The sequence below is a fragment of the Blennius ocellaris genome, assembly GCF_963422515.1.
Source record: "Blennius ocellaris genome assembly, chromosome: 2".
Lineage (NCBI taxonomy): Eukaryota > Metazoa > Chordata > Actinopteri > Blenniiformes > Blenniidae > Blennius > Blennius ocellaris.
In genome coordinates, this window is record NC_137651.1 from 5,019,131 (window position 1) to 5,077,315 (window position 58,185).

A 58,185-nucleotide genomic window follows, 5' to 3' on the forward strand; every position below is an offset into this window, starting at 1 on the left:
TGTATATTTTTCCAACAGAAACCTACAAAAATAGGCTCAATTTTAAATGGATAAATTACTCATATTGCAGTTTTCACTGAATTGTTCAGGTGAAGTCTTTTCCTTACTACACTTACTCTTGATTGCAACTGATTATAACATCTAATAATAGATTAATAAACCTTTGTACCTTAGTACCACTTGTACTAATGCAACAAGAGTATGCCATTTTATAATATTGTAGGAAAACTTTTTTTTTTTCGCAACAAAGGCTAAAGTGTCAGGTCAAATAGTGGATATTGACAACCAGGTCATTTGTTTCTACAACTACAACTACAACATAACTTTTATATAACTTTGCCCTTTACTCTGTAAGTCGGTTTCTGTCTATATGAGGTGATCTGCGTGGTGGTGCAGTGGTTAGAGGCAACAAGACTCTGGTTCAAAACCAGCCTCAGGGCCTTTTTATATGTTATTGCATGTTGTGAATCTGTGGGTTTTCTCTCGGTATTCCCGTCCTCCTACAGGAAACATGCTTTTCAGGTTAACTGGTGCCTCTAAGTTGCCAGTCGGACTCGGGTTAGTGATTGTGCATCTCTGTGTGTTGCCTTTGGCGATTGACTGGCGATCTGTGCACCGTGTCCTCCACCTTTCTTCCGTCGTGAGATGGGCTCAGCTGCAGCTTCTATAAAGCAGATAAGCTGAATGGATGGATTACTTGTCAGAATGTCTTGATTCAACACTAGAGGGTGCAACTTTACTACAACTTCCTATATCACAGTGCAAAACTCTTTAAATCAACCGTTCAGGTTTCTGAAGTTATATTAGAAATAGGCTCTATGGTAAAATACACTTTGTATATTTGAGATCACACATTTAAAATGCCGAGCATGCGCCTATATAATTTGGCTGAACTCATTTCATTTGTGTCTTTTTTAGTATTTCAGGTAATTTTCAGTTTTTATCTGTGAATTATTCTATGGAGCTCCCAACACTACAAAACAAAACAAAACAAAATACCAATACATCTTCAGACGTTTGTTTACTATGACAACATGATGGTGTTTTTAAATGGGTCATGACCAGGCTGAAAGGTTGCAGTAATTCAGACTCCATTACTCTGCGGGAGAGGTAGAACCACCATGAATGCATTTTGTTGGTTTTGACAGTTTTCTCAAGTGTGCGGCTTCTTCGGGTTGCATTTTTATTTGACAGGTGGATGAAAAGTGACATTAGGGCCTGGCTCATTACATTGAGGGGAAACTTGTTGCCGGAGGCTCCCTGTTGTGCAATTATTGTCTTTGACATATTTCAACTCTGTATGTCTAACGGAGTGTGCAGTTACTCACGTTGTACATTTTAATCGTGATCACAGTGCTGTAATCACACAAAACAGTCACTGAAAATTGCACTTTAGGGCAGGAAAAAGAAGAAGGAAAAAACTGGCTGTTTTTTGTTGCAAGTGTCATTTTCTTCCTTCAAACAGAAAGCGCCTTCACGTCACGTACATACACAGAACACAGAGTGTTTGTGTTGCCCATGTAGGTCAGACTAGGAAAAAGTGGTTCATGTACGTAGGTGTGTCCAGTAACTCCTCACTTCAGTGCTTGAAAAAGACAGAGTAGACCATGATGTTTCTCTGGATTCACATCTTTTTATTACCTGAGGGTGGTTTCACTCCTGACAGAGGCAGCAAAATTACTGACATTCTTTAACAAAATGCTGATTCTTGTAAAAGTATACAAGTGCATGTTGTGAAACTTACTCGAATAGAAAAGTATAAAGAAAGAAAACATAGTGGCCTGCAAGTACAAAGTAACTTTACTGTCATATGTATGGATATATATTGTAACTCTTATTGTAACTTGATGTGTGTTACATTTTGTAACTAAATCTTTCTTAATCATTAATTAATAACACAGACCATTCGTCCTCTGATCACAAACTGAATAATATTTTTAAATGAAAAAAACAAAACTGATTTTAACTTAGAAGGACTTTCCAACTTCATTAAATACCTTTAATTTTAGACTGACCTTCATTTTTGAAATGAAAGTTTGGTCATCCCACCATTGTTGATGTAACCTAATCACTTGTAAATCCATCATCTCCAACAGTGTCACTGTTTAAAACATCGGCTCCTTTGATCCTGTCACTGTAACTCATAGCGTTTGATGAATGGAAGGAGGGGAAAGTGCAGATATTTGTTTTCAAATCTGAGGAGAACAAGTAAAAAGTTGTACAAAAAAAGAAAAAAAAAAAAATATATATATTTATATATATAATAATGAAGTACAACTACTTTGTTACTTGCCACCTTAGACTTTCACACATTTTCCTCTGAGATTCAAGTCATTAAGTACTAATGCTCCGAGGAGAAACTGCAGGCGTCAACAAACGAAAGTGTTGTGAGCATTTTGGAGGATCTTTTCCCTCGAAGTGCGATGAGAAGTTGTCGCACAGCGTCGGAGATGTTCTCACTCTCTCATGCTCGTGATGATTCATGATCACTTAGAAAAGTACTTTGTCCCTCATTACCACCGCCTAGGGCAAGACACGTCTGTTTAGACTCCAAGACAAATACAGGATATTTATTTAGGACTGCCTCATGGGCATACAGTAGGCAGGGATGTTGAAGCAGTGAGAGCAGCCTCTCTTTCTCTCTCCCGCCCTCTTTAGTCTTGAGTTCGCCCCTCTCTTCTCTGCCTCCTGCCTTTTTTGCTGAAAAGAGGAGGGGCCCCCTAAAGTAATCCAATACCTGCCCGATTCACAAATGTTACTGTAAGTTGCTGAACTGCTCTGACAAGTGCAGAGGCTAAAAACACATTAGCAGACTGAGGGTGACAGCAGAGGCTGCATCTGTGCACAGCGGGACTCTTTGATTCCCAGCTGAGGAGCAAGGAGTTTGGAAAGAGAGGGGGAAAAAAGGAGGATAGAAATTAAAAAGTGACTCAGAGAAAGAGAGAACGAGAGAGGGAGAGAGAGGGAGAAAGGGGAGAAAACCTGGCACCGCTTCAAATGACTCCACGGGAAGAATGAAAGAAGTCGCCGTGGGCTCCCTGCCATCCAACATGTCTTCAGAAGAGAGCGCTGTGAGAGACATGGCTGAGAGTGAGACGGATTGTTCTGAGGGACTGGATGAGGCTGTCCTGGGGCACATTGCCAGCTTGCCTCTGGATCCGTTCCCACCCAGAGACTTCAGAGGGAAGTTTAAAAAGATGCGCCACAAGAAAAGGCCCACCATACTTGAATGTAGGTACAGCGTTGACTCGGTGAATCTCTGGTCGTCACCGCAAGTTTGTTCCTGATCTGTCAGAGGGTTGAAAAATGTGTTGCAGAGGCAGAGCCGGCATTTTAACCACTATTGCCGTCACTTTGTGAAATTCCTCACCTCCCGGTTGTATTTGTCACAGTTCTACAGGAATCTGATGGCGTGTTAATAACGCACTCAGACAGTTGGGGAGAACACACACTGTTTGGGATTTTATGTAGCTATTGTGCAGTTTGGTTGGGGTTTTTTTTGCTACTAATGATTTTTAATCACATTGACTCCATTTTTTTTTTTTTTTACCAAAACAGCAACAATTCAATATGTGACGTAATTAGTGACGACAATATGTCAGCATGTAGAACTGTGTTGTTTAGAGAGTGCAGAATAACCACAGATATGACTGAACTAGATGGACATACCTTGAATTCCAAACCTTCACCAGAGCTTGATAATGATTTTAATAAGTGTTTTAAATGTGTTTGAGTCTTTATCTAGTTGAAGTCAAACTCGAACGATGGGGAGCGTATTTTATAGTTGAAACCAGTGCTGCATTTTTAGTTTATTTATGCTTTCATTTGGTGTTTTGAGAGCAAACGCTGCTGCTGGAGAAATCTCAGATAAACAGAACTGGGAATTATGGATCTATTCATGAAGAAGCTCATCGTCTCATGAAGTGACACTGATCCACCTCAGTGTGCTGGAAAACTGTCGCTCCTTTATATTCACATGTTTTCAGTAGCTAATCTGACATGCTTACCATGATCCAGATCAGACTCTAAAACACTTCAGATCCGACACTTTCATGATAATTTCTCTTGGATGTCTTCATTGTTTGGATATGATGTGGAAACATGTGAAAGCTCACATTATACTTCAGCTTTAATCCATTTATGATCTGTTTGGATAAGTTAGAGGCAGTTTGTTCTGTGACGAGAAACGGTGACCAGTAAATTTGCACTCTCATGTTTTGGATCATTGGAGGGACGTTTCTCCCTCACATCAGGGATTGTTACATCGGCGCTATGCGTCACAGGCTCTTTAGTGATGACAGAGTTGGTTAAAAAAAAAACCTTGGCGGTGTCGTCGCATGGGAATCGTCTGGGTGCATTCAGATGGATATTTCCCAACAGCTTCAATCTATGACAGACTGAGCCAATATCTTTGAGGGTTTTTGGTCCTCCCCTTGAAGTAGCCTGCCCACTTTCTCCTTGTCCGGCCCGTTCCTCGTCTTCCTTCAACAGTTCCTTGTAGCACCATCTTCAGTCGGAAGTTGTGGTTATCGACGTGTTCCTACACAAGGTGCCTTGAGGTGATTTAATGATAAACAGAAAGTTGAAGTGAACTTGAACTATACTGCCTCTAATGATGGCTTGAGCACATGTGTGTGAAGACTTCATGGTGACCAACAATATAAAAGTGCTTTAGGAAATGTAAACATGCCATTTAAATGAAATCCAACGGCCTTGATAATTGATGTTCAGTGGCAGTATGGCAGTTACACACACTGATTGTGATCCTGATTCAGTTCACACTGGCGAACTGGCTCATTCCACTGACCAATGAAAATGCCATGGAAAATGATTCAATGACCAATGTGATTGCACTCTTTGCAGAATTGCATTGTAAGTTGGTCTCTTTTCCCACAACTCTGTGCAGGTTATCTGTCTCCTTCTTTTCAGTTGCACATATATGCCACAAGATCGATGGCTCAGTTATTGTAGCATCATTTGTTTGGACGACACCAGCAATGAAAAGTGTTTGACGTACTGTACATAATGACATAATTGTTCTTGCCTATTGAGCTGTGACACATACGACTTTAGATTCAGTGGAAGTTGACGTCAAACGATGAAACTGGTTTTCATGCCCAAAGTTATAAATTCAAAATTTCACAGTTTGTCAAGCGATGAACTTATAAGACTGCTAAAGTCCTACAGTCTGTAGAATCCACTCGGTACATTTAGTTTCCAGAAACCTTGGACGCAGCGTTCACAGCTCCAGAGAACTGTCGGTACCAGCCACTTCCACAACTTCACTCTCACTTTGAAGCTGATGTCATTTACTTCTCCAGATGGTCTTCAGTTTTGCCAAAATCGATGTTGTGTCACTGACTCTTGATTTGGTATATTTTGTTCCTGCCCAATTTGGTTCATGTGCCGCGCATACAGTCCGGTTTGATCTCAGTAAGGCAGGAGCAGTAAGAAAAAAGAAAAAAAGAAGAAAAAAAAAACAGCATCATAACTTTTAAATACTGTCACAAAATTCAATGTTTTTGTAATTTGTGTTAGTGGAAAGAAGTACATTCATTTTTAAAGCACTTTTGTCAAACCTTTGTCTTTTCTGTTAGTGTTTCTCTACAGTCTAATGTTGGTGAAAGCCTGTCCCTTCTCAGGCAGCATTTGCATGTTTTCTCACTCCCCCCCCCACTCCCCATCATAGTATGGATTTCATAGAAATGTAAGTAATTTTAGCTTTTATTTCTAGTATCTTGCAACAGTTCTGTGTATCATTGTTATGGTAGCTTGAAAAAGGGTAGGAGACCGTGGCGTGCTTAGAAATAGCAGTCATTTTTGTTGAAAAATGGAAATGTGGGCCAGTTTATCATAACTTAAACATCTCTGTTAGACTTTGTCCAGTTGTTGCTATTATAAAAAAAATAAAAAAAAAGATCTAAAATTATTCATCTGGGGAATTACATAACCATCCGCCCTTCAGAGAGCCCCTCGGTGGACGGGCCGGGCAGAGCAGATTAAAACTGACAGATAAGTCAGAAGTGAACCTGGCTTGTTGTTTAGAGAAGAATCCATTTGGGTTTCTTTCCTTCAGTAATAAAAGACTTTCCTTTCCATAATGAATCAATCAACTATTATTGAACCACTTACTTGTTATTTATAAGAAGAAGGCCCAAACGGCCTCACAACCATTGTTGTTCTAATTAAATATTGTTTTAAACACTTTAGATTACAAATAGAAAACATGTGATGTTGATTTTTTTTTTTTTTTTTTTTTTGATGGCACATTTCTAAAGAGCTGTTGTGTTATGTATGTTATTTGCTATATATTGACTCGTGATGGACTGAAGACCCATCCAGGCTGTATCATAGCTTCATCTCATATATGAATTGATACATTAAAAGCAGTATTGATTATGAATGGAGGTAGAAGTGTTACAGTGTCAATAAGCCAGACCACATGGTTCAAATTAACATGTAAACTGATTCCACATTTAATCTAGGTGGCGTGTTCAATGTATTCTAAATTCACAATAGTCTAATTTCATCTCAGTTGGCAAGGAGTATTTAATATATATGCTAATAGCACTTTGTATTACTTTGTTGTATAAAAAGTGCTATATAAATAAAGTTTATTGATTGATTGATTAATAGCCAATATGGACAACTTTCAGTTTAGTTTTAGACAAAGACAAGTAATCCACCCCTGGTAGACATTTTAGTAATTTTGGGGGTCACTTTCTTTGAAAACTTAGTTTCTTTGTCATTTTCACACCATGACTGATCGTCTGACCCACCTCTGATTCACAGTGTGAACATGCGTAGCAGAAGCAATGGTAAAATAAATTATATACTTTACAAAAGGCATTTTGTTTGAAATTCACAACTGCGCAGGCTCTGCATTGCCAGAGGAACACCAGACATGACCGACCTGGGTGTTATCACGACAACAGCGCTCCCTGAAATGTGTGTTTACCAAACACTGCCACCGCCAGTGCCGGCCTCTCCATCACACGCCGTGTTACGTAATCAAGGTCAAGTGGCCGCTGCTTGATAGACAGACAGAGTTGTGATAGGATTATGCTGAGAGTACAGAGAGGCTGCAGGGAAAGGAGGATTGCAGGATGTGTTGGTGCGCCATATGGTTAAAGATGTGCGTCTGCTTTTCACACAGAAAAAAATGCTGTGAAGATTTTTTGTTGTTGTTGCATGCTGCAGGAAATGCAGCGGAAGAGCTTATGCATGTTTCAATACAAGTTTTAAATGTATTCAACTCATTTATTGGCATTCAGAAAGAAGAGGATCCTTCCAGTCTATGTTCATTATATTTCTTCTCATCATCTGTTTTTGTTCACTCGTTAATTATGATTTTTCTAAAACTATGAGTAGTAACTCTGTTTTCCGAGAGAGTGGCATCTTTTGTGGGGGGAAAAAGGCTCCCTGTAATATGTGATGTTATTTTTTGTTCCATGCGATTTAAAATGAGTTTTTGTGCAAAATGTTGATTTTCCACTTGACTCAGCATGGTTGAAAATGCAGTGATGTACAATATTTAACAATAGATTTTATGTGACAGCTGTCTAAAGTTGGTGCTTGTAAATATGTAAAAGGGTTAAAAGCCATCGGTCAGCTGTTGCTCCCATACAGATTCTCTGTGTGCTGCTGATCCCACATGCCTGCTGATCACTTTAATGTCTTCTCCCTTTTTTTTTTTTTTTTTTTTTCCTCCCCACTGCTCACCCAGATGTTCCCTCTAATGTGTCATGCTTTCCTCGTTTGTCTAACTCCCCGGATTCACGCTGGTGACCCATCAGATTTTCCCACTCATGCTGATAGATGCACAAGAGCCACACTGTCATCATTATCAGGCCCTGCACGCAGACAAACAGTAGTTATTATTAACTGCGCTCCGCTAAGAGGATTGCTTCCTGCACTCTCAGCCTCCGCGCAGTTATTTAAAGGGAGCTTGCATTGCCGCCCACTGCCTGCCACAGCTTTAGAGAGAGCGAGAGAGAGAGAGAGAGAGAGCGAGAGAGAGATGAAGAGAGAGTGTGGAGGCAGGGGGCGAGAGAGGGCTGATAGCCAAGGACAGGACACAAGAGAGGAGGGGTAAAAACGGTGCTAGTGTGTTTTCTCAGGGCCTCATCAGCGCAGAGTTGTGTGCGTCACAGAGAGGTGACAGCAGGCTTTACCTGCTGGTCCAGGCTCAACTACTGCTGCTGCTGCTGCTGCTGCTGCTGCTGCTGCTGGAGGGACACCACAGTTAGAGGGGGACACTTAGCAGAAGGCTGCAGCCATGGCCAGCCAGCAGGACTCGGGCTTCTTTGAAATCAGCATCAAATCCCTGCTCAAATCATGGAGTGGAAGTGAGTAGCACTTTGCCTCTCGTTGTTGTTGTTGTTGTGTTTGTTGTTGTGCAGAGCTTCTTCGACTTTGCAGCCTCCCAGGACGTGCTGTTGCTTGTTGCAGATGGAGCTGCGCGCTGTGTTGTTGCTCGGGATGTCATTAGCTGCGAACTCAGAAGCATCTTTGCTGTACTTTTATTGACAGGCTTCCGTTCGTCTCTTAGCAACGCACAGATAGACGACTCCAGCATGAGTTGCTGGCGAGGATGAAGTTCATTGTAGAAAAGCACACAATGATTTGACGCAGTTAATCGATTCATCTTTGTGATAGTTTTAATTTTCTTTCTGCTGCTCCTCTTTAAATTCCAGCTTTGGTTTGCTTCAGTCTCTTCTTGCAGTCTAAATAGGTTTTATTAAGTGTGAGGACTCAGTAATAGGATTAGTGGAGGTTCAGCTTGGTTGCATGTTGTGTCCAGAGCTCGCGGCTTCACTGCTTCCCACCGGGCCCACAAGACCAGTGTGGAATGCCTTCCTGCCTCTGATGATGGTATTATTCTGCTTCAAGTGAGATTCGAGAGGTGGACTACACGGCCGACATTAAAACCAGCTGGACAAAAAATGAAACACAGGATGTAAACAATGACACAGCAATGTGACAGTCAAAGCACGTGTCATAAAGATTCCCCACAATAAACGCCAAACCAGCAAAATGTGATGTGACAATGCTTTTTATTGAAAGCGATAAATGCTGGTGATCCGGCTGCACCTCTCAGGCAGTTGTGGCACTGACTGTGTATCTATTGCATCTGAATGTCAAGAGATACCACAGAACACGCTGTCCCTGTCTACACACTCAACATCGAGCTACTGTATCTCCTGATGATGTTGCATAATCCTCACAGTGGGTCACTTTTCTAAAGTGATAAAGGCACAAGCAGCCATCGGACTGCACCAGCAGAGACTCGCGTCTATGCATTTAACATTTTCATTAATTGTGCGCTCTGGTAATCCTGTTCCTCTGCTTCAGTGTGCACAGGCTGTTATGTAACAAATCACAAGATGGCAACAGACACACTGTATAATAGGAAAGACTCTGTTTGTGGTAGATGTGAAACCGAAAGGCTCATTCATTTCTTTTTAGCCACAATATGAGTTGTTACCTGTAACTATCAGCATGTGTTTCCAGTTTATCAGATACCGTCTGCACTGCGACTACAAACCTAATAGTCTCAAAACCTTTTAGGGTCAGGCCTTTAATAAGCCTGTGTGTGTAGCTCTAATAAAACACTGACAGACAGCAACACAGAACTGGCATTGTGCAGCAGCGGCATCAGGTCTGGTGTTCAATTTGCCCGAGGGCCAGTCCTCCCTCGGCCAATGAGAGCCGGAGATGAGCTGCTGGCCGCCGTGCACAGCCGCGCTCAAACACGCTGTTCAGCTGTGCTTTAATTTGTGTTATGAAATCGAGTTAACCTCAATTTCTTACTTTATTTATTTATTAATTCTATCTTATTTTGATCAAATCTATGTTTAGCTCAATTGATGACACTGAAATACCCCAAAGTGTGACTGAGTGTGTGTGTGGTTGTCTGTCTGTGCGTTTGCCCCTGTGATGGACTGTTGAGCTGTCGATGGATGGATGGATGGATGGATGGATGGATGGATGGATGGATGGATGGATGGATGGATGGATGGATGGATGAAGGATGTTAAAATCTGACATTCACACTTCAGCTTTATTTTAGATAAACTCCTCGGAGGTTTGCTCATTGTAAAATTATTCTTTGATTTAAAGAGGCGGATCACATACATTCTTTCTGCTTTCTGCTCCCGTTCATTCAGAAGTTTGGAAACTTTGGTTTTTTTTTGTATTGAATTGTTTTGGGGGTTTCTTTTGTCAATAAATGAAATAAAACTAACTATAACTTAACATGAATTACACGGTTAAAAAAAACGGAATATCCTCTGTTAGGCTGGAACACACAGATGCATGTCTTTAATAAAAGATGGACTTACACAATTGGCCTGAAATGCCCCCTCGCAGCCGCCTGCTGTTTCCAGCAGGACGCTAACTTGCTAAAGCAGGGCATGTGGTTTGTAGTTGGAAACTGTCAATTTAATCAACTTCTCTCAGCGGTTTGTAATCACGCCCTTAATGTCCACATTTGTTTTTTGACATTAAACTGTGAACTTGTGATGATTGATGATCATGATGTTGCTTCACTCCTCTGTTTTGATAAATACTGCAACACAATAGTTCATCTTGAACTCCACATAACATTCCAAGCAAATTTGTGCATTTTGTCAAAGTGTTGTGTGTGTTAGGGCTCCATGTTGAAGCCGTAGCCTTTTTATTTGTGACAGACTTCACTTGGTAACTTTTTTTAAATTAGTTGTACAGCTTTAGTAGTCTTGTTTTATCAATCTCTCTCTCTCTCTCTCTCTCTCTCTCTCTCTCTCTCTCTCTCTCTCTCTCTCTCTCTCTCTCTCTCTCTCTCTCTCTCTCTGTCTCTCTCTCTCTCTCGCTCCCTCTCTCTCTCGCTATCTGTGTGTGTGTGTGTGTGTGTGCGTGTGTGTGTGTGTGTGTGTGTGTGTGTGTGTGTGTGTGTGTGTGTGTGTGTAAAACACCTAAATACACAAGTGAAATTTGAGACATTAAAATAACAATACAAATTGAATGAGACCTTAGTTTAAATGTATTATCATTCATTTTATTTTATTTCAAACATAACATGTTTGAAAAGGAGTAGGAAGAAGCATTACCTTATGGAATCATACCCCATCTCCAGTATGTCTGTTTGCACCTTGTGTGTTTTGTATTTTCTATCCACCTTCTTTTTCCGCCTTTCTTCTTCCCTGTACTTGCTGAACACCTTTTGTTTATACTGCTGTTTGAACTGCTTTATGGCTGGACACTACGTGAGCCGCTTTGACAGTCTGTTCCACAGTTTCACTCCACACATTGAAATACGAGATGTTTTAAAAGTTGTATATGCACATAGATGTTTAAAAAAAAAAAAATCTTAATTTATATCCCCCCCTCTGTTATAACAAACAATTGGATGATTTGAACATGGTTTGTACCATTAGCCAAAGAACCAGGTCAGTGAATTTTTATGTTTTTGACTGGAACAATAGTGGATTTATGAGTTAAGAGTTTATGAGTAAACAGTAAAGAATGTGGAGAAAACTGGTGTCCAGAAAGTGTTTTGCCAGTGTTGAAATGCTTTGTGACGGTTTGTTTCGTATGTGTTTAACTTTTTCATCCAGAAACATAGCCACCTATTCAGTAGCCTGGACTCCTTTAATTTAGTCTCCTAAAAAGTGGAATATATAACTGGCCACTAAAAGTAAATGTATGAATATAGCAGTGTGCGGACTTTGCTGTACAGCGGGGAATAGTAATGTTGGGACTCTGCAACACCCATTCACAGAAATACATCATGAGTTGTGTCATGCTGAAACTGAACAAAGTGTTCCCAAAGGTCTGTGTTGATATTGGGATTTCTGGTGAAGTTAAAGAGGTCACTGGTATCTAAATATCCTCCCACTCTGTTCACACACTGCTGCTAATGTTGCTGTTTACTCAGTGGGAATGTCTCTGTGCACTGCATTACATGTAAGTGTGTGTGTGTGTGTGTGTGTGTGTGTGTGTGTGTGTGTGTGTGTGTGTGTGTGTGTGTGTGTGTGTGTGTGTGTGTGTGTGTGTGTGTGTGTGTGTGTGCGTGTGTGTGTGTGCGTGTGTGTATGTGTGTGTCTGCAAGAGAGACACTTGTTGGCCTGTTTGTATTGTCCTCTGGGGAGCACCGCCATGCTCAGGGTGTTTCCAGCATGGCTATGATGTAATGCACGCTGTGCCTGGGCTCCTTGTTTGCAGAGTCACATGTCGCGTCTGAGACTTTGTACAATGCCCAGAGCAACAGGAACGGGCTTGATGGTCACACTGGTTCCTTCCTGAGTCTCTTACCTCAACTTTAAATCATTGAAGTTGATGAGATTTCACACATAATCATATGTTTGTCATTGTGGAAAGCTCTTCAATGTCTTTGTGGAAACGTTTAGGCAGACCTGATCAGGAACTGTGTTTACAACTCTGGTTGTGTGAGCCATGGATGACCGTGATCGAGGAAAGAGGGAGGGCTGCACTGTCAGTATAGTGTTTTCCTCCGGGGTAAATATAGTCACACAACTATGGCACCATAGCATGGTGGACCTCGTCACCGCACTGTGCCTGGGCTAAAAATTCCCACCTGACCTTCACTCTTGGAAGGTATCGGCTGGTCACAAGGCTAGAGAAAGCCATAGCGGGGGGAGAGAGAGAGAGAGTGAGAGAGAGAGAGCGGGAGAGAGAGAGAGAGAGATTGCGTGGTCTCCTGTACCAAACACTACTCCCACTTTCTAAAACACTCCCGCTGCTGGCTTTGCCTGCCATGGAAACTAAATGCAGGAGGACCCGGCCAGCTGACACTCGGAACATGGAAGTTTATGGATTTTTCTAGCGAGCGTTGGTCTTAACTCAAGGCAACCCTGGATAGCATGTCTTCCTTCCCCACTATGGACGGGACAGCTGTGTGCTGGAGTAAGGCCAGCGTCATCAGCTTCATCAAGGGTCTGGGTAGGTGCTGAGTTGCCACGAGTGAGGGAAGCATGTTCTGAAAGCCATAAAAGGCCGTTACACATGCTGGGCATTCCCGCACACATATCCCAATGGTTCATGTCCTGAAAAGACCTGGAGACCAACACCTCGGCGATGGTACCAAAACCTCTGTTGTACGGCTGAATCCGAGCTCTGGTTTCCAGTTTTAAAAATGCTGATTGGATGTTTTTGCAGCTCCGTGCTCCTTTGCATCTTCTCATATCTTCTCAGAAGAAAATAATTGTAACTTTTTATGCTGCTTTTATCAAACAAGACCATTTCAACTTATTTCAATCTGAGCTAATTGACATCTTTAATGCATTTCTTTGTGTTTGTGTCCAGTAATACATTTGCTAGATACATTAAAAACAACACCAGTAAAGTCAATTTTAAAGATCATGTGTTGCATATGATCTATAAACCTGAAGATCTTGTGCAGTAATAGTTTGTTAGATATACAGGTGCATGTCATATTTATAGAATATAATAGAACTTTTTTTTTCCAATAGATTAACAACTTCCATGAAAATATGATTTATTTTCACGTTGATTAAACATGAAATTAAGGATTTCAAGCATTTTCTTTTTTTTGCTTTATCCTGTATCATTTCAGATTATTCCATTAAACTTAATAATACAACATCTCAAAAATATTATTATTCATTTTGACTCATTAATTTCATTTTAAAATATAAACATCCATGAAACCTCAGGGTTTTTTTTTATTATCACTGTATAATAAACTGCAAAATAATTTGAAGATTTCTTTGTTCTTGTGCTGAACATTATTATCACTATTTGTGATTGTGGTTTATATTGATCAATTTTGTTATTTACAAATGTTGGTTTTTTTATTTAGATCATCTCAAAAGTATAGAAAAAGGAAAATCAAATTGTGTTCCACATTTTATTTTTTCAGGTATCTCAGTGTCCTGTAAAGGATTCAACCTCACACTCCCAGTCGCAGCGTCATTATGATTTACACTTTGCATGTGTGTGCAGAAACAGGGTGGATTTTGTTTTGTTTTGTAATTTACTATCAAACCTGCTGAAATAAGTAGATGATGTGTCACGTTTTTGTCATGCACCCCTTCAAAAAAGCTAAAAATGTTTCGAGTATGAAGTGCAAAGTTGCTCCTTGATTTTAGGTAGAACGCTGTTGCATTTATATTTATGTAATTCTAAAATATAGATATGGTTTTTGTCCTCCATAGATGTTTTCTTTTTTTTCTTTAAGACACACAAATCATCGAATGAGTCTCTTGTTCTTGTTTGTTGTCCTTTGAAATGCTCTGCAGGGGGTTAAGATCAAACCTCAGACCTCATTGAACTCCGCCTGTTTTCAAGGCCATTTCATAACATAGCGACAATTTCTATTTTATTTTCTTAAGCTGTTTCAGGATTGAGAACTTGCAGCCTCTCCTCTCTGAAAGTTACATTCACGTCAGTTTGTGACGAGAGGACCTGGAGTTGAACAACTGAAGCTCTAATGAGACGTTTGCATGTGTTTCTTGGCTGCGTTTAGCACCTTTATGTCTGGAGGCAGCGGAGCGTAACACCGAAGTAAATCTTTAACGTGCCTTGGTTCAGTTCACGGCTCCTCGTGGCCAAAGTCGAGCCATCTGTAGTGAAATGTGGCCCACATCATTACACTGACGGTCACATGCATAAGATTGTTGCTTCCCTCAAAGGGCAATGACATCTTTGGTACAAAATGAAAACACCAGCTGCTGGCGACGGTGTTGTAATTTCCACATGAGCTCTGGTCAGCGTCTGCAGTCGGAAAGAACGAGTAGACTTCAGGGCAAGCCGGTGCCCTTTGAACGGTCTTACTCAGGAATGCTCAACATGTTGGGAACTTTTTGTCCATGTTTGGAATCTTTTCCGCAGTTCCCTGTTTGGTGATCTCTTTTTGTTTGCACGTGTGTGTCTGATCCCGTCTTTTTAGGCTTGAATCAGCAGATTAAAATATATATATATAAAAAAAAAAAAAGATTAATTCCCTTCTTGTGCTTTTTGTGTGTTTTCCGCAGCCTCGCCGGTGGGGAACGGATACAGTAAACCCCCCATCCCTCCAGTCTGTTGCCCTCAGGGAGAGAAAGGCCCCCCGACCATGATGCCCATCAGTGTGGACCCGGAGAGCAAGCCGGGCGAGTACGTGCTTAAGAGCCTGTTCGCCAACTTCACCACGGTGTCCGAGCGCAAGATCCGCATCATCATGGCTGAGCCGCTGGTGAGTGGAGTGAACACTAATGCTGAGTGGTCGTCCTGTTTAATCTGAAGCCCACACACACGAGGAGACATTTCACTGAAGAGCCACAAATGAGGAAGTACACTCGGAAAAACGACAGAAATGTAAATACGTATTTATAGCTTTCAGGGGGATATTTTTTTTTCGTCTTGTGACCCCGTGTGGGTGTTCTAACCTCATGCTGTACAACCACTAGACAGGAAGTCTGGCCGGCTGGACCATAATATCTGGATTGACGGTGATAGATTACGAGCAGGGTTGAAGGTGCCTAAATTTAAGAGGGTAAAGTCAAAGATAAAAAATTTACATTTGTAGATGAATCCCCTTTCCAATGAAAGCAATCAAAGGTTTTAACAAATCATAACAAGAAAAACCACGGAAGTCCAAAAGTTATGAATTCAATCACGAAATATAACCTTTTGGGGGTAACTGTCAAAGCAGCCATTGTTGAACGTAAACAGTTTCTCCATTTATTGAAATAATACTACACACAATGCATCGCTTTTACAAAAAGTAAACATCCAGCTGATTTTATTCACATAATCATTACGGTACATAACATTGAATATTGCAGCATTGCGGTTTGTTGTTTCAGTGAATTGAGAAAACAATCAGAAAATTCATGAGAACAAAGATGAGTAGTTTCAATCTGATGTAATTAAAAAAAGGCACTAAATGGTATTAAATCATTAGTATTAAGTAATTGACTGAGAACCTCATCAATCCCAGCAGAGATTATGTAAATTCTTTAGGTTTGTAATGGTGTAAAACTGCACTATATCATATTGTGAGATGTTTTTAGTTTACACAGAAACACACTGATACAAGTAAACATGGGTGTTTCTTAGAAACCAGTAAAAACAAAACAACAAAAAAACCCTCAAGGAGAACGAGGAGACCATAGAAACTCAAACAAGAGAGGAAGTTATTCTCACTTTGAGATGAGAGTGCAAACCACACCATAGTTTAAAGTTCAGCTCTAATTTTGTTCAGATTCTACATGATGGTAAACACCAGCTCTTAAAGTGCTTGTGTAGAGTTTGCATGTTCTACCCATGTTGTTGTGAGTTTAGCCTTCTGATTTCTTCTCCCACAGTCCTTGTTGAGGTTAAATGGGTGTTTGTGTTGCGTAATATACACTGAAGTAGTAGAAAAAGCCTACATCTTAACTGCATTTACCAGTTACCTCTATATGTTTTTGTGTTATGTCCCGAGGTTCAGGGGGATTGTTGACCAAAAGTAGTTACACCTCGACGTGAGTTCTAACAGCTCAGATACACTCTGAGTTCACTGGTGGCCTGACGTCACCGAGGCTGCTGCGAACATGCCGCCTTCTTTAGTGGCTGTGATTTATAGGAAGCTGCTACTCTGCAGAGAAGTGTTAATTACCAGCGGTAGATTTTGTGGACCCCAGCTTCATTGTAATACCCTCTGTAGGACTGCAGTTGAGGATGTATCTAGTTCTTTCCCTCTTAATGGGAACGCAGGCCGAGTACATTTGTTTTAGTGTCTTGAGTGTTTTCATTTGATTCAACAGTAAAAGCTGGTGTGATTAAGTGAAACAGAACAGGAACAAATTCTGCCTTTACAAAGTGAATAAAGATCCATTTTATCTTATATGTGTGGGGCTTTTTGAGTTGATTTTAATCCGATTTGGTCATATTTTGAATGACGTCCTTCCATAATCTTGATTGTACTGGCAATGCATGAAAACGACAGGCAACAGAAATATTTGCGTTCATTTGTGTGAGCAGTCTTTTCTTTGATTGGTGTAAACTGTTTATTTGATTTTGTGCATGTTCGAAATATTGAAGAAAAAAAAGAAAAATTAAATGTGTTCCTAATGTTTTCACCACCCCAGTTACATGTGTTACATTTTGCACATACAAATACATAAAGAGGCACATTAAACCAAAGACTTGACGTGATATTGATTCAGTTTAAGACTGAGGCCTGTTAAAGTCAAGAGGCAGCACAAAAGGGCAGTAACATCTGTAAAAGCCTGACAGTGCAAGAGGCTTCGACTTTTCTGTCATTCAGCACAGATGCTCTCCTCCGATGCAAGCATTTGTCAGGGGAAAAAAAAAAAAAGCTAAAAGGGTTCATGAAAGCATTAGGATTAGAACGAGAGGGAGAGAGACATTAACATCCGCCCACACAGTGTCAAAGTGACACACATCAGACAGTTTGATATTTTGGATTAATCAGCAACTGATGTGATTCACTGTCTGGCCAGTGGGGCAGAAAACAACTGCTGGTGTAAAACCAAGTAACGCAAGCAGATACTAAAAGAAGTGGTCGTTACAGTAAAAAGTTTGTTACGAGTCTCTCAAATTCTTAAGGCTTGTGTGGATTCCAACTTCATAATATTTATGTAGCACAGGTTAAAAACAGAGCTCATGTCAGAGAATCACACACGTTTACACTCAGAGGAAATTTACGATCACCGATTAACCTCAAATGCAAGTTTTTAGGGCTTCAAGGGGAAAATGGAGCAAACCCACATATAACATTGATGTCAGTTAGCCAATGACGAGAAACCTTTTGATGTGTCCGGCTGTAATTCATCCAGGCTGTAAACTATGAATACTTTGTAGATACAAATGTATTTAGGGTTGCAGTAGATGATCTAGAGATGAGCGAAGGTAGAGAAAAACCAGACGATCACTGGTTTGAATCCCACTGCTGATTACTGAGGTTCCTTCATCCCTGACTGTGTCAGGTCGGACTTCCTGCCCCTAAATCTGTGCCAAATCATTTATATATATATATATATATATGTGTATGTATTACTGTACATATAAAGCATATCTCATCACATGTATTCCAGCAGTTGTTTTGTATATACGACATACAAGTAATGACAGTAACATTTCATCTGAATCCAAGGAATTAATGCCATCATGTCTTCAACCCAAGAGTGATATAACAGTGCTAACCACTACTCCACCCTTTGGGCTCAACCTTTTTTTTCCCACTAACATACAGGGTGTGTGATTACAAATTGAAACACTGAAGACAGAAATGTGTTTGGTGATTAGTCCACTCACCCTTAATCCCTCTGGAAGGCCTTTATCTGAGATGACAGAGGACTGTAATAATGGGATCTGTCATGGATGTCTTATTTCTAGTGCTGTGTGGGACTGTAGGTTGATGGATGGCTCTCTCATTAGCTGACCTGAATTGAGTCTCTGTGTAAAAATACTTGGCACACTTCAGATGGAGTGATGGCCTTCTGCAGAACTTTTCAGAAACTGAACATATACAAAGTTGATGAATGTCTCCCCTTTTTGTCTGTGTTTTTCAGGAAAAGCCATTAACAAAGTCGCTACAGAGGGGAGAGGATCCACAGTTTGATCAAGTAAGGGCAAAGAAATACTGCATATAGGACTGTGCTACGAGACGAGTTTATTTTACGTGAAGGAGAAATGTGGAGTGAATGTTCTTAATTCACCACTGCTCCAGTGTGATGCACCGCAACAGCCCAAAAGAGGCAAAAGCCACGCTGCCGTTCCAGGAGATCGTTCAGACGCAGTGAAGGGCAGGAGTGTTTACCTTGTGCGCCGGCAGTGACTCTGCACTAGGTGTGTCCAGCAGGTCTGTGGCTTTGCAGAGAAGGTCCTTTCACAGCCACAGAGGTGTGTTTGTGCTGCTGCGTGAGGCCATTCAGCCGCCACACAGAGCCGGGATTCTTCTCCAGCCCGGTGCTGAATGAAGGGCTCGCTGTGTTCCCCCTCTCCGTCCAGACTCTCCTCCCTTCCTGTGTGCCCGGCCCGTTCCTTCCTCTCCCTCCCCGTCCCCCAGAAGCTGGGGGAGGCAGCCCCATGGGCACCTTGCCGCTCTTAATGAGGACTGGCTCACTCCTCCATCTTGTTTTATTTCACTCTTTTCCTTAATACAGTGTTGCTTGAGCTACAATTGAAATTTAAGTGTACTCTGCACAGCAGTTGGTAACACAATGAATTATAAATAGGTATAAATAGGTGCCGCTGGAATTTTTGTGTTGAAATTGCTGCACAAATAAACAAAAGGAAACTCTGATTGTTATCTCTCCCCTCGGTATGTTAAATAATAAACAAAAATGTGCATTTGCACGACGTATGTCTTGTTTTTCCAGCTGATAAGCACCATGAGCTCTTTGGCTGAGTACAGTCTTCCCTCCATCCTGCGCACTTTGTTCGACTGGTACAAAAGACAGAACGGCCTGGAAGAGGAGCTGCACGAGTACCGACCCAGAGCCAACACCAAGTCCAAAAAGTGAGAGGCCATCAACTTATTTCTGCAGGCAACGCGGAGGAAAGGATGTAAAGCGCGACTGCAGCTAACCTCTTGGTCTTCTGTTTTCTCTCCCAAACAGTGATGAGCAGCAAAGAGATTATCTACTTGAAAGGAGGGATTTAGCCATCGACTTCATCTTCTCTCTCGTACTTATAGAAGTTTTGAAGCAGGTGACCCTGACTAATTCCTGAACCTAACAAAAGCTACTTACAGTATATTATCTTACTGCAACGAGTTTGGGTTTTTTTTCTCCATATGTTGCAAAGAAAAAAAAAAGATTTCATTGACTTGTTTCTTTTTTTCTTTTTTAATCTGATGCCATTGTGTCTCCTGATTCGTACCTAGATGCCGCTGTACCCAGCCCTGGACAGCTTGGTCAATGAAGTCATTAACTTAGCCTTTAAGCACTTTAGATACAAAGAGGGGTAAGCTCTCAACTGTTGCTGCACAGTCGAGTTTGCTTTCACTGCTCTAAGCTTCTCTTAAGAGTTTTGTTTTTCCCCACAGGTATCATGGTCCCAACACTGGTAACATGCACACCGTAGCAGACCTCTATGCAGAAGTCATAGGAGTATTAGCACAGTCCAAGTAAGTAACACAAACGGCTTGGATCTTGTGGTTCATTATAGGTTTTTTTTTTTTCTTGTTTCTATTTGAATATTTTATGTCAATGTAAATAAACTCCAATAAATGCCACTTGTACTGCACATATAATAAAACCATTTTCAAAGTGTGGATCTGACAAAAGTGGCATGATTTTCACAACTTCTAGTTGGAAGAGAATCGCTTTCACAATCCTGTGACGTGTTCTGTAGCTGTTGCTTATGAAGACAGACGTTACCACACATGGTCCTTTTGTCTGATAAAAGGTTATTTTGATGTAAAACCACCTCACCTTCCCACATCGTATAAGTGAGAGTGCTCCCGCTGCTCATGCCTGTCTGCAGCGGCGGAGACGACACACTTTTGGACAGGTCCTCTTCACACCAAACTAGGAATGGAAATAGATGTCTGTTTGTTTGACATTTTTAGAGCGTTGCGGCGAGGAATGAACCCTTAAAATGGAGATTTGGTTGTTCAGCGTCCTCCATGCCTCTTTTAGAAAGTGAGCTTAGCTTAATTTCCTGCAGAAAATTCCTCACATAGGCTTTTTATTGTGGTTTAGGAGGAGGCAGTGCAATAAGTAGATAGCTGTAAAATGTATTCATGGAGTCAGAAGTATTTTTAGAGAGAGATGTTTGGTTGCATAGTGTTTAGCGCTCTTGGCTCACAGGGAGAAAATCCACAGTTTGAGTTCAGGTTGGGCCTGAGGGGGCTTGTCATGTCGAGTTTGAGTTTCCTCCCACAGTACACAAACATGTGTTTGATGCTATTTGGTGACTCTAACCCCTCCATGACCCGCTGAGTTTAATAAAGTGTGATAGAAGAAAGGTGTGGCTTTAAATAATGTGGTGGTGTGTCTTGAGTGTTTTCAGTGTGGTTTCACTCTGGAAATATGAAACATTTTCCAGGTTGACTTTGTTACAAGTGCGGCACTGGCCAACAGGGAAAGAGTTAAGAGACGCTTGTCTGGTCTCCCATGATGAATTGTCGTCTAAATTTAGACCAGCTGTAAAATCCCATCTCTGGTTCAATTTGGGCAAAGGATCAGGTGCTGGATGAAGAGTTCACTCTCGGGCACAGGCTTCAGTGGAGGTTGAAACAAGGGAGTGATGTTTTGAGGAGCCATGCACCTTGGATCTGTTATCACTATGTTTCCCCCCAGAGTCACAACCCTGAGGCCGACTTGTTCCTGTGGAAGTGCTGATTTAGGATTTGTCTGGTTTTGACTGCGCTCTGCTGACGCGTCTCTATGTAGAATCTGATTTCTTATTTTCCCTCTCAGGTTTCCTGCTGTGAAGAAGAAGTTTATGACTGAGCTGAAAGAGCTGCGTCAGAAGGAGCAGAGTCCATACGTAGTGCAGAGCACCATCAGCCTCATCATGGGGGTCAAGTTCTTCCGAATTAAAATGTATCCAGTTGAGGATTTCGAAGCCTCTTTTCAGTTCATGCAGGTACAAGATGAGACATCTTACAAGTTGCTGTTAGACAGTATAAACACATTTTATGTTATAAATCTGAAGTATTAAACCCTCTTTCATTACTTGTTTTGTGGCGTAATAATTTTTTTTAATCATGTGTTTTGTGTTTTTATTTTGGTTGATACCACTTTAAATATTTTTCAATTCCGAATTATTTTTTATACAATCACATTTTGAGCTAATACTCATGATTAGTCTTGTGTTGATAGAGTATATTAATTGACCATAATAGTAAATGCTCGATGATTCTAATTGTGATGTTTTACAGTTTGCCCCTTGACCTTGACTGTGTCTCTTCTAAGCTTTGTCATGAAGGTTGTGGATTATATACAATATGAAGTCTGCTTATCACTGGGTACACTCTACATGTATAGTAGTTTTTTAGTGTGTAACTTACTCAATGCATACCCTTTCATTCCCACAGGAGTGTGCCCATTATTTTCTAGAAGTCAAGGACAAGGACATCAAACACGCCTTGGCTGGCCTTTTTGTTGAGATCCTGGTTCCTGTTGCAGCCGTAAGTGTCTTCATTTTAAACATACTCAAGTTTAGTTGCTTCGACTGAGATTTATGGGGCTATAATAGTCTCAAAGTGATTTGTGTGGAGTTTAGTGTGTGTGTGTGCAATCCAATTTGTATGTCTAAAATATGTTTGGTATGTGTGTACTGAGATGCGTGTTTGCCTAAAAGGTCCAGTAAATGTCTCTGTCCTCATTATACAAGTATGTTTTACTATTCTCCTGCCTCCGTTGTAGACAAGTAGACTCACACAGTTTGCACTGTCAGGTTATCGACATAGCTTTATTAACTTGGGCTGCACAGTAAATTCCAACTTTATTACCATCACATTATCAACATGCACAACATACATGTCGCTTGAGTAAATTGCAGTAAGTCATGTTTCAAATCACAGAGCAATCCTGCTTTACAAACATCAATCAATAGAATTTTAAGTTTGGAAAAAGTTAATAAAAAAAAAAGGTAATTTCAAAAATGCATTACAAAATGTTTTGATTTGACACCGCAGCCACAGGGCAGAATTCAGAAGCACAAAAATCAAGGTAAAATGGCCAAAAAAAGAAATTATGTCAACATGCTGCTCCGCTTCTAAAATGCTGCTCCGGAGGTAAAACAAAGAACAAAAACAAACTGGAGTAAATTAGGGGACAAGAGAAACAGCACTCTTATTTTGAAGAACAAATCAGAAACCACAAAAACAATAACATCCACTCAAGTGTTTTTACTTGAAGTGCATTTATCTCAGTGTAGCAAAACTTGAATATTGTACATTTAACTGATTTTGTTTGTGTTTCACATTTAAAGCACTTCGTGCTGCATTTTACTGATATATATCCAATTTTCAGTATGCACACATGGTATATGCATATAGCGCACTTGAAAAGATGCACAAATATTGATGAGCAAATGCAAATTTGTGTATGCATAAAAATGCTAATGGTACAAACATACACACAAATTAAATCTCCACATGCAAGCATAAGCTGTTTTGGTATCATAATAGCCCCATACAAGATCATGAGTGTGGAGATTCGTGGTGTAAATGTGTGATGTCTGCTCAGGCTGTGAAGAACGAGGTGAACGTACCCTGCCTGAGGAACTTTGTGGACAGCTTGTACGACACAACCCTGGACTTGTCCTCCAGAAAGAAGCACTCGCTGGTTAGTGGCCGCCAACAAACAGGCGCCGATTGTTGAGCCTGTTTGCATTTGCACACCTCTGTTTTCAGCTCTGCTGCATGCTTACATTTCCTGGATGCCTGTGGGCTCTGCGAATCCTCAAGGTCACTCCTATGTGACGTTGCTTTACAGTGGAAGTGTCCACACTCAAGATAATTTGTGAGGGAAGGCTGACGGTCTTCTCGAAGCACAAAAAGAGCCTGAGAGAAGTGCAAGTGTGTGTAGAAGGCTGTGTTAAAGTCTTTTCTTCCTGATGTCTTCAATAAAGCTTTTCACTACAGGGAAAGACAACCTGAGGAAACTGCAGTTTGTTCCCCCAAAGGCAGCAATTGTGACTGAAGGCTACATTTTGTAGGAAGTGAATCATCAGCAAAAAAAAAAAAAAAAAGCTTCAGATAGGAAAAAATCCTCACATTGCCTTCAAAAAGGGAACTAGCTGGACAAAATATGTGTCAAAGCTCATGCTTAAATCCAACGACTGTGTAGTCAAAGAATGCACCTCAATAATACACAAGGAGAATTTAGTGAAGCTTTTTAATACATGAACTATATGATGAAAAATTTACAAATCTGCTGTTCTCTCACTCAGGCTTTTTACCCGCTGGTGACGTGTCTGCTGTGTGTCAGCCAGAAACAGTTCTTCCTCAACAGATGGCATATCTTCCTTAACAACTGCCTCTCAAATCTGAAGGTAAACCTGCGAAACAGCAGCTTCTGTTGCGTACAGTTGAATATGTATATGGATGTAGTCTGTGTCACGACTGCATGAGCAGCTACATTTACATTAGAATATGATCTATTTCTTTTATATTCAAGACACATCTTTTTTTATACAGGTATTATACAACTTCACTACACTTCAGTATTGATCTTATTTTGTGTCTATCAAAGTCACACTTTTATGTGATAAGTTGGTTAAAAAAAAAGTTCTCATACTTATCATTTTGTATTTTCTTGATGTTTGTTTTTACAGAGCAGAGACCCTAAAATGGCTCGTGTGGCTTTAGAGTCCCTTTATCGACTGTTGTGGGTCTACATGATCAGAATCAAGTGTGAGAGCAACACTGCAACACAGGGGTATGTATTTCTTATTTCTTTAGGAAATGTCATGGTTAGATAGAGAAAATAATACACTATATGGTATATAGAGTACGTATGGAAGTGGACTGTGTTCCCTCTGAATTTACAATAAGAGATACATTAAAACTTTGGTTTGTAGGAAAAGAACAGAGTCGCTGATGAAAAGGGTTTTTGAAGCAGATACCCATAATATTATTAGTGCCAGTTTCCAGCAGCTTCATCAGTAGTGAGACATTTAATGGGAGCACTGCTCCACTTCAGAACTTCAGCATTGGCCAAACAGACTTTTGACATGTGTTAGTTATTTCCACAATAGACTAATCTCCCATGCAGTGCATTCTGTTCTTTAAGGTAATCTCAGAGTGTTTTCTTTTTGTCTCCACAGTCGCCTTAGCAACATCGTAACCACGCTTTTCCCTAAAGGATCTCGAAGCGTGGTGCCCAGAGACATGCCTCTCAATATCTTTGTCAAAATCATCCAGTTTATTGCGCAGGTAAATGCAGAGTCAGCAGATTCAACACTCAAAATATGATCCCGTCACTCTGACTTGGAAAGTGACATTTCTGTATTTTTCACAGGAAAGACTGGATTTCGCCATGAAAGAAATTATCTTTGACCTTCTTTGCGTTGGGAAACCTGCAAAGGCCTTTAGTCTTAATCCAGAGGTATTCTAAAAAAAATTTGTTTGCTGAAAGCTATTTTACTTTGCTTTTTATGGATCAATCTATCTTCCTCTCACAGGGATTAAAGCTACTTTCACAGCAGATCCTACAAAACACATGCGATGATGTGCATTTTACTGCTTGTTTATTGTCAATGCACTTTACATGATCAATCCGCTGTAATATGAGCCAGTGATGTAATAATTTGGGCCTTTTTCAATGTAATAAAACCAATAATGTAATAACTTGCCAATAGAGTAGCAGTAATATAATATTTGATCCATTATCATAATTACATTTTTCCAACAATCTAATAATTATTGAAGTAACATTATAAAAGTCCTTTCAAAATGTAATTACTACTTTCCATGGAAATAAAATCTTTTTTGCTGGTCTAGTGCAGTTTTCTTAATAAAAATGTATCTCGTCATCATCTTCATTCATTCATTCATTCATAGTTATTACATTATTAGCTTCATTACATTCAGAAATGTCAAAGATTATAACACCATCAGTGACTTCATTCAGTTTTGAATCTCGTTTAATGCCTCAACAATCCTCGTCATGAGGAATCCGATGGAGCGTATTGACGAGCTGAACTTTCTACTCCTCACAGAGAATGAATATCGGTCTGAGAGCATTCCTGGTCGTGGCTGATAAACTGCAGCAGAAGGATGGCGAGCCTCCCATGCCGAACACCGGTTGCACTTTACCTTCTGGGAACACTCTCCGAGTGAAGAAGACATACCTGAGCAAAACGCTGACAGACGAGGAGGCCAAAGTCATCGGTGAGCGAGTCAGGAATGTCGAAAATGTCTCGCTTTTGCGGCCTCGTTGACATACCGATTATGCAATATCCATCTTGCAGCCACATCGATCACCTGTAACGTAGTGAGCATTTGCAGTCAGTCGTGGTCCGTATTCATTAAACGATAAAGAGAGAAAGAAAAAGAGACGAACTCGCAGCAGGATCAGAGACCGCTTTCATGCGTTTAGGGCTAAAAACAAATGGGAGGTCTCCCATAATATCAGGCAGATTGTTCTAAACTTATGGCTGATTTCTAAGTAACTGTGTTTTCTTATTGTATTTTTCAGGAATGTCGCAGTACTACTACCACGTGCGGAAGGCCATCGATAACATCCTCAGACATCTAGACAAGGAGGTGGGACGCTGCATGATGATGACCAACGCTCAGATGTTGAATAAGGAGCCTGAAGACATGATCACGTGAGTGCATTCTGTTCCCCCAGAATATTTACTCAAATTTATTCTGAATAAATTTCAGTTGGGAAACGTCTCAGAAAAAGGAGGATTAAATGTGTCATGAATAACTGCTTATTAAAACTCTGCATGTCAATTTGAGTGATTAATTACAGTGTCTGACAGTTGAAAGCGAGTCTTTGTGGTTTTTAATTAGAGTCTGACCTTTTCAGGGGTGAGCGAAAGCCAAAAATCGACTTATTCAGGACATGTGTTGCTGCCATTCCTCGCATCCTGCCTGACGGGATGTCCAAGCCAGAGCTCATAGACCTGCTCTCAAGGTGAGGAATCTTTGAAGGCTGCACCTACACCTGCAGCTGGAATAGGTTTTTTTTTAATGATTCTGTTCTTCTTTGGAAAACTTCCTGGAGATGATGAGTGTTGTTTTGGGGACTGTATATGTACAATTCAGTTCAATTGAATTACTCTATCAGCAACATGCAAGGTTATCTTGATGTTCTTACTAATGTTACATTGATTTGAATATAAAAAAAAAAAACTAAAACAACCCCCTTTAGTTTTGAACAAAATTAAATTAAAGACAAGTTGATTTCTTTATTTACAACAGGCTTCTTCAATGGGTCCACAGTGGACATGTCACCAGTTCTTCACAGGACAAATAGAAAGAAAAACGCATTCATACCTACAGGCAGTTAAGAGTCAACAGTGAACCTCCAACGTTCACCCAGGGACAACATGCAAACTCCACACATTCTCGATGCGAGAGCACAAACCACCAACCCACCGTCATATGAATATCTCCATTTGACCATTGTCCCTTTGACCCCCTCCCCCACAAGTGAGACACTTGTTTGTAATGCTTCATTTGTTTTGTTTTATTCAGATTGACCATCCATATGGACGACGAGCTTCGACTAATCGCCCAGAATTCCTTGCAAAGTCTGTTGGTGGATTTCCCCGACTGGCGCGACGACGTCCTGTTCGGATTCACAAACTTTTTGCTCCGCGAGGTCCAGGACACCCACCAGGGCTTGTTGGACACGTCCCTCAAGCTGCTGCTGCAGTTGCTCACACAATGGAAACTCACCCTGGCCGCTCCAGCAAAGAGCTGCGATGCCGCAAAGACGCACGCAGTCGAAGTACGCAGCTTCGCAAGCAATCCTGAGTTATTTTAGCTGTCAATCAAAGCACAAAATTAAGATATTTGTTGGCATTTTGTTTGCAGTTGCTGCAGAGCAGCTCCAGTCTGAAGATCCCTGCAGAGCGAGGACCGCACTCCACAGTGCTGCACGCTGTGGAGGGACTGGCCGTCGTCCTGCTGTGCTCCTGCCAGCTGAGCACCCGCAGGCTCTCCATCGCTGTTCTCAAAGAGATAAGAAGTCTTTTTACAACCATCGGACAGTCTGAGGTAAAGCGCAGCAAAAACAATAACGGAACTGAGCGAAATAGACAAGAGAAAGATTGCTATTTGCTACATAGATTGATGACTTCTGCTCTGTCGACCACAGGATGATGATAAACCGATGATAGAGGTGATGGATCAGCTCAGCCCTGTTATCATGGACAGCTTTGTCAACATTGCAGCGTCCGACACGGTTTGTATTTGGTTCCTATATGTAATCCCACACACCCAGTCACTTCTGGTACTTTTGAGGAATGTTCTGGAATAAGTCAGAGAGTATAATTAAGAGGGAAAACAGTTGAGGAAATACTAAATGGTGGGAATTCACTGAATATAACCGGGGGAGAGAGAAAATGTTTTCCAGGAAGTTCAGAGCCGTGTATAGGCTGGAAGCAGCTTCCTGGTGGTCTATTATCAACCAGAGACCTGCAATGCCTGCGATCAATGCAGCCAGCTTCAGGTTATTGATCCTTTAAAAAAAAGACACAAATAGATTTTTATTAAAGATCCCTTCAAAGTTTTACATTTTTAACTTCAGTCTGATGGCCAAACATTCATGATCTTTTGGTTTGGGCCAAATAATTAGTTAAAAAAAGTACCAAATATCAACAGGGTGTATGGAATGACAGAAAGCTATACCCTCTCCTCTGGTCAACGTGCTCCCCAATCTCTCTTCCTTGTATTTTCATTAAAGCTCCTCCAGCAGCAGAGACAAAATACATCAGATAAATACATTTTCAAAATAGCCTTTTTAACTCTACAATGCATGACTGGCTGGTTTCTCAGGAATCCACATTGGAATCCAGTAATAATAATGTTAGTTAGAGGCTTTTATTTTGGAAGTTGAGTCAGGTGAGTTGTATAAGCTGACAAATGTTTTATACTTTTTGTTGATTAATTGATTATTTTAACTTGTCTTCATCACATTTTCATTGTATTTGGTTCTAAAAATGTGTGTTTTGATTAATTAACTGATCAACAACATAGGTTTAGTTCAACTTATTTCTTTTTTGCCATAAACGTCTCCCACTCTTTTTTTTTAATGAACCGCCATACAAATGTTAAGAAATTATTACATTTTATGGAATGATTCAGTCACATGTCAGTGTTGTTCTTAATTTTAATACTGAAGCTCAGTTTAGTTATTCAGCATGTAAAAAGCAGATTGAACAGCTGGGGCTTAACATCTGTTTGCCTTTTTACTCACATTTATGTAACAGCCCGCTGTCAACTCAATGCAGAGAACGCTGATGTGACGAAGCGTGAAAACGGCACAGTAAATATCATGTGCATTATAAGATTGGCTCTCGAAATAAACTGCATGATTATCGAGGAATTTCCTTAATGACCACTCTATTCAAACTTGATTATCTATCTTACATAAGGATAAATACGTAGATGACATGCATGTCTCTAGTAACACGTCTGATTCAGTCCTGCCCCCGTGACCTTTGAACTCTGCCGTGTGACGTGCTCGTTCGCAGACCGCGCTGCCGGCCGGCCATCCCGTAGACCTTCAGTGGCTGGTGGAGTGGAACGCACTGCTCGTCAACAGTCACTACGACATCAGGAGCCCCTCGCACGTGTGGATCTTTGCCCAGTCCGTGAAGGACCCCTGGGTTCTGTGCATGTACAGCCTCCTCCGTCAGGACAACCTGCCCAAACACTGCCCCACCGCGCTGAGCTACGCCTGGCCCTACGCCTTCACACGCATGCAGACGCTCATGCCGCTCGTTGATCCAAAGTAAGTCGTGAGATTAAACATTGAGTAAAGACGCATTTCACTTTCACCTGGAAAAGGAACGTTTCCAACAAACTGGCATAGTTACTTGTTTACATGTGTGATGTTTTAAAATCAACCTCAAAAATCAACAGCCCATATCAGTTGAATATAATAACACCACCTTTGCTAAAATTAAGATTTTAAGACATCTGACAGTATTCTTTAAAGCTCACAATATATATATATATATATACATATATAATTTTTATTTTATTTATTTATTTTTTATTATAAGTACAAACTAAACTAAGAAAGAACATAATTTATGACAAAATTGTAACGTGATGAGAATAACACACAAAAAAAATTAAAACAACTAATCTTAAATAGTTTTGTGACAATATTATATCACTATAGTATAAAGTTATAGTATAAAGGAACAATGGTGGTAACGATAATATAGGTGTGAAAACCATCTTCTTCTGTTCATATTAGGTTCTTATAAGTGAATGGTACACTCGTTGTTTTTGCAAAAGCACCAGATTAAATAAGATTGTTTTTCTTTCTGCAATGTTTCACTCACAGGTTAATATTTTAATGATTAATATGGATTTTTTTCAGAAAAATTTAATAAACAATTGGAAATTGAAAAAAAAAACATGTATATTTCACCATTTACAGCTTACAATATTCATTAAGTATAATAATGTGGCGTAATGTGAAATGAAGGACACATGATTCCTGTGTTTGAATATCATCGTATGCATACAGTGTCAACAATCTAAAGTATGTCGTGATCATCCTCAAATGTGTTGATAGTTTGTGAAGAAAAGTGAAAGTTACCTAATAAAGAGTACTGGGTTCTCATAGTATTTCAATTTGGTCTGATTCTGCAGTAATCCGGTGTATGCAAAGAAAACCAGCACCTCTGGCAGTGGCGATAACTACGTCACCCTGTGGAGGAACTACCTGATCCTGTGCTTTGGTGTGGCCAAGCCCAGTATCATGAGCCCCGGCCATCTGAGAGCGTCGACACCCGAGATCACGACACCTGCGCCCGACAGCAGCGTCAGCTATGATTACAAGGTATGGCTGCCGCCCCCGTCCTCTGGCCTCATTAGTTCCCTCTGTGCATTGTCTCTGCAGGATCAGGTGTTCCCGCCGAGCTTGTTGACGTTCAAGCTCCATGCATCAGATTACACAGCAGCTATTTTCTCATGGATGGAGGAGGAAGCCGATGTTTTCTTAACCGTGCAAACACTCGTCCGAGATGCAGTCCCGAGTAATTAGTGGTGTTCAGGCAGCGTGAGGAAATGTGTTTGTCTGACTAAGCAGTCTGTCTCTGATGTTTCAGGTTATTGGGAGCCCGTCTGTGGCCTGGCTTCTGAAGCAGTTGGTTCCCCTGATGAGGGCAGAGAGCATCGAGTTGACAGAGTCATTAGTTCTGGGCTTTGGTCGCAGCAATTCACTCGTTTTCAGGTATTTCAGACGGGCTCTGTGTGAAGACGCCACACGCTCAAGTATTTCACTGCCTCACAAACTCCCGGCAATAGAACCGAATCGGTGAAGCTGAAGTCACAGTTTCCATGTCAATAATTTCTCTTCAATTAGAGTCTGTGTTGAACTGAATTTAGTGGATTTAAAGCTGGGATCGATGGGGAATCATGTCTGAGTGGCTTCTTGTTGCCATTTACAGCCTCATTAAGACTCTATAGCTTAAAAAATTGTAAAACAAAATTGAAATCCATAGTGCGTTCTAACTTTTCTCACTGAATGTTGTGTGCGAGCACATTTTGCATCACCAATTTATGCTCGTTATGTCCCAAACTGCACACAGGGAACTTGTGGAGGAGCTGCATCCCCTAATGAAGGAGGCTTTAGAGAGAAGACCTGAGGTTTGTGTTTCACATTTCCACCTTGTAATAGCAGCAGAGTGTGCAGCATTACCAGTTCATGGGATTGCACTTTTATGAGCGAGCATCTGTGTGGCAGAAAATCTTTATGGCTAAATGAAGATTAATAGTTTTATTTCCACCCCTTCTGTCAGTGAGGATCCGTGCCGGTGATTTGTTTTGGGTTTTGGGTTTTTTTACAGAACAAGAAGCGACGTGAGCGACGGGACCTGCTGAGACTGCAGCTGCTGCGCATCTTCGAGCTGTTGGCCGACGCCGGCGTCATCAGTGACAGGTTGGTGCCTTCAGGCCCGTCACGGGGCAGTGTCGGGGTGTTGAACCGCACGCAGACGTCACCAGCAGACATTTTCACTCGAAGCAGCCAGTAGCACTTATTTTACTGTGTGAACAGGCAAATGTTTTTACTCACACAAACTGTATCATTTTGACGTGGACAACACCCACGTATGTGATATATAGGTATATATTCAACTTGTGTTTAGGACCTTATATTTGCCTATGGTCAATATACAAATAACCTTCTCGAAATGTATGCATTCGTCATATGAAACATTTTGGCAAGCTTTGTAATGTGGAAGGTATAAGATTTACTATTATTGTTGTTGTTGTTGTTGTTGTTGTTATTGTTACACAATAGACTGACAATTAAAAACGTGATATTTAGTATCTGTTACCAGTACTTGTTAATATTAGGAAGTATTCAGAGTAAAGAGGTGAGTCCCAGATAAGTTGAAACGTCCTCCTTCTCCACACATGGAGAAACCAGCCTAATTGTTTTCTTTCATTTTGGCCATGTTTCTTCCTTTTCTTTTTTTACTCCTTTTTGTTTGCCTTTCTTTTGTGTTTTGTTGGACATGAATAATTTCTTCTTTTTTTAATATAAAGTTTTTTGTTTGTTTTATTGGATCTGATTTGCTTCATTTATTCGCTGGTATGATTCAACCAGTATTAAAAACAAAATAACACTACTTGAGATATTTATTGTCTGCTGAAAGATTGCAAGCAGGACTCTAGATGATATAGATTAAATGTTTTTTGACGTGAGGTTCTTAAATAAGCCAGTGCTTTTCCTCTCCGTTACCGTCTACTTTTCTAGGACTTCAGTCTGCGGTACGCAAAATTGTTTTTCTTGATGCTTTTTCACTGAGAGCCCCTCAGTGTTCTGTGTTTCTATTTCCTTATTTCCCACTTTTCACACGCTTTTTATTTTATACACACCCTTTATCTTTAAATCATAAAGTTGTCAGTCTTACCCCACCCCCCCTAACCCTGTCCTGTCTATTTGACCCATTCATACACAGATGTACAGATGTACACACACATTTGGAAAACAACAGAGGCACAGCTGCATGTTTGTGGTTTCTCCTCACTGGGCGTCTCCTTGTTGTGATCCCTGCAGTACAAACGGAGCTCTGGAGCGTGACACCCTCGCCCTCGGCGCTCTGTTCCTGGAGTACGTGGATCTCACCCGGATGCTTCTGGAAGCCGAGAATGACAAAGATGCAGAAATCCTCAAGGACATCCGAGCTCACTTCAGCGCCATGGTGGCCAACTTCATTCAGTGTGTGCCAGGTACACAGGAACCGTCACTCATAGCGCTGCAATCCTGGGATGACAACTTACTGCGGAAAAGGAGTGAAATCCATCTGCTCATTTGTGATTGTGTAACTTGTACTTAGCTTCCATTTTGCTCGAGGTTGTGCACAATACTCTTGATCTTGACTTGAAGGAAGGTTAAAGGGAGTAAATTCAGAAGTAGTGCAGTTAAGGACAATCCAGGCAAGAAGATGTGAAAACCCATGTGTTGCACAACATTAATAACTCCTCCCAATGGCTCCTCCCGAATTATAAAAGCAACAAAATGCCAAATATATATATATATATATATATATATATATACACACACACACACACACACACACATATATATATATATAATATGGAAGCATATGTATCAAAAGGACTACAGTGTTTTACATATTGGTACCTATTACATCCTGCTTTATGAAACTGTCAAATATATAATTAATCTTCCAAAGATAACATCACATTGATTCAGGACAGAAAAGAGGCCCAAGTCTTATTAAAATTGTCAAATCGACCTAAATACGGAACATTAGATCTTTCAACATCTTGCAACTTGTTTGGATAGATGGACATTGATAAGTAAGCTTTAAATCTTTTGACGGCATGATGCCTGGATATTGTTACTGACTGTACTCTCCTAAAGAGCAAACTTAAAGTGGGCGGTCTTGTTTCCCTCCACAGTGCACCACAGGCGGTTCCTTTTTCCACAACAGAGCCTGAGGCATCACCTCTTCATCCTCTTCAGTCAGTGGGCCGGCCCGTTCAGCATCATGTTCACGCCGCTGGACCGCTACAGCGACAGGAACCATCAGATCACAAGATATCAGTACTGTGCCCTGAAGGTAAAACACGCTTCCATCAAACTAAAAACACGACACAGCAGAATCAAACAATAATTCCTCCCTTTCAGAGTGTGCCACAGTTAAAGCCACGAATAAAAAGCTTCTTGGCTGATGTTCTCATTTCTTCTTGCAGGCCATGTCTGCTGTGCTGTGCTGTGGCCCCGTGTTTGATAACGTTGGCCTCTCTCCAGATGGATACCTCTATAAGTGGCTGGATAATATACTCGCCTGCCAAGATCAGCGGGTATGTTGCCGGTACTTTAAGTGCATTTAAACAAAGAGCTGAGCAGAGAACTCTGATAGTTGAAGTTTGCTTTGTAAAAGTAAAGCACTTATTTCAGCCAAGTGTCGAATTTCCCCAAAGGGGATTTTATAAAGTATGATTAGTTCAGTTTCACCTACCTTCTCTTGATAAACACCACCGGAGAAAACAGGCTGCTCATTAAACTAAATCAAACTTGTTGAATCTCCATATCTAGTCCCTTCACTAAAGGTTCACTAATTTGTATAAAACGCATTTTGTCCCGGTAAGTTTCCCTTTGTAGCCAGAGGCTTATCAGGGGAACAGAAAGATGTTATATGTAGTATAAACGTCTTTATTGCTTGCAATGTACTGTGGCTAAAACGACTGGGATCATTTCATTTCAACCCTATAAATTGTCAAAAAGGGACTTAAAATAGTTCCAGTCTATACAAAATCAACTGAAACTGTGAAAACCACTCAGAGGACTGTGTGTTTGTGGTACGTTTCTGTGTGCGCGCAGGTCCATCAGCTCGGCTGCGAAGTGGTCATCCTGCTCCTGGAGCTCAATGCTGACCAGGTCAACCTGTTCAACTGGGCTGTGGATCGCTGCTACACGGGCTCCTACCAGCTCGCCTCAGGCTGCTTCAAGGCCATCGCGACAGTCTGTGGCAGCAGGTAGCCAGCCGCACTGCATCTTCGTTATCTTCTCCATGGAACTGAGCTCAGACACAAAGCTCTCATCAGGATCTTTCATGCTTGACTCTGGCTTTACATTGGTCCGCCTGGCATTTGATCGAAAATCCTTGATTTGCCCAGATTTCATGTTGGAGTGAGGATAGTTTGACTGATTCAATTTGAGCTTTGAAACATCGTGTCGGATAATCTTCTTCAAGGGCTCAGTATTCATATCTCTCTCTTTTCACCAGTAAAAACTACCCCAGTGACATAGTGACACTGCTGAACCTGGTGCTCTTCAAGGCTTCAGACACCAACAGAGAAATCTACGAGATTTCAATGCAGCTCATGCAGGTGAGGAGCTTCGCTGCTATCTGCTACTGAGCTGTTTTTCTTCTTCATGTGACTCCCACTCAGTGTTGCATGCTGTCTTCTCTTTTATTCTAGATTCTTGAAGCGAAGCTGTTTGTATACTCCAAGAGGATTGCAGAGCTGAAACCCACCAGCATCCTCTACGGTACTCACGGTCCGCTGCCGCCTCTGTACAGCGTGTCGCTGCCTCAGCTCTCGAGCCTGCTGGCCAGGATGTACCCTGAGCTCACACTTCCTCTATTCTCAGGTATTTGTCCTGCATGTTTGCTCGCCTTGAGCAGGGGTCTCTGTAGGCTCTCTGTGGCTTTCACAAAAAAGTACGTTTATCAGATTCGTAGTCTTGCCCGTCTATTTTCTCTCACGCTATTAGATGACAAATGCGACTCCAAAATAAATGAATGGTTCAGGACTGTGTCGACTAAAATCTGCTGTACTTTTTCATATAACTTGAAACAACAAAATGTCAACAGCCTTTATAATTGCTGCATAAACTGTAGTTTGAATAAATGTTGTGGATCTTTACACGATGCATGTTTGATTTTATTTTTAACCTTCTTTGTAGCTCTGTGCAAATTAATTATGTGGAAATTGACAAACATGTCTCTTTTTTTCATAAAGATCGCAGACCTCTGGCCCAGGGTTAACCTTCTATATTCTCCAGACTGCTGGTTTCTCCTCATGCTGTGATAGAATTACAGAATGTCGTTTCTTGGTTTCCCACTAAATACTAATTGCTCATCTTCTAGAGAAGCCGTGCGGCTCCACCGCCGACACACATCCTACATTTGTAGACACTGACTGACGACAAAAACATAGCGGGAATAATTTGACAAATATTCCTTGTTTTGATTAAATTCTTATGTCAATCCTGATTTAACCTCCAATTATGCTTGACACACATTTGGATTTTCCTGATGCTGACATTAGTACCTCCTGTCTTGTGCGGATTGCAGAGGTTAGCCAGAGGTTCCCCACCACTCATACCAACGGGAGGCAGATCATGCTGACCTACCTCCTGCCGTGGCTGGGGAACATGGAGCTGGTGGACAGCGGTTTGCTGGTTCCCGTCTTCTCATCGTGCACCTCGGGTTACGACTCTTGTAGTCAGCTGACCAGCTCCAGCTCATCACACCAGCTGAAAGGCAGCGGCTGGGGCTCTTTACAGGCGACATCCATGGTTCTGAATAATCTCATGTTCATGACCGCCAAGGTACGTCATGCTGGAAGACGAGATCATTAAGGAGGTGCTTCAGGCTGTTAACTGTTTTTTTTCTCCTCCAGTATGGAGATGATCTGCCTGGATCAGAGATGGAAAATGCCTGGAACGCTTTGGTGAACAACGAGAAGTGGAGCAACAATCTGAGAACCACTCTGCAGTTTCTCATCAGCCTGTGTGGCGTGAGCAGTGACACCACCCTCCTGCCATACGTGAGAACCAAAGATTAGCGTGAAACATTTGTCTCCTCTGTCGGATCTTTCCAATTTCTCACAGGCGGTCTGTTTTCTTTTCCCTCAGATCAAGAAGGTGGTGATCTATCTGTGTCGGAACAGCACCATGCAGACCATGGAGGAGCTGATCTTTGAGTTACAGCAAACGGATCCAGTCAACCCTGTGGTGCAACACTGCGATAGCCCCCCGTTCTATCGATTCACTGCCACCAGCAAAGCCTCGGCAGTAGCTTCAGGTAGCGTTGTGTGAAGACGTTACATAACACAGCTCGAAGGAAACATGAAGAGCGTGCAGGAACTTATTTACTGTTTAAAGAGGACAAAGTAGCATGGAAACACGAATAGATTTCACTTTTTATTTTGTGCTTGTTTTGCCACTGATCAACTAAGAATTATGGGATCAAGCACAAGAATGAGTATTGGCTGCCCGTATCAGATTAATATGCACTCATGCTGTTGAGTATTGTGATAACAATAATATTTACCTCAAATAGAAATACAAGTATACCACTTTGTAACTTTAGTGCATGTGTGCACACAATAACTTTGTTCCTAGTTTTATACACGCAAACCTTTTCAGGGTAGATCAGGCCCATAGATTATTCTTTTTAAAGTCAGAATAGGAAGTTGCATTTTTGCCCCGTGGTGGGTAATTGTATATCAAACTTTATATTGTGAAATTATAAAGAACAACCTTTCATTTTCTATAGATAGAGAGGTACTTGTACTAGTCCCTCAGTTTAAGTACCTTAGAGTCATACTGGACTCAAACTTTACCTTCAAGAAACATAAAAAAGGTTTTCAACACTATAAAATTCAACCTCCAACATTTTTAACAAATCAAGCTTTTTGTCTCTGCCACTGCTGCTAAATCTTATCTTCATTGTCTGATCTTCTCTCACATAGAGTACTGTTTTACTGTCTGGTCACTTGCTGGCATCACTGCACTAAAACTTGTGGAACAGCTGTATAAAAAAGCCATCAAGATTTTGCCAAAACACCCTACTCCTCTCACCATTGTCCAGTTTTATGGAAATATCATCTTTTGAGTTTTGAAAACTTCAGAATTTTTAAACATGCTTGTCTCGTCTACAAATCCCTCCATAGTTTGGCCCCTCCCCCTTTGGAGGAATTTATTAGATGAAAAGGCAGTAGTCGTAGAACCAGGGAGGAGACTGAGGTTCCATTCAGATGAACCACCACTGGACAAAAAAACATTTCAGTGAAATGGTGCACAAGCTGGAGTCGTCTTCCAATTACTATTACAGAGTTTTCCATGTTTACAGCATTTAAAAAGAGCTCAAACTATGGTTTAAAGCTAATCAATCTTGTGATCACTTGCAAAATCTTATTAAATGTTATAGATTCGGGAATTTGTTTATGTTGCAGGGGTGGTTGTAAACAGTGTATATACCCTATGTCCATGTTTGTTTGTTTTTAAATAATTGTTGTCGTCTTAAATGTACGAGGACTATAGATGAAAGTAGCCCATGCATAAACCTGCCGCATTTACACTAACCCTAACCCTAAACTAAATGAGCAACGATTTGAACGATTTGGTGTTTATTCATTTAAAAAAATGTAATCAGTCCCAACAGCATTAGTGGAAACACCGAGTGACCCATCATAGCAAACCACATTTTCTTTAAATAGATCCAAGCAGCACTGATTTTACAGATCATGTCTATTTGACTTTTCTTACTTTATAATATCACAATAATGTGTTATTTGATCTGTAGGCACCACGTCGAGCAGCAACACTGTTGTTGCAGGCCAGGAGAGCTTTCCTGACACAGACGATGCCAAGACTGTGAAGGAGAGTGAGGAGAGGTACCTCTTAAATCTTCTGACTCGGCTAATTGCATTTTTTTTCCCCCAAGACCTGTCTACATATCTTGATTATTATCTTCTGACCTCAGGCTCAGTCACATACACCGCGCGCACAATCGTCTGGAGTCCCGCTACAGCAACAGCTCTGGAGGATCTTACGATGAAGATAAAAGTAAGTGGGGGGGTTTTTCTGGGCTGAGCACCCTGAGAAAAGTGTGCTTGTCACGGTTTGGTGATTGTTGAGTACACAGGCTGGGGTTGGAGGGTTAAGTTGGGAGCCAGCATGGTGTCATTGATAATGCATAAGCAGAGCAGAGTGGCCTCGGGACTTTTAAGGGGCTTCTGTGAGAACTGGCACTGAGACATAAGTACTGAAGCCCAGGGGCCTCCACACTGCTGCTTGTGACCCAAAAACTGCTTTGGTTGAAGAAGAATAAGTCATCATTCTCCTCCAGGGTTTCACATTTGTATTTTTTTATTTGGTCTAATTTACCTTTTAGGTGAACCGTTGCCCCCTTATGCTGATTGGCTGATGGTCGTCATTGAGACCAACCAGCCTCACCCTCTGCCCATGCCAGTGAATGGAGGATGCTGGGCCCCGCTGGTGGACTTTCTACCAGAGACCATCACACCCAGAGGACCACTGCACAGGTTAGACTGCAATATGTGTTCATTCAGTTCAATAATAGAGCCGCGATTATCAACTGGTCTGACTCCCCAAAGACCTGCCGTGGCCCCAAAAATGAAAATATTCCAATATGTTAAAGTGAAATTGGTCAAACAGAATATGATAGTGTACACACACACACACACACACACACACACACACACACACACATTTTGATGACTGACCAGCAAATGGGAAAATATAGAGAAATATTTTTTTAATGTTCAAATTTAGCTGCATTTTAAATCAAACTAAAACTCTTTACTGCAGAAACATATTTTTTTACAGACTCAATGTTTTCACGCACAAGCACAAATATGTAGTTTTAAAAGAGATCTTTTTGTGGCTCCGGCACAAAACAGTGACGTTATTGTCCTCCTTTGTCCTGAAAATACAAAAATACTAACAAATCCAAGCAAACCTGGTTACTAATCCTCCTATAGACCTGCTATCCATGAGTGTGACCATAGGCACAAGCCACTGAAAGCAAAACTACTTTTGGGTTGCGAACCACCAATTGGGACTCATTGGCCTAAACCAGTGCTTCTCAAATGGTGGGGCGCGCCCCCCTGGGGGGGCGTGGTGGGGTGTCAGGGGGGGCGCGAGGCGGGCGCGACTTTCAGTATTAGTGTCTTTATTCATGCTTGAACAATAAAAAAAAGGGCCTCCAGCCACTAGGTGGCAGCAGTGCTCAAACTAATCAACAGGCTGCCTGTTCAACCCAGTAGAGTAGAAGAAGTACTACACATGAACACCGGTGTACAGAGGAGGAGAGGTGGAGAAGTTTCTGGCAGGAGTGAAAAGAAAAAAGGATGAGGCATCAGAGGAAAAGAAAACAGGTGACAGTAACCGGTATAAACCTAGTAAGAGCAGGAGATATGACGATGCCTACATAGCCCTTGGGTTTACCGTGAACACGGTCGGAAACGAGGAAACACCCGTTTGTGTTTTATGCCTAAAAACTCTGGCAGCGGAGCATGAAACCAAATAAATGAAGACGGCACCTGGAGACCATACACCATACACCTGGAGACTATACACCATACACCTGGAGACCATACACCATACACCTGGAGACCATACACCATACACCTGGAGACCATACACCATACACCTGGAGACCATACACCCGTTATGTCAGTAAGCCACTGGAGTTTTTTCATGGTAAACTCCATGAGTATCGCCAACAAGCCGGTCATTTTGTCAGCGCGGCATCAGTAAACAAAAAAGCCTGTTAGCCTCTTACAAAGTTGCCCACCACATCGCAAGGTGCATAAAACCCTCACACCATAGCAGATTTATTTTGATAATCAGGCGATTGTATGCAGAATGCTGGTGCCAGCAACTCATACAGTGGTTTATACAGATAAATAAATATTATCAAGTTCTCAATGGTAGTACAATATGGGGGGGGGGGGGGGGGGGGGGGGGGGCGCTGAAAAACATTCTGTCCTCTAGGGGGGGCGTGACAGAAAATAATTGAGAACCACTGGCCTAAACTGTGAGATCAGTAGTGAAACGATAGAAAGCTTCTCAAGTTAGATATCAATAGATTTGCATTAAGAAGTGAGTTTTGCTCAGTTAAAAGTTTACTTTCCTGTCAATTCCAGGTGTAATATTGCAGTGATCTTCATGACTGAGATGGTGGTGGACTACAGTGTGACAGAGGACTGGACCCTGCATCTGCCTTTACTGCTCCACGCTCTGTTTTTGGGTAAATCAACTGTTACCATCATAGAGTAATATAGCTCTTATAATGGACCTTCAAGCACATGATTATTGAAGCACAAGTCCACATTGCTGTTTTCCTCTCGTCCCGTCAGGCATGGATCACTATCGTCCAGAAGTGTATGAGCACAGCAAACGTCTCCTTCTCCACCTGCTCATCACGCTGTCGTGTAAAAACAACTTCCAGACCGTTGCGTCAGTCCTGCTGCAGACACGCGAGATCAACGTCACCAAAACCCTCACCTGCAAACCCAGCCTCCAGCCGGAGTGTTTACCCTCAGGTAAATCAGCTCACGTCCTACCAGTGCCGCGAGTAACATGTTAAAAAATAATGCATTCCAGTAACGCCGCTACTTTTGGAATTAGTGTCCCAGGAACTGATTAATCGAGAGAATTTGTGACACAGTTGTCACAGCCCTGAGCTGCTGTCTTTCTTCATCCTGCTCACCGAGCCAATTGTTAGCTTCAGCATTAGCCAAGGCCGTTGTGTTTCCAGTTACTATTTCACTAAACTCTATTTCTGAATGCTGAAAGTAACATTAGCTTGAACCCGCGTGAGATTGGTGAGGATTTTTTTACTGCTCTCTGCATATTGATAGACCGCCGCATGTGTTTTGTCACTTCTTTTACTTTCATTTCACTCGAATAATATTTTGTTTTTAATAAGCTCTAATATTTCAGATATCCAAGCATCTTGCTCCAACTAACTATTTTAGCTTCAGCGGAATCTTTGAGCTAATCGAACCTCCACAATGCAACACTACTAATGATAGTAATGTGCACATGATTAAGACACTTATAACTAAGGGAGAAAATTACTTTCTCGAATAACAATATATTGTTAAGTGAGAAGTACTTCTTAATGTAATCAAGCACTAATTTTTCACTAACTTCCACGACATTGCATTTTACAAAAGTTTTGAAGTTGACCTGAATCGAGCTCATGGAGCATCGTGACATTTGACACGTCTCTTTGGTTCATTTGAACCAGCACATGGGGAGGGAATGGCTAGCATTCTTTTCGGACAATAGATAAGTTTCTTATCTGGGGAAGAAATATTTGCATGCTGTGCCAAAAGCAATATAGAGCTCAAAGGACATCAAAGGTCTTGATTAAAGCATTCCTTCCTGCTATTTTTATCCTCTTGCCTAAATTGGGGCCATCTGCTTAGGCTGGGATGACCTGGTTTAGCTCTCTCCTTCCCCCTGCCGATAAACTGTTGATAAAATGTCTAGACGTTTGAAAATATAGCAAAATATTAGCCTTTTGAATATTTGCCCACGACAAGAAAAATTAATAAACAGAAAATGATGATAAGACTGTGATTTCTAACCAAAGACAATACTTCTTTCGTGTAAATCTTTGTGCATTTTGTTGTATTTAAGTTGTTAATGCGGTAATTTAGAACCTTTATCCTATTGTGTCGTCTGCTGCGTTCAGGAGGTTTCGACTTCCTGCGGGAGTGTCAGGCGTCTCCGGTGCCAGACTCCGGTCTCAGTTCGTCTTCTACATCGTCCAGCTTGAGCCTCGGGGGCAGCAGCAACAACCTGCCTGAAATTTCACAGGAGATGGAAGAATTGGTGTCCTCCAATAAAACGGACGACAAGACAAACAAGCTGATTGAGTTTTTAACCACAAGGTTTTTATGTTTCCATCCTTCCTGAATATAGTCTCAGCACAATACCATGAAAGATAGTGAGAGGAAAGGTTGTGCAAACGCTTACTAAAAAATAAAAAGAGCTTCTGGTATCTGGATATAGTTTCTTGTATATTTGTTGCAGGTAGCCCCCTAGTGGTGCTGCATGCACAGTGCAGTAAACCTTCATGGGAATAATTCAGAATGTACACATTTACTGTGATTGATTATAGATTTTATTCATTTCAATTTTCAAACTCATTTAAACATCATCATCTATACTGTAATTGTAATCATACAAGGCTAAATAGTACCAAAAAAACATCTGTTTTAGTTTGATACGCATCGTCCTATTTGTACCGTAGTATGCATTAAAAAGGTAACATGCTCTGTTTTGTTCCTGGCTGTTTGCAGAGCGTTCGGGCCGCTGTGGTGCCACGAAGACATTTCACCAAAGAATCATGTTTCAAAAAGCACAGCGCAGCTCACAAACTTTCTACGACACGTGGTGTCTGTGTTCCAAGAGTCCAAGTCAGGTAGGTCTTTAATGAATTGATCATGTTTATTCATTCTGCTCGCGTTAATTTGCACGTCGCTCCACCGCCCTCGTCAGATTTCCACCTGGAGCGGCAGCTCAGTGACGTGGCGCTGCAGACGGCCTTGTGCAGCTCATCGCGCCACTACGCCGGCCGCTCCTTCCAGGTGTTTCGAGCCCTCCGTCAGCCCATTTCCTCCCACGCCGTGTCCGACCTGCTCTCCAGGCTCGTGGAGGTGGTCGGTGAACACGGAGAGGAGGTGCAGGTCAGTGCTCTGCGTGCATGTGGCCGGCAGAGTGTCGCACATCAGGAGCTCCAATCTCCTTTTTGCATCGTTTGCCACGGACAAAGTCCCAGCCGTGAAAGTCCCAAACTGAAGTGTTCTGGTGAAGATAATTCATCTCTCTGATTGATTTGAAACATATTAGCCATCCACTATAGAAATCAGAGACTGAAAATGCTTTACAGTTCATTAAATTGAATCTTTTAGCCGCGATCGCCTCGAGCACTAAACATCTCTGTCTGGCTGGAGGCTGTTTCCGTGTGAAATCTTAACCTCAAGAAAAAGCTCTGCTTCAGGCTACATTACCTCCCTCTAACTTCATCACATCTTTTTGACTTTTCACAATAAGTGGAGCTCAAGAACTGTTAAATTTTTCATGAATAACTGAATTCAGGGTTGCATTTATTAATGGCGTATTCATCACGAAATGGGTAGTTGGATAGTCGTTGAATTATTGATGGTAGGACACAAGAAAATCCAGAAATACAGTTGTGCTTTATCTCTCAGGGCTACGTGATGGAAGTTTTACTCACACTGGAATCTGTGGTCGATAACTTGGCTGAATGTCTCAAGAACAGTGATCTCATGGCTATATTGACAAGGTAAGCTTCCCCTGTGTTTATTCAGGTATTAGGGACATTACAGTAATGTATTGTTGACAAATCATTGGATGTTTGTCCCTGGATTTGCTGTCCTAATAAAGAGAAAATATGGACACATGAAATCTACAGGAAGCTGTGAGGTCATCTGACTGCACCTTTAAGTGAGGCTGCTTGATGTAAGAAAGAACTGACATTACTGTGTTTTTTCTTTCTTTCATTACATACTGGATGACCACTGTGTATTCACAGAATCAGTGCTCCGGCACACTTTATAAAGTACTGTTATTATTTCTGCAGAGCTGGATAATAACAGCTTTTAAGCAGGAACACAGCTGAAACATGCAGGATTTGACATCAATTCATTGGTTGTGGTGGCAGGGGATGGGGCGGGGTGATCTACTGTGGTGACCCCTGAAAGCAGAAGAAAGATTATAATACATCTTTTGTCTACGCAAACAGTCACATTTACTTCTTTTTTATTTTCTAATTGTAGAGCCTCATCTCCCGATCTCCTCGCCAGTCTTAAGCTGCTGTCCAACAGGAAGAGCACTGGTCAGCTCAATATGAGGAGAGACGAGAAGAGCAGACACCAGAGGAGCTCCTCGGTCCCCAAAAAGTTTGGCGAGGCGGACAGGTGGTCCGATCCGCCTCGCAGTGCTACTCTGGACCGTATCCAAGCCAGCGAGCAGCAGGTGCTGTTGGCCAAAATCCGCAGCGCGTCCTCATCTAAAGACAACGTCACCGAGCCGACGAGCGTCAACCACCCCAGCAACTTGCTGGCCACCATCTTCTGGGTGGCCGTCTCTCTCATGGAGTCGGACTTTGAGTTCGAGTATCAGATGTCACTGAGACTGTTGAATAAGCTGCTGGCCAACTTGTTGCTGGACAAGCAGGAGAACAGAGAGCGTCTGGAGAAACTGCAGAGCCAGCTGAAGTGGAGCAGCTTCACCGGGCTGCAGCAGCTGCTGTTAAAGGGCTTCACCTCCGTGTCCACCACCGACCTCACGCTCCAGCTCTTCAGCCAGCTCACGCCCGTGTCACGAGTGCCTGTCGTGGACACGTCGCAGGCCATCGGTACGTGTGAGCTGATGGTTTAACGTCTGCGTCGGTTTAGAGTTTCTCCTGTAAAAGAATGCATGTGCCTTTGTCTGACAGGTTTCCCATTGAATGTTCTCTGCCTGCTCCCACACCTGGTGCAAAACTTCGACGGCCCCACACAGTTCTGTCAAGATGTCGCCGAGAGGATCGCTCAGGTTTGGATCGATTATAGTTTTGGGGTTTTTTTTTTCAATCCTTTCTGATATGTGTAATTTCTTAAATCGTGCATATCTTTGTGGGTAGATCTGCCTCGAGGAGAAGAATTCCAAGCTCTCGAATCTCGCTCATGTCATGACTCTGTACAAAACACACTCCTACACACGGGACTGCTTCTCCTGGGTCAACGTGGTGTGTCGGTATCTTCACGAGGCCTTCTCAGACATCACCCTGAGCCTGGTCACGTACATGGCTGAGGTCGGTGCGGCCGATCCCAGGTTTTCGAAAGTCACATTGGCGGTGTGTTGGAAGTGCTTGAATGAATCCAGTGTTGTTTGCTCTGTTGTGACAGCTGTTGGAGAAAGGCCTGCCCAGCATGCAGCAGACACTCTTACAGATCATCTACAGCCTCCTCAGCCACATGGACCTGAGTGGGATTCAAGCCAAACCCTTCAACATGGAAGTGCTGAAGACCATTGAGAAATTTGTCCAGGTGGGCTAAAACTCCAGTTTCTAATCGTGTGGAGATTATTGGGATAATTGAGAGGGATTTTCAGGTGCATGTCGGGGTTTTTTTGTAATATGTATTGAATAAACTTAGTTGAATTTACGCCTATTTTAATATGCATGTTATTGCTCATAAATGTAATTACTTAATAGAAAATCTTCCATCTTAACTTCCATGTGTTTATGTTGTTGTTGGTTTTTCCCCATAATTGTCTTTTGAGATGACAAGTGCTATATAAATAAAATGTAATAATTAAGTTTAGTTTAATCAGTAGCAGTGATGCAGAGCATGATTCAGCTTATCGCGATGAGTTACTTACATATAATCTTGTTGCACTTTTTTATGAAATACTATGAATTTCAAAACATTATTGAAGTAACATTATCCCTCATGAATTAAATATAAGGAAATTGTTGAAAAAATAAAAAAGTACAGATACAAGAAAACCTACCTAAATACTCTCATGAAGTACAGATATTTTGCAACTTGCCCTTTTTTTAGTAATTTAGTAGTAGTAGTAGTACTCATAGTTGAGTGTAATTTAGGCAATGCATTGTGCTCAAGCTTCAGTAGTGTTTCTACCTCTGCAGAAGCTCACAACTCATTTGGGCCTCGATGCTGAAAAGACTGTAAAGTTTTGGGTAACTTGACCAGTGCAAACCTTTAGCCAGCTCTCCGTCTTGTATTTCTTGTTTCTTTTTGTGAGAGTGCCCTGAGAATAACGGGGGGGGGATGTGTCTTGTGTCGGTGCAGTAAATTTCTAGACACACCCAAACTATAAACAGTCTGCCTTTCTGCCGCAGGCCAAGTCTCTGCTTTTTCTCCAGCTGCATCCAGTTTCCCTCTGTTACTAAAAATAGAGCCACATCCAAACACGTCCGCTATTATCTGCATGTACAGGTTAATGTGTTTGTGTTCAACTGCAGACTGCCCACTGGAGGGAATCACTGAATATCCTGAAGCTGGTGGTTTCTCGATCGGCCAGCTTGGTGCAGCCTTCACTCCCACAAAGTGACCTCTCCTATGAGGACATCAGCCGCGTTTGGGATCGCTCCTCCAAGGCTCTGCCTGGCAAAACGCTGGATTTCCACTTTGACATATCCGAGGTTAAAGGCTCTTTCTCTGCCTTTGCTTTCACGTGTGGAAATGCTCGTGTGTGTTTTGTGTGTGTGTGTGTGTGTGTGTGTGTGTGTGTGTGTGCGTGTGTGTGTGCGTGCGTGCGTGCGTGCGTGCGTGCGTGCGTGCGTGCGTGCCTGCGTGCCTGCGTGCGTGCCTGCGTGTGTGTGTGTTTTTCCCTGTGTTTTCCAGGGTGTGGTGTTTGTTGAGGTTATTGTGGAATCTTTTAAAGCTCTTTGGAAAGGAAGCACGTCTTCCCCTTCCTTCATGCCGATATTGCTTTTTGACCAAACCCCTGAGATTAGCTGGAGAGATCGAAAGGTAAACACAATCAGTCAAGCAGAGTCTGGCTGGAAAGCAATTTGAAAGATACAGGCGGAGTGGCATATGTGTGGGAACTGAACAGGGAACTATTTGTGTAGCACATGAATGGCAGGAAATGATGTCAACTCTCTGCTGCCATTCTTTGTATGTGAATCAGGGAATTCTAGTGTATAGCCTTCAGTGGGTTTTTAACTTGAGACTCTCTGGACAAAGTATTGACAGTCCTTTTATATATTTTTATACTTTAGAGGAAATTAATGCCTCTTTTTAAAAAAAAATTCAAGTCACATCCAAATGGAATAAAAACTGACCACAGAAATTGACCAGTGACTTTTTTTCAACGTCATCATCAAGTTACAGTTCAAACGAAGCCGGAGCTGCCAAACCGGCCGAGTCGAACGCCGACTGACTGTGGAGGGATTTTCTCCTCTGCACCTCTCAATGGTCTCTATCTGCACGCGTTTGTCCTGTTTACATGCAGACGCCAGTGATTGGGCGGCGTTACGATGATTTGCAGCGCTCTCCGGGCCAGGACGTGAAGAGCAGGACCACAGCAGTGACACGCAGCACCTCCTCCACCTCCTCGGGATCCACTTCCAACAACGTGCTGGTGCCCGTCAGCTGGAAAAGGCCTCAGTCTTCACAGGTCAGACCGCTTTCTTCCTCCTCCTTTAAATTCAGGTCATTTTTGTTTTCTTAGCGAGTGTATTTTGGCCTGTAGAATGACCTTTTGAAACTTGAAAGTATAAAAAAAACCAAACAAAAAACCAAAAAAACTCTTTGGAATCTAACTCTTTCTGATTTATTAACTTAGAATTGTGAAGCTTTTAGAAGAATAGCAGAACATATAAAGTGGTGGATTGTGACATGAGGGATGCTGGGGTCAAAGCATTATTGTGGAAAATATGCATGCCAAAAGCTGCAGAAAGCATGTCCTTCAGATACAACATGGATGCAGCAAATCTAATACAGGACTTTCTTTTGGAGGCTTTGACCATATTTTGTACCAGTATGCATTCATAAAAAATGATATATAATGGCAAATTTGTATTTACTTGTCTTACCAATGTCAAATTGTTCAAGTTTTGTCAAATTATATTAATTCTATGAATTTATATTACATGAAAACAAAGAGTTAACCGCACACAATGTATTCATAAAGCACTTTCGCACAACTATGGTTGAAAACAAAGTGCTGTACATGAGGAGTGAATCAAAACATAGGACATTAAACTAAATGGGGGACAAAACTAGAAGATACAGCTAATAATAATAATAGTAATAATAAGAGGCCTTGTTGTTATTGAGAAGTTATGATGTTTTTGTTTGACCGGTGCATCCCACTCTGGATCAAACTGAACTATTTGTGGCTCTTCAACTGAAGTGAGTTTGACTTTTAATTTGATTGAATAAAGGACTTGACTTGATTTGACTTGACTCGGATATCCATTGATGATTATAACACCACCATCTCATAGGAAATAAACAATCAAACACATTGGAGAGGAAAAGAATCCTCTGCAGGTTGTGTGGTCCTGTGGTTTTCTGCTGCAAATAAACTTGATTGCAAGCTAAAGCCAGGCGCAAATGTAAATCTGATCAGTCTGCTGCTATATGCAGATTTTGAGACAAAAAAACAACAACATTCATATAGGAAATGCATCAATCACAATGTATTTCCAACAATGTCGCATCGATTAATATATCCACTTTTTTTGTTTGCGTTCTGCAGAAGAGAACCCGGGAGAAGCTGGTGAATGTTTTGTCTCTGTGTGGACAAGAAAAGGGCCTCACGAAAAATCCCTCCGTAAGATCCATTTAAAGTTCTCAAAGCTGTGAATTTCAACGCTCATTTTTCCTCGACTGCGATCGTAAGCTGCACGCTGCTTCCATGTCCCCGTCGCAGGTGATCTTCTCCAGCTGTGGCGAGCTGGACCTCATGGAGCATCAGCCCAGCCTGGTGTCCTCCGACGACGGGACCCGGGAGGCGGACAACATGGATGACACCACCTCGGAGCAGCAGTTCAGAGTCTTCAGAGACTTTGACTTCCTGGATGTGGAGCTTGAGGACGGAGAGGTGAGGCTGAGATCACGTATCCTCCTTTGTGAAACAACACGGTCAGATTTCAAAAGCAACAGCAGACGGCAGTCTTGTACTGTGTTGGGTCAGATCTGAATGCTCTGTGTAATGGGGTTTCTTCTTGTGTTTCTTTCTGCCTGTGCTATCTAGGAGCTACAGGTAAGTTTAGTCATGTTATGTCTTCACTTGCTGTGCTCTTTGAACAAGTGTTTGCTTGTGCGTTTTCTATTTGTTTTAATTGGCTGCAACACCAATGACACCGAGAAGCAAGTTTGTGTGTTTGCTGTGTTATATTCACATGGGAGAGACAAAGATTAAAGTATTAGAGATACGGGACAATTTTTTACTGGTTTCTATTCATGTGTCAACTTAACCTCTGAGGTAAAGCATTTCCAATATATTTGTAACACGTTATATCACTTCCAGGATATCCTGATACAGACTGAGCTTCGGTTTTTGATTTATATTTTTTTTTGTATTTGTCTTTTTTTCTTCAAAAACAAACTGGATCAATATGTAATGCCATAAACATGAGCCGAATGCCCCAGATCTACACATTACATTAGTTCTTAGCCCCATCTACAGGCCAAGTAGAGGAAATTGTTCTCAGGTTCTACTGAAGTCAACTCCTATACAACTGCAAACTGTAAACGTTTTTTTCCCCATAACTTCTATTATTGGAGATGTTTTTGCCTTCTTGTCACTTCTATCGAATTACTTGAGACATGCTGGCAGTGTACAGGTTCCTTGCGTTGCAACAGTAACTTTTGCAGCAGGTGGCTTACAGCACACTTCATTTATGTGGTGTTTTTCTGGCTGCAAATATTTTTCTCTTTATTTTGATTTTTTTCGACATAATTTAGCTTCTAAAATTCACACATTTAAGCAGTCAAACGCAACCGCTGCCAACCAACAGCGTGAAACAACGCACTAATCATGTTTAAATGTTATTTTAAACAATTTTATTTTACGCTCTTAACACAATTTCGTCAACCCGCTGGCCACATTTTGGATGCCAGCCCTCTGACGTGTTATGTCTCACGCCCATAAAACAATGCAACAAACCAAAGCAGACACTTCGCTTATTATAAGATTATAATTATGCATCATTTTGCACAGAAGCCTTAAAAAATAGTCTTGAGACAAAGTCACTGTTGTAGATTATAAGGTACTCGACAACAGAAAAATCTTCAAATCAACTTGCAAAGTCAGTCTGCATTTTAAAAGTGTAAGGCCAAAGAAAGTTGATTGGTTGTTTTTTTTACTATGGTGTGAAAAATCTCACAAAACTATGTCAAGGCTAAATAAAAACTGGGAAAAGACTGCAATGCATGGTTCTTCAATTGTGTGTGTGTGTGTGTGTGTGTGTGTGTGTGTGTGTGTGTGTGTGTGTGTGTGTGTGTGTGTGTGTGTGTGTGCTTGCGTGCGTGCGCGCACGTGCACGTTTGTTTTCAAAACCACATTGTGCTCAGTACCTGGTAGCTCATGGTTGTTTGCCGTTGCAGGGAGAGACTATGGACAACTTTAACTGGGGCGTGCGCAGACGCTCCATGGACAGTCTGGACCGGAGCGACCTGCAGCCGCTGGAGGAGAGTCAGCTGTCCAGCAGCATGCCCAGCCTCAGCAAGATCGCCCACGAGGACTCAGACGAGTCATCGGAGGAGGACTCCCTCACTGCCAGCCAGATCCTCTCACACTCGCAGCTCGTAAGTTCCGACTCTCCGTTTACCCGAAAAATTCAAACATTTCAGTCCCCAATATTTTTTTTCGAGCAGTTTGTCCTCTTCCTCTTCTCAGATTGTCAACCTGTCTCCAACAGCAGAGACCAGTAGCATGGACTCATCCTCTGCATTTTTTGACACAACCTCAGCAGACTCGACTCCTCTGAATACCAAAAACCCCAGTTTCGAGGTCCAACTGCCAGAGGACTCGAAGCAGCGGGTGAATAAGGGCTTCAAAGTCTCTGAGATTCTGGGCGCTAATAATAATTCCTATCGCAACTCCATACTGGAGTTCTTCACTAACTTTGCCAAATAGTCTCCCTGTTGCACCTTTTTCCTGTCTTGGATGTTACATGTGCTTTGGGTTTGGTCTATGTTAAGTAAATATTTTGTGGAGCTTGTTTTCTGGGTAGAGCATGTTCGTTTCTTGATATTTCAGTAGTTGCATGCAAAAAAAAAATCAAAAAACAAAAAAAACAAAACGAATGAACTAAAACCTGCAAGCAGACTATTTGTCACGCTTTGGGCTCTGGGATAGTTTGTCTTTTAATTTTTATGAGAAATTGTCCAGGAACATGAGGGGGGTGGTAGAAGTTTCTCTCTTTCTGTGTCTCTCTGTTTAAGGCAATGTGTATACCTTGTGCTCATGTCGGGTGGCTCTAAATGATAACTAAAAACTCATGGCATGTGGGGGTGTGGAAGGTGAGGGAAGGTTTACACATTGCCTGCCCCCAACCACAAGTGTGCAGGGCCACAACGCTGGCTGATAGTATATTACATAATCTACTGAATTGGCACATTTCATGCACACTGAACTCACTAAATTAAAAAAGAAAATGCCACAAGGAGTGTCCGTAGGGTTCCATGGCAAGGTTAGTGTATCCGTTTTATCCACTAAATGACCTGTTAATTCTGTAAGAATAACACAGGGAATACAATTCATGCATGCTGCCTCACTTCTTGTCAGTTATACCATTTGCTGAGAAGGCATGTGTACCACCTGCTTTCTTCCAGCACGACGCGTCACAGGAAGACGAAGACACTAACGTCCATGAGGACGACCTCTCTCTCTCAATAAGTGAACTTCCTTCCGAGTATCAGTGTGACGACAGTCTGGCCGTGGACATGATTCATGACGATGACAAACTCGACCCCGACCACTTTTTCCCAAGGTAACTCGGTCATGACGTCTTCTGAATGCAGCCATTCAGAAATCTTTTTTTTTTTTTTCTTTCATAACAAGGCTTTTTGTCCATTCAGCCTTGCCGAGGAAGAGCGAGACGATACGCTGGAGTCCCGGGCTTCACCGCCTCCATCGCCTTTCTTCTCCGCCATCCTCGCCGCTTTCCAACCGGCCGTGTGCGACGACACAGAGGAGGCCTGGAGGAGTCACGTCAACCAGCTTGTGTCCGACTCCGACGGCTCCTGTGCCGTCTACACGTTCCATGTCTTCTCGTCACTGTTTCAGGTATTAAAGCACAAACTTGTCACCAACCCAAACACAGCTTCTCTTAGCAGCGTTCCTGGGTAACAGAATCAGATATGTGGCTGATTGACCTTTAGTAAAATCACATTCCTGTCAGAAGAGCTCTGTCTAATTACTAACAGAGGACGACGTAGATGCTTCCAGCTCGAATCATTAACCTGATGTTTTTCACTTCACTGACCAAAGCTGACAGGAAAGAATTTCAGGGAAAAAAATGGTAGAATAAGGAATTTAATTACCTTTAGTCAATGGTTCCTAACTTTTTTTTTTTTTTTTTTAGCTCTATGAAAGGTTGCACACTCCCTCACTTCTCCTTAATTCCTACAATGAAGTGAGACAATGGCAGCCATGCTCCCTCTAAAGCATGGACCGTGAAAGTGAAAGCAATAGGCAGTGTCAAATGAATTCACAGTGTTTTACATGATTCATTACATTTACACACACTAATAGAGTTGCCATGCAAAGTGCTTGACGACAGATAGGAGCTTCAACGTCTTGCTCAATGACACATTGGTGTCACAACAGAGTTGATACACCTGTATAGGAATTCAGACTCAGCTCCAGATCAGAGGATTGGGGTATTTTGTTGGTGCCACATGAAAAATGAGGACTCGTGGGGAGGGCCGAGCCCCGATACCGTCATATCTCCAGTTAAAAGGCAACATGTCACATGGTCTTTATGAGCTGCTGTTTCTGCTCAGTGAAGTTCTTGGCTTTTGCTTCATGTTTTGCCTGATGACAGTGACTTAAACTGAGAAAACAACAAAAGCTCTGCCCAGAATCATGAACTACGACAAAATAAAGCTGCAAAGATGCTCCAGTTGTATGTGCACACTTTATACAGATTCATTTTGATTTGGCTCCTAATTCCTCATTGACCACTGCAGGGCCCTCAAAGGGCTGCGTATGAAGAGGGGACGACGACAAGATATGCTCAAGATTCAATCGTGTGTCTTATCATAGATTTTTCTAAAACAGCAACCTTCTGGTAGCACACCAGGATTAGGAATTGTTGTCACACAGATTTCAGTTGTCATTTGGTAAACCAGTCTAAAGCCTCCCGAGATTAAACGATTGTTCGTCAACCAGCCGTCAATCAAAACTTTGCACTGTGCTGCAAGTAAGAATAATTCAGAAGCACACGGCTGCTTTGAATGGCATAAGAGCTGTTTGACTGGTGTATTTCTGTTTGTCTGCAGAGCATCCAGACCAAATTCTGTTCCTTCACCTGTGACGCTGTGAGTTTCCTCGGTGACGGCCTGAGAGGGTTAGGATCAAAGTTCCTCAGGTCGTCTCAGATGCTGACGTACTGCTCAGAGTGTCCAACACTTTTTATTGATGCAGACACAGTAAGTATCCATCAGAGTGAGGACGGCTTTGACACTCAACCTGTTGGCGTGGATACGCTTAAGGACAACTCCTTGTGTTCACAGATCATGTCGTACGGACTGTTGGAGAAAATGAAATTCAGTGTGCTGGAACTTCAAGAATATCTTGACACTTACAACAACAGGAAGGAAGCAGCCCTCACTGTAAGGACATGAACTATTGTAGCCACTCCTCCAGAGGCCACGCGCTTGTTGCCACCAGGTTGTTTCCATTGTAATGACGACGTGTCTGCTGTGTTTAGTGGTTGAACAACTGTAAAGCCACGTTTCCCAGGAGTGCTGGAGGAGCTGTAATAACATGTCAGCCAGTGGAACATGAGGAAAAGGTAAAACATTACTAACGTGACTATGAGTTTAGCAGCATCAGGTGACGGATGCTGTGAAAGATTTGCTTGGGAGCTTTAACATTCAAACAGGATGACGGAACTAAAAGTTGATTGTAATATTTTACATGAATATTCAGGATTCCATGTAATCATATCTTTCGTGCTGTACTTTCTGCACTGCGATAACTGTGTGCTACTGTAGCTCTGTGAGTGTTACCTCTAATTTTTATTTCCACTCTACCTCAGTTTTTAAGTTTCCAAGAACTTTTTGAGTTGCCGCACGTCACTTTGGTTATCACGTGTCCGGTGTCCGTTGTGATCGTCTTCAGCTCGGCCGAGCATGAAAAGTTCTCTTATGTTGCATTCAATGTAAACGTGAATAATTACACTCACTTTAGAACATGAACATCGACAGCAAACTAGTCCGATTTGCTGTTCAGCCTTTACTTGTGCAGCTCAGAGAGTCTCACCAAAGTGAGTGCTAATTTACCTGCAGGGTTTTTAATTTGCTTGGCTTGTTTGACTTTTTATTTAATTATCCCATAGTGACTACCCTCTTTTCAGTTATAATTTATGCATATATTAATTCTCACTTTTTTTTCCTTTTCTGCATGCCAAAAAAATACTGACCTCCTCTAAAACGTTTAATCTTCTATAAAATGGCAAACATGATCGATTGCATGCTCTTTATTTCCTCCTCTGACTCTCTTGCTTCACGCCTCTTTTCTGCTCTTTAACATGCTCACTCCGTAGCTAATGGAATCTCTCGCTGTAAGTTAGATTATTTCCCTATTTTTAAAAGGCAATTCAGCAAAGTGCTTTTGTCTTTGTTTTGTGTTTTTTTTTTTACAAATGTCCTCTATAGTGAAAGTATATCCACGAAATATACTATCAAGTATTCATTAGTTGGAGAATTTTTGCCAATTTAATGCATTTTTGCTGATATTCCATCTGCTTTTACCTCCAGCAACTGGAACTTTGTCAAAGACTCTACAAACTCCACTTTCAGTTACTGCTCCTGTTTCAGTCCTACTGTAAGCTGATTGAACAGGTCCATGCAATAAGCTCTGTTCCCGAGGTAGGTGTCATTTATTTAAGCCCAGGAGACCTGCTGTATCGTCTGTGTTTAGTAACGCCGACTTCTCTGGACCTTCAGCTGACCAATATGTCCAAGGAGCTGAATGATTTGAGGAGCAGCCTGAGAGGAGCAGCAGCCTCGGTGACGAACGAAGACATTGTGGCTCCGCGCTCTGAGCCCGCCTTCAGCTCCTCTGAGGCCGCAGTGCAAGCCGTCCTGGAGGATCTGAAGAACGGCGAGTTTCCAACGGCCATCCGCCACATTCGCGAGTGCAGGTGAGAAAAGCAAAATCGCCTTTTTATCGTTTCTTGGTCGAAATATCATCCCTCATGGTCTGATGTGGTCTTCTTTGCAGAACAATGTGGCCCAATGACATATTTGGCAGCCACTCTGAGGATGAGGTCCAAACGCTGCTGAACATCTACTTCAGACATCAAACTCTGGGTCAAACGGGAACTTTTGCTCTGGTGGGCTCAAAGCAGGACCTGACGGAAATTTCCGCCAAGCTGATGGAGCTGAACGGGGAAACTCGGGACATGATCCGACGGGCGCAGGGCTACCGAGCCATCACGGCCTTCCTGCCAGACTCCAGGGTTGCAGGCTCGACCCTCTGATGCACCCAGAGCTGCTCGTCACCCCGCATCATGCCCAAGCTCTCTTGCTGTCTGGGGCAGCTGCTAACGTCTCAGTGTTTAACAACAACTCTGCTCTCTCCTGGGAACAATCCAACCCTGGTTTCCTCCACCTTCGGCTCGGGATACTTCAGAATGTCATGAACTCGGATCACCTGACGTGCAGCAATACTGTTGGGTTCTTTTTTTTCTCCCAGATATGAGTGACTTTGCTGTTGTAAACAAAGTTAGGCTTTTATTGCACTAATGATAGAACTCCCCACAGCGACCACTTGCTACTGAGGTCAACAAATTGAACATATGACATACCAAAGCTAAGCGATTCTCTTCCTGTTGTCTTGTTTGTAACTGTCAAGGGAAATGTGCAATCAATCCTTCACTGTCTCCTGAAAGAATGTATTTAATATCATAACATTGGAAAACATGAACACTGTCAGTAGAGAAAAAAAAAAAGGGAGGCGACACTGCTTCGTTAAAGTGGTGGGTCTTTTTGTGTGCGTTTGTTGGATGTGTGTTGTGAGTGTGGAAACTTGATCCTGACGACCATCATAGGTGGAAATATTGAAATACGTAAGTTCATGTTGAGCTACTTTGACATGCTGCAGATCTACTGTAATGTATCTCAGACCTACAAGCAGCTGCGTAGGTTTCCTGTTACTTAATACATCTTACTGTACCTTTTAACTGTGCAGCTTTTAGCAAATAGGTAAATTATTTATATTGTATGCGAGAGAGGAAGAAGAAAAAAGCTTTTATCAGCCTAGATTTATAGAAAGAAAAAAATATTTAGTTTCATCTGGTAAATCTGCCAAGCTTGCAAATTCTATGTAATATAAAGTGTAATAGTAGAGTTTATGAACAAAGAAAGATGTTATTTTAACTGAATAATTGTACATAGTGAAAATGGGAGCTTTGCTAAAACTCACAAGATTGTATTTTTATGAAGTTACAGTTTGAGTTGCGTTCAGAGTGAGTCGCTCCATGTTTGTAAAGCTTCCACGAGAGTTGTTGTAGCTTCTCGCCTTGTAAATACTACTGCCTTTGCATTGTACTGTATTTTGGTGTCATGTGCACTTGTATAACAATATAATAAAACTTACGTTTGGTAAAGATCGCATCTTCTTTTTTTGACAACAATATTGTATGCGTACATTTACTCATTTATAGTTCTGGGATAAGTATACTTTAGTGTATTCAGATTAAAATGATATTTTACGATGTAACACAATGAGCACTGAAAAAGAAAATGTGTTATACCTTAAAACATTGAAGAACAACAAAAAGCAACCTGTCAAACTAAATAAAATAAAACAAAAATATCAAATCGGACTGAGTTAACTTGGCGAATGTTAATGAATCTGGAAACCTTAAACCAAAGGTAATGTCAATACAAATAAATGCTGAAGAGAGTTATTACAAATCAATGTTCTGCTTTACTTAATGTACACTAATCTCACAAGAAAGGGAAAAAGAAAATGTTTTAATTGGTTCAAATGTAAATACAAACTGATAAACAGGTTTACATGATACATATCAACCAAAATCTACCCAAATACATATTTGAAAACAATAGCTTTATTTCACTTTATAAATGGACCTTGAACCTAAATACATCTCCGATTTACTTGATCAGTATGAAACATCCAGACCCCTGAGGTTCTCAAGAAAAGTTAACTGAACGTTCCCAGATTCAGAAGAGACACGGTGAAGCAGCTTGTGCTCCTACTCTCTCCACCAATGCAACAAACTTCCTGAATGCCTGAGGACTGCTGACACACTCACATCAATCAGGCCTTAAAACACTATTATTTACTCAGCCTTTCCACTAAACAATAGCTTTTACTTATTTCATTACCTTTATTTTATAAAGCTTAAACGTTATTCTTATTTTGATTGCTGTTCTCAATCATTGCTTTTAATGTATTTCATAATTTTATTCCTCCAAGATGAATATCCTTAACCACTTATTTGAAAGTTATTTCCTTGAAAAGCACAGTGAATTGCCTTGCATCTGTATGTTGCTGTATAATAAATCACTGCATACATTCATACATACATGAATAAATAAATAAATAATTTTACATGGCTGGATAGATGATGAACTGATTAAGTAATGTTCCCATTTATTTGTACTGTATTTGCCACGTGACTTGTGAACTCGTCGCATCTTAAATTAATGGTGTATCTTATTGTGAAGGGCGCTGTTATATTTTGAAGGTAGTGCGTCGGTTTCCGTCTGGCGGCGCGCGAGGTTTATTCTGACTTCAGTTCCACGAGCAGATAACAGACCCGTGGTGAAGTAAATAACGACCGTCTGTGCTTTTTAAACTCGATTTTAAACTCTGCCGTACACGTTCCCCGACAACACTGCATCGCGTCATGAACATTGACACGTTGTTACGTCATCACGGTGAGTCTGAGTCTTTGTAAATGAACGCACACGTTGTCGTTTAAGTGTATTGGGAAACTCCGGCGGAGCTAAAAGTGTTATCCTAGCATTCACAGCGAGCTGAACGGCTGACAGCCACACGTCCAGAAACTTTCCCC

At 41.6% G+C, this 58,185-nt stretch overlaps 1 protein-coding gene across 2 annotated transcripts; it reads left to right on the top strand.

Moving 5' to 3' along the window:
* Positions 1–2,782: 2,782 nt before the first annotated feature.
* frya (furry homolog a) lies at positions 2,783–56,730 on the top strand. Of its 2 annotated transcripts, XM_080509166.1 has the most exons (62): positions 2,783–3,231; positions 14,997–15,196; positions 18,522–18,575; positions 18,680–18,772; positions 19,332–19,471; positions 19,572–19,662; positions 19,838–19,917; positions 20,000–20,080; positions 21,378–21,546; positions 21,998–22,090; positions 23,154–23,252; positions 23,860–23,961; positions 24,244–24,347; positions 24,736–24,844; positions 24,930–25,016; positions 25,630–25,801; positions 26,109–26,241; positions 26,448–26,555; positions 27,119–27,374; positions 27,461–27,643; positions 27,744–27,830; positions 29,122–29,381; positions 30,257–30,446; positions 30,715–30,839; positions 31,198–31,255; positions 31,456–31,547; positions 32,673–32,845; positions 33,542–33,702; positions 33,836–33,946; positions 34,467–34,621; positions 34,873–34,975; positions 35,069–35,240; positions 35,947–36,203; positions 36,275–36,421; positions 36,510–36,678; positions 38,182–38,272; positions 38,362–38,444; positions 38,773–38,923; positions 40,550–40,653; positions 40,763–40,948; positions 42,109–42,307; positions 42,719–42,840; positions 42,918–43,105; positions 43,631–43,725; positions 44,219–44,799; positions 44,881–44,978; positions 45,067–45,237; positions 45,332–45,472; positions 46,414–46,593; positions 47,409–47,573; positions 48,660–48,734; positions 48,834–49,004; positions 50,513–50,713; positions 50,805–50,948; positions 51,743–51,900; positions 51,989–52,196; positions 53,414–53,563; positions 53,648–53,746; positions 53,845–53,928; positions 54,896–55,006; positions 55,085–55,281; positions 55,362–56,730. In XM_080509166.1, the coding sequence occupies exons 1-62, from the start codon at positions 3,015–3,017 to the stop codon at positions 55,618–55,620; spliced, it is 9,243 nt and encodes a 3,080-aa protein (XP_080365292.1). In that variant the 5' UTR covers positions 2,783–3,014; the 3' UTR covers positions 55,621–56,730. The 2 variants fall into 2 exon arrangements, with proteins under 2 accessions (XP_080365292.1, XP_080365293.1); XM_080509167.1 differs by lacking the exon at positions 18,680–18,772.
* The last annotated feature ends 1,455 nt before the right edge of the window (positions 56,731–58,185 follow it).

Coding starts and splice junctions, on each gene's coding strand:
- frya (XM_080509166.1), top strand. CDS start 3,015: ATGAAAGAAGTCGCCGTGGGCTCCCTGCCATCCAACATGTCTTCAGAA. Junction 15,197..18,521: donor TCATCATGGCTGAGCCGCTG/GTGAGTGGAGTG, acceptor TGTGTTTTTCAG/GAAAAGCCATTAACAAAGTC. Junction 26,242..26,447: donor GAGCCTGAAGACATGATCAC/GTGAGTGCATTC, acceptor TGACCTTTTCAG/GGGTGAGCGAAAGCCAAAAA.